The sequence below is a fragment of the Glycine soja genome, chromosome 15 (genome assembly GCF_004193775.1).
Source record: "Glycine soja cultivar W05 chromosome 15, ASM419377v2, whole genome shotgun sequence".
In the NCBI taxonomy this organism is placed as follows: domain Eukaryota; kingdom Viridiplantae; phylum Streptophyta; class Magnoliopsida; order Fabales; family Fabaceae; genus Glycine; species Glycine soja.
Genome location: NC_041016.1, coordinates 17,984,610 through 18,056,698, shown reverse-complemented (window position 1 = coordinate 18,056,698; position 72,089 = coordinate 17,984,610). Strand labels below are relative to the sequence as shown.

Sequence of the window (72,089 nt, the reverse complement as noted above, 5' to 3'; positions counted from 1 at the left end):
ATCAAATTGTGACCTTCAAAACAATTATAATTTTTAATTATGTAACTAGTTGTTATAAAATTAGTCATTACAAAAGTAATCATTGTGAAACTAGTCATTATAAAAGTAGCGGTTGTGAATTTAGCCATTAAAAACTAGCCATTGGAAAATCATCTTATTTAATTGCTAAATTTTCTTCCAGTCATGTACATTTTTTATGAGAATCTCGAAATTGGCCAAATACAGGCTAACGGCCTAAGTGGAGAAGGGCGAAGGCCCAAGTGGAGAAGGATAAAGCCCCTAAGTGGAGAAGGATGAAGGCCCAGAGGCAGAGACACTATCAAGACTATTAATTGTTGCTGAAGGCCCAAATTAATTTGAAGGCCCAAGTTAAATATGTTTTTTAGTTATAATTTTTATTTATTGTAATTTTGGCCCAAACTGTTTAGAAGGCCCATGTCTATTTTTATCTTTTTGTTCAGGTACACTATAAGTATTGGTTTTTGTTTTGAATAAAAAAAACTTTTGGGCATTTGATAAAATTGGGTGAGAGTTTCTCTCTGGGTTCCTTGTTGAACCAATTATCAGACTTATCAAGGTAATCCTTGTGGCGTCTACCCAGACTTATCTTCCTTCACTGGAAGTGGCGTCTACCCAGACTTATCTTCCTTCATTGGAAGTGGCATCTACCCGGACTTATCTTCCTTCACCGGAAGTGGCGTCTATCCTGACTTATCTTCCTTCACTGGAAGTGGCGTCATCCAAATATTCGTAGCCTGTATCAAGCGATCCGTGCCCCGTAAGATTCTTATCATCTGGTATCAGAGCTTCGGCTCTTGATACAGGTTCTATCCTATCCTATCCTATTTTTTTTCTTTGTAATTTGTCTAGGTTCGTGTTTTTGTCCTTGTTCTATTATTTGCGTTCTTGTTCTTGTTCTTGTCACGTTCTTGTTCATGTTTCTTGTATCTTTCACATTTGTGTCAAAAAAAAAATTGCAAAAAAATTTTGAAAAAAAAATGTGGGTGTTTGATCTTTGAACACGAAATTGAGGCATTTAGAGGTATTTTTTTGGAAAGAAAATCGTGGATCAAATCCCCTATTCTAGATTCTCCTCTGAATTCTGAGCGTTTTGATATATAGTGGGCCTCAAACGGACAACCGTAGCAAAAGTTATGAGCATTTGAAGTTTACTTGTCATATCTGTTATCTTATCTGTTATCCTATCTGCTATCTTATTTGTTATCATATTTGTTATCCAAATTAAATCTAATTTGTTATCCAAATCTGATCTATTATCCAAATCAAATCAAATCAAAATTTTTTATCCAAATCAGATTTGTTATCTAAATCAAATCAAATCTAATCTGTTATCCAAATCAAATCCAATCTGCTATCCAAATCAAGTCCAAGTTGTTATCCCAAATCAAATCTGTTACTCTGATAATTATATTGTCTTTCCTTTTATTTTATATTACCTTGTGTGTCTAATTCGGTCCATCTAGGAACTTAAGAGGGAACATGAGTGGTAAAAGGCAAGAGTGAAAACATCACACAAAAGCCTATATTGAGAGCATCAAACACGAGTGAACTACCATCAAAGAGAGAAACAAGTGAGTAGAGTGTGGTGAGGTCCTGAATTTTTTTTTAATTTACTGCTAAATTCTTTTTTCCTTAATCATGGCAAGAGCTGGTGACAATGGTGGTGTATATCATCAACTGGACGAATCTCAGCGCTTATTTCTGGACGCGTGGACTACACAAATGCAACGTTTGTTGAACCGTAACAAAGAAGAGCCCTACAGAAAAATAGCCAAATCTTCCTCGTTTACTCTTAAACCTCTATCCCCTAGAGAAGTGTGTGATGACCAAATCAGAATGAGAGAAAAGAGAGAACAAGAGAAAGAAAATAGTGAGGCACCACAAAGGAATATGAAAAAGAAGAGTGATACACCCGAGGAAAATAGTGATACACAAGAGAGAGAGAGTGATAATTCTAATCAGTTAACTATTTATGTTTCTCCTAGTGTTCAACCCTTATTGCAGTAATTTAAAGATGTCTTTCCCAAGGAGATTCCTCATGGACTGCCACCTTCAAGAAGCATAGAACATCAAGTTGATCTCCTTCTAAAAGTTTCATTGCCTAACAAGCCAACTTACAACAACAAGCCCCAAGAGACTCAGCATAAGGATGCACAGGTCAAAGTTGAGTATGTGAAAATATTGTATGACCAAGTGAAGGTGCAAATTGCAAAGAAGAATGAAAGTTATACTAAGCAAGCCAACAAAAAAAGGAAGGAAGTGGTACTTGAACCTCGTGATGATCCTGGACATTTGAGGGCAAATGTTTTCTAAGAAGGAGGGAATGATGAGAATCTTGAAATTGGCCAAATACAGGCTAACGGCCTAAGTGGAGAAGGGCGAAGGCCCAAGTGGAGAAGGATAAAGCCCCTGAGTGGAGAAGGATGAAGGCCCAAGTGGAGAAGGATGAAGGCCCAGAGGCAAAGACACTATCAAGACTATTAATTATTGCTGAAGGCCCAGATTAATTTGAAGGCCCAAGTTAAATATGTTTTTTTAGTTATAATTTTTATTTATTGTAATTTTGGCCCAAACTGTTTAGAAGGCCCATGTCTATTTTTATCTTTTTGTTCAGATACACTATAAAGTATTGGTTTTTATTTTCAATAAAAAAAAACTTTTGGCATTTTGATAAAATTTGGTGAGTTTCTCTCTGGGTTCCTAGTTGAACCAATCTCAGACTTATCAAGGTAATCCTTGTGGCGTCTACCCAGACTTATCTTCCTTCACTGGAAGTGGCGTCTACCCGGACTTATCTTCCTTCACCAGAAGTGGTGTCTACCCTGACTTATCTTCCTTCACTGGAAGTGGCGTCATCCATACTCTGTAACCTGTATCAAACGATCCGCCCCGTAAGGTTCACATCAATTTTCTACAAACTCTGCAATCTCCTTTGTTTTTTTTTTCTAGCTACACTCACTCATAAAATGGATCGAAACTTAGACTTCGATAGACTTTTGGGAGAAATTATTGATGAAATACTTGAAGACAACACTAAAGAAGAAATCATGAGGTACTTAGTGAGGTGCAACAACAAGTAGAGAATAGTAGTTGATCGAGAGAAAGAAAACGCCATAAATCACGATCATGAAGGCAGACATAGAAGTTTGTTGAATGACTACTTCTCTGAAAATTTTGTATACACAGAGACGTAGTTTCGATGAAGGTTTCGAATGCACAAGCAGTTGTTCCTTCAAATTGTAGCACACTCAATAATTATGATCCTTATTTAATTTCTAAATGAGATCTGATGCAGTTGGTAGATGAGATCTTTCACTATTGCAGAAGTGCATTGCAACAATTTGTATAGTGACATATGAATCACATGCCGATAGTGTCAATGAGTACGTTAGAATTGTTGAATGCATTGTAATTCAATGCTTAGAAGCTTTTGTAAAGGGTGTTAACGAGATATTTGGGGATGAGTACTTGAGAAGTCCAAACAACTACGACATCAATCCCCTACTACAAATTGGAGAGGTTCGTGAGTTTCTAGATATGTTGGGTTCTATTGATTGCATGCATTAGGAATAAAAAAATTTCCAAGTTACAGGGCAAGACCAATATCGTAGAGGTGATCATTGCAAACCCACAATAATACTTAAAGTTGATGTGTCACAAAACTTATGGATTTAGCATGCATATTATGGAGTTACAGGTTCAAACAATGACATTAATGTATTAAATCAATCATCTATGTTAATGATGCTTTGCAAGGGTAAGCTCCTCTAGTGCAATTTATAATTAATGGAACCCCATATTATATGGGATACTATTTTACAGATGACATTTATCCTAATTGGGTCACTTTTGTGAAGACCATATGCCCATGCTACAAGGAGAGAAAAGAAAGTTATTTGTAAAATGTCCATAATCGACAAGAAAGGATGTGGGGAGAGCATTTGGTGTACAAAAATCTCGATTTGCAATTTATGTGGTCTATCGCGTAATTGACACATAGATACAATGAAGAATATTATATTGACATGCATTATATTGTCTAACATGATTGATAAAGATGCACGAGATACATACAACAATAATGCTAATGTTGATTATGATCATATAGACGAATAAATTTCAAACGTTCATGTATCTTATGGTGTTCTTCCCGACTTCGTTACATACCTATAAACAAAACACTATATGCATACAAGGCAAATTTATCAACAACTTCAATTAGACTTGATAGAGCATATTTGAGCACGTTTAAGCCACAACACTGATGAAATTTAATTTTTCTTGTTGAATGTCAATATTTAGTATTTTGTTGCTTATAAATGTTATGTATTTTTTGTCGGTTTAACTTTAAGTCATAAATAAAAAATTTAATTATCAATATTTTTATTTTTTGATATTAGTTATTTCACAATTAAAATGTTTATAATTAATCACTTAAAATTTAATTTAAAATTAGTTCATAAAATATATTTAAGTGAGATTCATTGTGGGACCCACAAAAAGTACCTCAAAAAGTGAGATCTATCATTAGAACAAAAAAATAGTTCTTGCATCCTATGTTGTACCATGGGATCTACAAAAGGTTATCTAGCTAAGAATCTAAAATGAATTCTACTACTAAAGATGCTTTAAGACCATAACAATAAAAAATTGTATGATTTGCACACTCAAAAAGCTACAATCCCCCTATGCACCACCCCAATTTGCCCATCACACTCTGCTGTTGTCAGTTAATCCATAAGAACATCTTTAATAGGGGCTCAAGAACCCCTCTTTACCATATCTACCACTATACATGCTTTAGAGATCTCGAGCATGGAGGTTGAGTTCCTCCTCAAGAATTCTCATGAATTGCTTTCATTTCAAAAAAAAAATATTTTTTAATGAAAAAATATTTTTTAATATCTCTCATCCTAACTGATTAATAAAATATATTCAAGTGAAAATGAAATATATTGTAAAATTCGCAAAAGTGACTTAAGATCTTAAAGTGAGATCTATTACTAGAGGAAAAAAAAAGTTCTTATATCTTATATGACATTATGAAACTAAAAAAAAAGTAATCCAAAAATCTAAAATGATCTTATCCAGCAGAATTTGAAATTGTTGGATGTCCTATATATTTAGATTTAGAAAAAGAAATGTAAAGAAAGTCTTTCACATGTTGTTCATTCATTTTATCCCGTACGTACTGCATCAATAACACTGACCAATGTATATATTTGCATTTTAATATTCGACCTGCATTCCTTTGGTTGTCAATTACAATCCTCAGTCCATATTAACATTTTTATGTATGTTAGGGATAAATAATAAATTATTGAAGAATTGCCGCATTCAACGCAAATTGCATTTGTCTCCTCGCTAAGGTACTGATATAAAAATCATGTGATGAACGGGCATAATTTGAACTACGTACATAAACTGGACCACTGCATCGATTGGATTGCCAATGAAAGCATAGTATGCAGTATGCTTATATAAACAACAGTAGAACAAACATGAAAACGTGGATTAGTTGAAAAATCTTCTCTCTTCAAGATGGTGCCATAGCAAAATTTTCCTTTGGGTTGCTCCGTTGTGTGCATAACCTTAATTCAGTTCATTGCTTCAATGAGTTTCAGCAGCACATCCCAGAGCCTCTTAAACGAGGCAAGTACCTCCACCACTAATGCCTTTTTCATCTTTGGAGACTCTACTGTAGAGTGTGGCAACAACAACTACATAGATACTATTCCTGAGAACAAAGCAGATTGCAAACCATATGGATGACATAGTATTTTTTGAAGAACTCACTTGACGATTCCAAATGGCCGAGTCATGGTAGATGTTATAGGTATGCATTAACATCCTTTTTTCAATGTAAAAATTTCAAATGGAGAACTCTATTATTTTCACTGATTGATAATTCAACGAAAAAATATCTTTTAGTCTCCTCATTTTCCTGACATCTTTTAGTTCTGAAAATTTCATATCATTCAATTTAATTTCTATATTTTATCGAAAACTTATCTTTAGTCCTTCTTCATAGACTCTCGGATGTGACAAACAGAGTGCTTTTCTAAAAAAAATAATTAAAATGGTGTGCTAATTTGTTTTATTTTTTAAAAAAGAAATGATTAATATGTCTCCTCCAAACACATCCAACCGTAACTTTCAAGGATTTTATTTTTGTCTTTATTTCTAACATTATTTTTCAACAGTTGTTATAAATTTGTTGTTGTGTGATTTTGACTGTTCCTAGAATAGTGTTTCCATGAATTCGCATGCAATGATGTTAACACCATCTATGAGCTAAAAGAGACTGATCGAAAACAAGTTCTCTATAAAGTACAAAAGCTAAATTGGGTCGATGATATGAAAGTACTCTTACTAAAAACAAAATTTCAAGAAAAAATAGAGATAAAAAAAACATATTTTTTTCCTTAATTTAATTATCTTTGATTTTAAAGGATATCATTAGGCACGTTTTTAACGTGCACAATTGACTAAGATATTTATTAGCTACTTAATTCAAAAGTTCTATGTTCCTGTTGAACCTTTTTGTTTGGGCTTAGTATCATTTTTAATATATTATGTTTTGCCGTTATTTTGTTTTTGGTTTAAAAGTTTTATTATAGTCTTTTATGTTTTTTTAAATGTATTATTTTGGTATTTTTTTAATTTTTCTTTAGAAATATTAATGTTCCATTAACTTTAAAATTTTTAAATGATTTAATGTCACTTTTAATCTATTATGTTTTGCAATTATTTTAGGTACATAATATTTTAAAAGTTTCATTTTAATTTTTTATATTTTTGAAATGTATGATTTTGGTCCTTTTTTAATTTTCATTAAAAACATTAGTGTCCATAAGTGCTTTAAATTTTAAAATAGTTAAGTTAACATATTAATAGTTAAAAACCGACACTATCTTTTTTATTGAAAAAATTAAAAATCACTAAGTAAATGAAGAAAAAATAGATTTAAAATCATGAACAACAACACTCATATTATTATTATTTAATTTTATCAATTAATAACAATAATAATTTCATTCACCAATTATTCTCAATCACAATGGATAATGGTCATTTCCTCTCATGTCACTCTGCCTCATGCCACCGCCCCAAAAAGACCGCTGCCCACCCCACTTTCGTCTCTCTCAACCTCCCTAAGCTGCCAAAATTGTTGCCTCATTTAACGACAACTGTCTCGTTTTCGTCGCTGACAACAATGCATTGATAAAGGTGAAGAAGAAGACCGACAACTCTCGATTGAGGATGAGGTTTTTTATAGATTGAACTAGTTAGAATCATCTTCCAATGAAACATACATTAAGTTTTAAAAGTTTGATTCTAACTAGCTTTTTATGTTTTTGAAATATATTATTTTGAGCTTTTTTAAAATTTAAAAATTAATAAAATATTAATATTTCTAGCGAAAAATTAAAAAAAGAATCAAAACGATATATTTTGAAAACATAAAAATTAATATGAAACTTTTAAAACTTAATACAATAAAACAAAATAACTGCAAAATGAATCAAAATATTATTAACCCTTTTTTCTTAAGAAGCCAATATTATTATACTTCGTCCTTGGCGGGTGCTAAACCTTTTTTACATGCTGATACAGCTAAATATGCTAAGCTGCCACAAATTCCTCCAGTTTTACAACCAACTGTTGATTATAGTAACGGTATCAACTTTGCTTCTGGTGGAGCTGGTGTTCTTGCTGAAACCAATCAGGGGCTGGTAAATTAATTAGTTAATATATTGAATAAGCACGTGATATTTATATTTGACACGATTGCCATCTTAGATCTAGGTTTAAATATATTTTTATTTTTAATAAATATCTATTTTTTTATTCTCTAATAAATTTTTATTTTGTTTTAAATTTTTAATAAAATAATACTTATTTTTTATCCTTGACATTTTTTTATCCTGATAAATTAACAAATTTTATATTTGTTCCTTAATAAATTAATAAATTTTAACAAATGAAAAAAATTTATTAGGATGAAAATATAAAATACATTAATTTTTTAGGGACTAAAAATAAATGTCCAATAGAATTATTATTTTATTAGAAATTTAACGTAAAACAAAAATTTATTAGGAAAGAAACCTAAAAGTCATATATTTATTAGAGATAAAAATATATTTAAAATTATTTATTATTACATAGTTTTTTCCGTCTTGTGTATCTATATGACTTGTAATTAACTTGTCAGCAAGATTTATCTAGAACTCTATAATAAGCTGTTATTTTTATATAGGTGATTGATCTTCCAACACAATTAAGGCACTTTGAAGAAGTGAGAAAATCACTAGCAGAAAAGCTTGGAGAGAAGAAGGCAAAGGAACTGATCTTAGAAGCAATTTATTTCATTAGCGTAGGAAACAACGATTAAATGGGTGGTTATCTTTTTAACCCAAAAAATGCAAGAAAGCTTGAATCCTCAACAATTTGTTGGGATGGTCATTGGAAACTTGACACAGGCAATCCAAGTCAGCCTTATTAGCCGCAAATTAAAAATGAGGTACCAAGTTAGTCCTTGAATTTCTATATATTTTATCTTATTGTTATTTTAGTCTTTGAAATTAAAAAAAAATTCAAATAAGTCTCTAAAATTTTTTTCGGACGTCATTTAAGTTACTAAAGTTAACTTTTTTTTTTCATTTTGTTCCTACTCCAGGGTTTAAGTCATAATAAAAACATGTGTTAAGGACCCAAATGCAAAAAGTGATAAATTTCATAGACTTAAATAAAATCCTAATTTGACAGATTGATTTGAATTTTTCTTAGTTTTAGGAACTAAAATGACATGATCAAGATACAAATTTAGGGATTAAATTAATTATTTATTCACAAAATTAACTCAACTAAATAAAGCCCAAGATAGCTTTCTCAATAATCAAGAATCTACTAACAAGTTATTCTGATTTTGTGTGTACAGTCTCTACATGAGAAAGGGGCTAGAAAGTTTGGATTCGTAGGTTTTAGTCCTTTGAGTTGCTTGCCAGCGCTTAGAGCTCTAAACCTGAAAGCCAACAAAAGTGGTTGTTTTGAAGCAGCTTCAATTCTGCTATTGCTCTAGCACATAATAATGCTTTGGGTAATGTTCTCACAAGCCTCGAGCATATCTTTGAAGGATTCATGGACTCTAACTCTAATTTCTATGATTGGCTTCATGATAGAATACATAACCCCACACAATATGGTATGCATTGTAATTTGCAACCGATTAATTAATATTCCTAACTGCCACTAATATTATCAATCACAATTAATAAGTACCCAATAGAATTTTGAACTTTTTGGAAGGTTTTAAGGATGGAATTAATGCTTGTTGTGGAAGTAGACCATACGGAGGCATCTTCACTTGTGGTGGTACAAAGAAAGCTAAAGAGTAGTGCTTATGTGACAATGTTGAAAAATATTTGTATGGCGGGTTCTTGTTAGCAATTTTGGGTCATACATATATATATCACATAATTGAATGAGTTAGATCATTATATTATTAGCCAAAATATTAAAATTGTCTAATCAATATAAAATTATAGCTAAGGGCATATATGTCATGAAAGGTTAATTGTGTAGATACCATTAGTGATATTATAATTTGATGAGGGGCCAAATTATAATTATCAAATTTGGGGTAATTGATGGCAGTTACCAATATAAGAGGTTATGGTGCCCATTTGTAGAAAGCAACTCATACTGTTTAGCTTTTCTCTTTATCCGGTCACAAGAGAAAAATTCAAGAAAAAAAAGGATTTTCTACGTTTGGAAGATCATAAAACCAATCTTCTCATCAACCTTTCATCATCATTTCATTATGGCTAATCCAGGTACGCTACGCTTCCGCATTTAGTTTTCATCATGATTTTGAGTATGGGAACATAATGGAGTTTTATTCATCTTTATGCAATGATTTCTCTCTACATGGATAGAAAGCATGTGGTTAGGATTGATGATTGTCTTTTAGAATCAAATTATGTTGATTAAATTGAATCCCAGCATTTGGTGTCAGAGCCAGCCATACTTGATTCATGTATAATTTTGGAAATTTTATTTATTCAGGCTGCTAGCATATTCTAAATTTTAAATAAATTTAGATATTTTATATATTGTTGGTAAGATCAAGCAAATTACTTTAGATATTTTACATATTTTCATTTTCATGTACTTTGTACTCGTTCTTACTTTTAGAGGCCACTACAGTACATCAAAATAACAATCATGAGCTTCTAAAATTTAAAATAAATAAATAAAGTTAAAATAATTTACCCTAGAAATGTTTTAAGGTTGGATTTGGTGCATCAATGTTCAAAATTTAGCTATGGTATATCATTTTAATTGCTTAGCATTTAAATGAGCTAATTGAATCAAGATATCACCAAAGTGACCTCTCTTGTGTAGATTGTTCATGAGAAATGTTAACATGTGTGATTATTTATATGAATGGTGATTAACCCAAAGGAAAGTTAGCATTTAACTAATTTACATACAGACCTGTAATGTTAAACATGTGATAATTATGAGGTTTTGCATGTGAATGATAAGTCACATCAAAAGATGGGTTTGTTATTTGATATGCTTTTACTATCAACGTTTGAACATTACAACAAGGATATCACTAGCAATTAATACCAGTGTCTGAAGACTTGATATTAATGGTGCACTAGGTATCTTGAGATGGGATATACCATTACTTAAATGCATTGATGATTGTTATGTTATGTGAGCTTATTGTATTATTTGTTTTGGTCTTTTCAGTTGTTGCTTCTATATCTGCTAATCTGAATTCGGTTCCGGTCCTTAATGGTACAAATTTTAAGGACTGGGAAGAGAACATGGAAATTGTTCTTGGCTGCATGGATCTAGATCTTGCATTAAGGATTGAGAAACCCCCTTCTCCTACGGATTCTAGTACCTCTAACCATTAAGTGGGATCACTCAAATCGCATGAGTCTTATGATCATTAAGTGTGGCATTCCTGAGGTCTTTAGGGGCAATGTTTCAAATGATATAATAACTAGTGCCAAAGAATTCCTTGCTGAAATTGAAAAGCGCTTTGCAAAAAGTGATGAGGCAGAAACAAGTACTCTCCTTCAAAACTTGATTTCCATGAAGTATCAAGATAAAGGAAATGTCAAGGAATACATTATGGGAATGTCAAATATTGCTTCAAAATTAAGGGAGCTTAAGCTATCAAAAGACTTGCTTATTCATTTAGTGCTAATTTCTCTACCTTTACACTTTAGTCAGTTTAAGATCTCTTATAACTGTCAGAAGGAGAAATGGTCTCTTAATAAACCCATCTCATATTGTGTGCAAGAAGAGGAAAGGCTGAAGCAAGAAAGGACTGAAAGTGCTTATGTTGTGAGTACCTCTAAAGACAAGGGCAAAAGAAAAAGAACCGAGGAGCCCAAGAATGAAGCTGCTAAGGGTCCAACACAAAAGAAATAAAATCAAGGTGACAACTATTTCTTTTGCAGTAAACCTGGACATGTAAAAAATAAATGTACCAAATATCATGTTGGGCATACAAAGAAAGGTATGTTTCTTACTTTGGTTTGTTCTAAGGTCAATTTAGCATCAGTACCTAGAAACATTTGGTGGTTAGATTCAGGTGCCACTATTAACATTAGTGTTTCAATGAAGGGTTGCCTAAGCTACCGGAAGCCAATTGATTCTGAAAGATGGATCTATGTTGGAGAAGGTAAATCGATGGAGGTGGAAGCTATAGAACATTTTAGATTATTATTATGTACTGGTTTTTATTTGGATTTGAAAGACACTTTTGTTGTACCTTCATTTAGACAGAATTTGGTTTCAGTTTCTTATTTGGACAAATTGGGTTATTTGTGTTCATTTGGAAACAATGTGTTTAGGTTGTCTTTTAATTCAGATATTGTTGGAACTGGTTCACTCTTGGTTAATGATAATCTATATTTACTTGATACTGTAGCTTCCTATGGTGAATCCTTTAATGCAGATTTGTGTGGTACTAAGAGTAGAATCAATAATACAAACTCAGGAGTATTATGGCATAAGCACTTAGGTCACATTTCTAAGAACAAAATTGAACGACTTGTGTCAAACAGAATCTTGGATTCCATTGATTTCATAAGATTTGATGTTTTGTGTTGAATGCATTAAAGGTAAACAGATCAAAAGCAAGAAATTAGGTGCATATAGGGCTACAAACGTCTTGGAATTGATACATACGGACATTTGTGGGTCATTTCATGCACCTTCATGGAATGGTCAACAATATTTATATTATTCATAGACAATTACTCCAGATATGCATACTTGTTTCTTATACATGAAAAGTCACAATCTCTAGATGTGTTCAAAACATTTAAAGTTGAAGTTGAAAATCAACTCAACAAGAGAATCAAGAGTGTCAGATCTGACTGTGGTGGTGAATACTATGACAGATATGACGGTTCAGGTGAACAACGTCTGGGGCCTTTTGCCAGGTACCTAGAGGAATGTGGAATCGTCCCACAGTACACCATGTCGGGGTCACCTAGCATGAATGATGTGGCTGAAAGATGAAACAGAACTCTTAATGATATGATAAGAAACATGATTTGTCATTCTAACTTACCAGAGTCACTATGGGGAGAGACACTAAAGATTGCAGGTTACATTCTAAATAGAGTGTCAACCAAGACAACTTCCAAAACACCTTGAGCTTTGGGTTGGGCTAAATACTAGTTTGAAACATTTTCATGTATGGGGATATCCAACTGAGGCAAGGCCTTATAAGCCAAATGAAAGGAAATTGGACTCCCGAACAGTGAGCAACTACTTTATTGGTTATTCTGAAAGATCCAGGGGTTATAAATTTTATGATCCCAAATTAAAGACAATTTTTGAGACGAGAACCACCACATTCTTTGAGGATATTGAGTTTGGGGGGAAGAATAAGGTTAGCGACTTTGTCTTAGAGGAAGAATCAGTAGCGATTCCAAAACCGATTCATACAGTTGCTTTTGATTAAGCAAATTTGAAACCTCTACAAGATATTGTTATTGAATCCCCCACTTAAGATAATTTGGTCATTCACAAAGAACAAACTCAAAATCCTCAAGAACCTATGCTTCATGAGCCAGTATCCTTGCGGAGATTTACAAGAGAAAGGAGAAATGCTATTTCAGATGATTATGTGTTATTTCTCCAGGAACATGAGAAAAATAATGGTATGATGGAAGATGACCCAGTCAACTTCCATCAAGCCATGCAAGATTCCAACTCAAAAAAGTGGATTGAAGCAATGAATGAGGAGTATAAGTCCATGCAAGACAACAAGGTTTGGGAACTTGTCCCATTACTAGAAGGTGTGAAACCCATTGGTTGCAAATGGATATTTAAGACCAAGTAGGATTCCAAAGGTAATGTGGAGAGGTATAAGGCTCGTCTTGTGGCGAAGGGCTATACCCAAAAGGAAGGGATTGACGTTAAAGAGACTCTTTCTCCAGTTTCATCGAAAGACTCTTTTAGGACAATCATGGCTCTTATTGCACATTATGATTTGGAGCTTTATCAAATGGATGTCAAGACGACATTTCTCAATGACAACATTGATGAGACAATTTATATGGTGCAACCAGAAAACTTTGTGTCAAGAGACCCAAAGAATATGGTTTGCAAACTGACAAAATTCATTTATGGGCTAAACAAGCATCTCGTCAATGGTACCACAAATTTCATCAAGTAATTCTCTCATTTGGTTTCGAGATGAATCTTGTTGATGATTGTGTGTATCACAAATTCAGTGGGAGCAAGTACATTTTCCTGGTCTTATATGTTCATGACATACTGCTTGTCACTAATGATACATGCATGTTGCACGAAACCAAGAGGTTTCTATCAAGAAACTTCAAAATGAAAGATCTTGGTGATGCCTCCTTTGTATTAGGAATTCAGATACACCAAGATCGATCTTGGGGTATTCTAGGATTATCACAAAGGAGCTATATCGAAAAGGTACTTAAAAGGTTTGGCATGTAGGAATGTAAATCCGGGGATACTCCAGTTGCTAAAGGAGACAAGTTTAGTCTCAAACAGTGCCCAAAAGGAAATTTGGAAATTCAGGAAATGCAGAAGATTCCTTATGCATCAGCTGTAGGGAGTTTGATGTATGCCCAAGTATGTACATGTTCGGATATAGCATACATAGTTGGGGTATTAGGGTGATATTTAAGCAATCCAGGAATGGATAATTGGAAAACAACCAAAAGAGTTATAAGGTATTTGAAGAGAATAAAATATTATAAGCTCACGTATAAGAGGTCAGATCAGTTGGAGATCACTGGGTATTCTGACTCAGATTTTATAGGATGCCTAGATAGTTTGAGATCCACTTCAAGTTACATTTTCATGTTAGCCGGTGGTGCGGTTTCTTGGTACAGTGCCAAGTAAACCCTTACTACTTCATCCACTATGATGACAGAATTTGTGGCATGCTATGAGGCATCAAATCATGGAATATGGCTGAGAAATTTTGTCACAGGGCTGCAAATTGTGGAAGAAATTGAAAGACCACTTAAGTTATATTGTAAAAAGAAATCAACTGTATTGTATTCTAACAACAATAGGAGCTCGACCAAGTCGAAGCATATTGACATCAAGTTCCTAGTTGTTTAGGAAAAAGTACAGAATGGACAAATTTCCATAGAACACTTAGGGACAAACTGCATGATAGCAAATCCTCTTACTAAGGGACTTCCACCCAAGGTCTTTCATGAGCATGTTGCTCACATGGATGTTTTACAATTCGAGGAATCGTTGGTTTAGTGGGAGTTAGTCACTTTTATGTATTTTATGTTCTATGTTAGATTTTATGTATGCATACATTGACTTTTGGATATATTTGGTTATATATATATGGTTTATTATTCAGTTATTACACTTTGTACATTAAGGTTATTAAATGATCTAATTGAGGTAAAGTAGGACCAGTTGAAAATAGACGTGTACAGGCCACCTTCACGTAATTTTCATGTTACACATTGCATGATGAGTCTATGTCATTTGATTATGTCAGCATTAGTGATTATTGATGGGTTTAGTTGTGATTGATACAATGAAAACTATTTTGGTTCTACATGCGGATGTAATCAATGGACAAGTTTTTTGGAATATGCTCACAAATTTTGAGCTCATAAAGTCTAACACATTCATAAGGATTGTAAGGATATATATGTGTGTGTGTGTGTGTGTGTGTGACCAATGGGAGATTGTTAGCAATTTTGGGTCATACATACACACACACACACACACACACACACACACACACATATATATATATATATATATATCACATAATTGAATGAGTTAGGACCATTATATCATTAGTCAAAATATTAAAGTGGTCTAATCAATATAAAATTATGGCTAAGGGCATATATGTCATGGAAGACTAATTGTGTAGATACCATTGGTGATATTATAATTTGATGAGAGGTCAAATTATAATTATCAAATTTGGGGTAATTGATGGCAGTTACCCGTATAAAGGTTATGGTCCCCATTTGTAACATGTACAGTTTGGCTTTTCTCTTTATCCCGTCAGAAGATAAAAATTTAGAGAAGAAAAAAAAAAGGTTCTCTACATTTGGAAGATCATAAAACCAATCTTCTCATCAACCTTTCATCATCATTCCATTATGCCTAATCCATATATGCTTCCGCATTTTGTTTTCATCATAATTTTGAGTATGGAAACACAATGAGGTTTTATCCATCTTTATGTAGTAATTTCTCTCTACATGGATAGAAAGCATGTGGTTAGAATTGATGATTGTCTGTTAGAATCAAATTAGGTTGATTAAATTGAATCCCAACAATTCTATCCATGGAACAGAGAAGGAACAGTTCTCTAAGGTGTTATGGAATGGACCACCTTCCTCGGTAGGATCTTACAATTTAAAAACTTCTTTCAACAATGAGGTGATGAAACTCACTATTGCTGATGTAGTTGATGCCCCAGAAACTCAGCAAGGACAACTTCCCTACTGAGCTTATTCACAAAAAAACAATAAAATTAAAAACATTTTTAATATTTGTATAGTATATGCAAAGTCTGTGACATGTTAGGTTATAAATGCACACTTGCATGCCGAGTGGAGCCCGGTTCGATCACTATTTTTTTTAATTACCTTTCAAACAATTTATACTTTTAAAACTTAAATTTTGATATTTTTTCCAGAAGTATCACTTACTACATAGTTTTATTTATCTACTTCTATACTAATTCTAACTACATAGTTGGATGCTTTGTCTTTGTCTTGGCATATGCCTTTTGTACCTACTTAAAATTGGGGTTCTTGATCACGGAAGTTGTGACAGGATAATTGAGTTTTCTTCCTTCTTCAAGAGCTTATGTCAGCCACGAACACAAGAGAAGATTTGAAAACACAGGTCTTGAAAAAAAGAAAATTAAAGTGATATATTTTATTATTTAATTTAAGAGAAATAGGTAAAAAAAATTGAATAAAAATAATATTATAAAATTATAAAAAATACTATATATCATTAATGCTTATATCCAATCATGTAATGAGAGAAAATGTAGACGAAGTAGTGACTTATATAAAAATTAATTTTCAATTATTTGACTTATATTTGTTAAATAAAACATGTGTCTTATTTCCTTCAGCACATCCTTGTTTCTGTCGTCAGAAACAAAGAGAGTCTGGGCTCGAGTGACCATGTAGAGAAATTCATATTTTTTGTAAGTGCATATTTGATTTCATGTAATTATCCGAAATCTCAATCATTAGATTTTATATATTTCACTTATCAAATTTCACTATATATTTACAATGGAATTTGATGAGTTTGTCATAATATATTTGACTCGTGCATAATATCATAAGAAATGAATGCATATTTTTGGTAGTCGACGATAAATATGAAAAAGTGTATAAAAATATAAAATTTAGATATTATACCTTGTTGAAGTAAGCAACCATGATATATATGTTTGGAATGGATTTCATTTTGAGAGAGTTGAAAAAAATACTATTTTCTTAAAAGGATAATTGATTTTGAGTTTAAAATTAATTTTAGATAAATTTTCATGTGTTTGAATTTCTCATCGGAGAAGAGATCAAAATTAATTCAAGGTTCGTAATTGATTCTAACTTGAAGTTGTTAGACAAATGGCCTCAATTATCTTAAGAAGGGGGGTTGAATTAAGATAACAAGAACTATTCCCCAATTAAAATTTCACTCTCTTTTTAGATTAACAATGCACCCTTAACATGAATTACTCAAAAGACAATTCAAAATAAACTTCTTTCAAGCCAAAGATAAATATCAATAAATAAAAGAAGTTTAAGGGAAGAGAGAAATGCAAACTTGATTTATACTGGTTCGGCCATTTCCCATGCCTACGTCCAGTCCTCAAGCAACCCACTTGAGATTTTCCATTCTCTTTGTAAAACTCCTTTTACAAAGTCTGAACCACACAGGGACAACCCTTCCCTTGTGTTCAGGAATCCTTTACAACAAGAGACCCTCGATCTCTTAATCCCTTTTCAGAAGTAAGAAGAAGAGAAGAAGAAATCTCTCTTGAAAGAGATAGATTTGTACAATGAAGATCAATCACAATTCCTTATTGAATATGCAAGTGTTTGACCAAGGAATCTTTGAGAGGATAAGACATTTCAATTCAGAAAAACTCTCTTAATCTTTTGAGAGGATAAAACTTTTTGGGCAATGAAAAATCTCTCACAATTCGTGTTTCCAAGTCACATATAAATAGCCCTTTGATGACCATTCATAAACCATTTGAATAGATGTGACTCTTGGAAGTTATTTTCTGAAGATCTCCTCTGGAAATCGATTACAGGATTTGTGTAATCGATTACAAGTTTTAAAATTTGAATTAAAACGTTTATTAACGACTGATAATCGATTACCAATATTGTGTAATCGATTACACAATCTAAAATTTGAATTCAAAATTTTTAATAGCTGTTGTAAACCATTTTTTGCCACTGGTAATCGATTACATCCTCCGGTAATCGATTATCAAAGAGTAAATATCTTGAAAAACACTTTTTAACTTAAATTACTTGGCCAAACCTTTTGTTATATCAATTATGAATTCCCTTCTTAAAATACTAGTGATCATCTTGATGTTGTGTCTTGTATTCTTGAATCATTGTATTCTTGAATCATTGTCTTGTATTCTTGAAAAACGCATTTGCATCAAATCATCATGATCATCATCAAAGCATCAAAGTCATTTGCTTCTACAGAAGTACCTTTAGTAATTTTTGCATTAGATCCAAAACTATGTATTGAGTTTTACTCATAATTTGATTTTATAATAAAAATATTTGAATATAAATTACATCACTTCAAAATCAATTTTATTCAAAATTAATTTTGTCAATGTTCATCCAAACATACACTAAATTTTGTAGCCGAAGCCAACATCCAACAAATAGTTTCTTAACATGTATTCATGATTTTAACCATGTTGCTTAAAAAATGATTTTATCCAACATGACTTTCTTTAGTTTGAACATTAATTAAGGTTTATAATTTTTATTTACGTGAATATAATGAGATAAATTTTACATCTTAAATCGATAAAAAAGATTTAAAATCGTGTCTTAAAATAAAAAATATCATTGTTTCAAAAGGATCCTTTAACTTCAATTTAAAATTATATAGGACTAAATTGCATTTTTTTAAAAGATAAAATTAACTTATATATACATTTAATCTAAATTATTTTTATTCTTTATTATTAATAATAATTAATGTGGTCCAGTTTTACTTGTTTGTTTACTTATTTCATAGGTGTATTTAAATAGGATTTTAGAGAATTTTAAAATATTTTTAATAAAAATATTTTGTGATATTTAATCAAGAATTTTTAAAAAGGTATAACAAAATTCATTGATACTTAATTAAGATTTATAAAACATAAAATAAAATCATCTAATATTCAAAAGTAATTTTAGTTGATTTTTTTTGTTAAGATAAATTTTAATAAATTTTATGAGATTTTTTTAGTAAAAAATATAAATAAGACATCATCAAATAATCCTTAGGATTTTTCCAGACTTTTTTTTTTTACTTTTTTCTTTTTCTACCGGTTGTAATTTTTTCTTCTCCCATCACATATGGCAAGTGGATGATGGGGAATGATACTTTTCTTGTGATTGGTATACGTTGCTTTTTATTGGAGTGTTGTTTTTGTGCTCTTTGGTTACATATATTTTTTACAGAATTCGTGTGGTAAATATTGCTTAACCAGGGGAGCTACTCTGGTACCTTTATTATTGATATACAATTTTTTACCGAAAAAAAAAGCATATAATTTCATTAGGAAAAAAAGAAGAAAAAAAAGCTAGGCATCATGGCACATAGAGGAAGGCTGCAGGTAAAGATTCAATCATATCGCACGTGCAGCGAGACAAGAATTTTATGGGTTTACATCAGAGGAGATATTACAGTTATTTTGAGTTTTTATTAGTTATGGAAACTTTAGAAATATCGTATTAATCTAATTTTTGAAGGATGTCTATGAGTCATAAACTTTATATTATTTATTTGTTATAATTTTAAATATTTTTTAAAAATTCATCCTATCCTTTTAGATCTTATAACTTTATAAAAATAAAAAAAATTATGTATTCATATATTATAAAAGTACAAAATCTTAATCATAATTTTTTTTGTTTATTTTTTTAATTTAAAGTCATTACATTACGAAATCTTTTAAAATCTACATGTCAAAATAATTTACTAAAATTCTAATTCAATACATCTTTTTTAATTTTTAATATGGATATTGAGACATTTGTTTGTGTTTATTTTTTTTGAATTTTTTTAATAAAATAAATTATTGTCTAGTGTTTATTTAAATTACTTTTCTGCAATAAAATAAATTACATTTTTTTGTGTTTAGCTGTTTCCCGTATGCGACTAGACGGTTGCCATGTTGGTAATGGGTACTCGTTTCGGTTTGAATTTTGACTCACAAGGTTTTGAGTTTTAATATTTTTTTATAGCGTGTGTTCAGGCCCTAAAAATGGGTTGGAAAATAATAATAATTATAATAATAATAATAAATATCCATTTTGAATCCTAGTCCGAATGTGTGAGAAGGTGATATATTACTCTTTCAAACATAAAAATTTTAAATTTAATTCTCAAATATTTAAAAAGTATAATAGATTCATCATGTTATTATAACTCTCATTTGTTATTACTAAGTGGGTGTCTATGTGATATTTTTGGTAATAAAATGAAAATTGACTATTATCATTAAAAGTTGACTTTTTAATTTTATATTTAAATTTAACAACTTAATGTATTTTTAGTTTTGAATTTAATTATTTAGCTATTAATTTCGCCCATAAACTTAATTATGTATTGTCAGTTTGATCCAGAAAGTATTTTAAATTTTTTTTTATTAAATCTCATGATGCATGCATATAAGTTAATAGTATAGTCATGGCCTTATAGCTCCTTACTTCCATTCCATATCCCTCGTATCTTGACTTTTACATCCACCATTGCATGGAAAGTTTGTCATTTGTTCAACTAAAACATTAATTCTAACAAGAAAATAACTCAAAATCATTATAAAAAATTATCTAATTTTTTCTTAATAAACATTGTCTAGCTTCTTTAAGAAATTACATTATATTCAATTAAAAAATTTTAAAAAACTTCTTCAGCTATCTAAAATAATCATTACATTTAATTTTTTTATATCTATATAAAAAGCACTTTTAGGAGAAGAAAATAAAAAAAAAATGAGATACGATTTTCCATAAGTTAAAATGATTCGACAAATAATTATTTTTATATATTTTTTATATTTAAATATTTTTTCTTAAAATATTAAATTACTTTTATACACAAGATGAGAAAGTTGCATTTCCAAACATTTAATAAAGTTATATTCCCAAGACTTAAAAGACTCAAATTTAAAATTATTGATTAAGTTAAAATGATAATACACCAATTCATCTGGTACTTCGATGGTAACATTCATTATTATTATTGCATTGATGCTTAAAGTTTTCAGTCTATATTAATTATAATAAGATATTTGTAAATTATTATCAAATAATCTTTCATTTTATTTTTTATTGGATCGAATAATCTTTCATTAATTAGGCATTTAATTTTTTTTTTGGGTAAACACACATTTTTAGTTTAAGACTTAGATGCTTGGAATTCAAAAGTCTTATCGAGTGGTGAATTCACTCTCTTTCAAAATCTAGTTTGTTTTTTCATTCACATAATCAAATCCAAATTTTTATTTTTTTAAAGTCAATTAAGTTACTTATCCTTCAATGCAAGAACATTGCTATTTATAACACTATTTTCAAATTAAAATTTCAAATACCTTTGATTTATATTAACATAATATTTTGTTTGTATTTACATTTTTTTTACTTCAAGTTTGTTTATACTTTATAAACATTTATGTAATGCACAAGATTCATTCATGCGAGTTAACTAGTTCTTCGTTTGGAATGGGCAAGGAAATTTAAATGACACGTTAGTTCACAATCACATTTACTTCGCGGTCGTTGAAGCGAACGACAAATCCAGATTTTCAGATATCAAACTATAGAAAAAAATCGCATATAATAATTAAAATAATTGCAAAACAATATCTCCGTTCCAATCCAGTTCAATATATTATAATAAAAATGAAAATAACTTCACATAGTAATTTATTTCAGATTTTTAATTGTTTTGTTGACATTTTTTAATGTGTGGACGCAGCGGTCACCGAAGTTGTGGCTTTGGTTGTTCTTTACCCTTTGGATCTGCAAGCACTGAGCTGTCAATAAATAATCCCAATTTCAATCTCTCTCTCTCTCTCTCTGTATATATAATGATACAAGTATAATTTTAATCCATTATTATATTGTTTGATAACATTCAATTAAATAATATATTTTTTTAAATATCATAAAATTAAAAATTTATTTTATATTATATATATAAAATTTTATATTAATTTTAAATTATTTATTATTTCATTCCTATAAATTAAAATAAATATAATATAATTTTTTTAAAATATAAATATAATTTTCATATAACATGAAGATAAAATTCAATGCTATAATTTATAAAAATCACATTTTATACTAAATTATAAAATATTATAATAATTATTTAAATTATATCAACAAGATTTGATATTTCCTCTATAAATATATAAAATAAACAAAAATTGAATCAATTATTAGCGGTTGTTGGTCGTTCTTCTTCCCGTTCGTTCCCGCAAACTTTTCCATCTCGAAACCTCCCAAATCTCTTCTTCTTCTTCATCTTCTTCGATCTCGCGTTAGCGTCTCAAAACGCTGCGTTTCGCGTTTTCGTTTTTTTAAAACACACACGTGCTGTTTTTCTCTGCGAGTTTTGTTTCATTGCTATAAAACACGCAATTTCGTAATTTGCGGGGTTTTCGATCTGTGCGGTGGCGAGTGTTTTTGAGTGGTGATCCGAGAGGGAGCAGCTCCGGCGGAGGCAGGGGATGGAGGAGACGGCGGCGGTTGGCGGTGGCGGAGGGGGAGGAGGAAGAGGAGGTGGAATTGAGAGTTCCGGTCGATGAATTCGCGGGGAGGAGAATGCTGTATTTGAAGCAACCTAGGGTTTTCGGGAGCATGGAGTTGTTGCGCGTTTTGGTGCATTGGTGTTGGTGATCGTGGTGTACGTGAACGTTGGGTGATTTTAGTGGCTTCTCTTTGCATGCAATTTTGATGGTTTCCCTCTGAGCCTGAGGCTCGAGGGATCTGAATAAATTCGGCGAAGGAGAAGCCATGGCATCGTCGGAGAATGAACCTTCTTCTCACTCTTCTCCTCCTGCACACGCGTGTTTGCATAAGTTCAGGCTCTATGAGACTCTTTCGGTGTGTATTTGTATGCTATTATTATGCTTATGCACTTTTATTCTTGTTTCCGATTTTCGTTCTTTTTTTGTTGTTGTAGTAAGTTATGTACTCTGTTTCTGCTGAGACCTCTTTGATGTTTTTTTTCTTTTGTCGCTATTGATCGCTTCCTGCGGAAAGTGCTAGTTTTATTACAACGTGTTTCTTTCTGTATTGTTGAAGAAAAGACTATTAGGAACTGTTTGTTTTCCTTCTTACATTTTGATTTTGAAATCCGCTTTCTAAAATAATTCCATGCTAATCGCTAAGCAATTAGTTTTTCATCCAAAATCTGTTAAATTTTGAAAATTGATTTCAAAACAAGTGTTTTTAAAGCTTAAAAACAGAGACAGCTAGCAGGTGTTTTCTTGTTTTCTTCTTCTGTTTTGTGGTTCTAGCTCAACGGTGTGTCATTTAGAGTAATGTACGGTCTGGCACGAGCTTGGTGTGAAAGTTTGTTTTCTTTGTCTTTTTGAAAAGAAAAAAAAAATTGAAAATAGAAATCTGACATACTCTAAAGATTTTAACCCTGTGCATTTGCTTTTATTTTTATGCCACAGAACTTTTACATGATAGGAAGGGACAAGAGCAGGACTTATTGGAGAGTGTTAAAGATTGACCGTCTAGATCCCTCCGAGCTGAATGTGCTTGAAGATTCCACCACATATACAGAAAGTGAATGTTCTGACCTGTTGAGGCGTATACATGAGGGGAACAGGTCCACAGGTGGACTGAAATTTGTTACAACTTGTTTTGGAATTGTTGGTATGTAGATCCAATGTGCATTTTTCAGTTGACTCTTGACAAATAATCAGTTTATATCTTGATATGTTATTCTGCATTCAGGGTTCATAAAATTTTTGGGCCCTTACTACATGCTGCTTATCACAAAAAGAAGGCAAATTGGTGCAATCTGTGGTAATACAGTATATGCTATCTCAAAGAGTGAGATGATTCCACTGCAAAATTCATCTGTTCATTCTAGCATCACCGATTCTATAAATGAAAACAGGTCTTTACAATCTTGGATGTTATATTGATTTTACTTTTGTACTTCAGAAGAAAAACTGAATGTTAGTTCAAGGGATGCTCATCATATATTTGTATTTATTATTGACTATTTCTGAATGTTGACATCTGTCTGCTGTGTCCTTTAATAATTTGAAACAGAGTGTTGCTTCAGATTCATTTTTATTTGCGTCATCTTTCAGTTGCTCTGTTTCTCTCCATCTAATATTTAAATTATTTTAACTGCCTACTATCCATAAGATCTTTAATGTTAATATAAAAGTTTGTGGAAATCTTGGTAAAAATTGCATCCTTCTCTTTGGCTTAAATAAAAAAATATCAAAATGTAAGCAGAATTTTTTATTTGTTAAAAAAAACATCTGCAGATTGTTGAGAACTCAATTTTGATTAGATTTTGGTCCTGATGGAAATGTGTCATAAAATTGAGTTGCTTGGTGATTATTCCTAATGTTTGCTACTTGCTAATACCTTTTGATTTAAACACAATGTTGTGGTCTAATATCAAATCTTATTGTTCTTAATGTTTTAAGTTTTTGTATTAATTTTTTTTCTCATTCACTTATTAGATACAAGAAGCTCCTATGCATGGTAGACCTTACGAAGGATTTCTTTTTTAGCTACTCATATCATATTATGCGTAGTCTTCAAAAGAATTTGTGTGATAGTGAGACAGGCCATGTTCTTTATGAGACCATGTTTGTCTGGAATGAGTCTTTGACTCGAGAAATCAGGAATCACCTCCAGAATACTATTTGGACAGTTGCTCTAGTGTACGGTTTTTTTAAACAGGTGATTATAAATGCCTCTTAATGCCATTGCAAGAATATCTGATCAACTTTTCTCATTAAATTTTCACTCTTTCTGTTTACTTCTCTTCATCTGTGCAATTTTTATAATCTTCCATTTCCTTGGGTGCACAGCACACAAATAAACATTTAGAGAGATATTGGACTCTGTTTTCATTATGAAGTGAATGGTATTCTGATATGACTTATTCAAGTGACAATTAACAAATGCTCTATTTATTTGTTATTAGTATTAGTACAAGTGTACAACACAACTAGATGACATCGCTTCTGACATTTTCATTTATGGACTAGATAGGGAATCTTAATAAGTATCTTATGTACTAATATTTCGTGTTCATCTCAAGTTGTTGTTTTGTGTCATCTCATGATTGAATTTCTGAAGTCTATCTGGTGGCTTCATTAGGAAACACTTACAATATCTGGGCGGGAGTTCATACTTACACTCGTTGCAAGACGGTCTCGCCATTATGCTGGCACTAGGTATGTACATGTTGTATTTTCTTCCTAGACACATCAAATGCATTTTTTTAGGCATTTGATGTATGTCATTTGCCAATGTGATTATGTTGCGCATATGCTTTGGTTGGTTATATTATATGCATATATCTCTGTCTGAATATATAATTTGACTTTGGCTCTCAACAAACTTGGCAGTCTATTAAATGGCTTCAGTGATGATTGTATCTATTTTGTATTGAGTTTGTGTTCCTTATGCTCTGGTCATTTTTGTATTTTCTAGTTGTTTAGACTTGTTGCTATGCCTCTGAAGTTTTAGTATAACACTAATATGTAATTATATAGAAATGATCCATGGAATCCTTGGCTTGAATTTTTTGTGGTATTTCTATTTGAAGAAAAATTTACCTGATTAATTTTTGACAAGCAGCATTTTTTTCCTGATGGATGAATAAATCTCATCTTTATTCTCCATTTGGGTGTGTTGATGGGAAAGAGTTGAGATTGGTAAACTAAAAGTTTTGGTATATAAACTAAAAATATGAGCTATATTGATTGCTGACTTATTATTAAAATAGAGCTTCATAGATCCATCCCATTTAATTTTCAAGTCTTCTAAGATGCTTTTCAACCAAAGCAATTCGTAAATGCCTTATGCCATAGCTTGCAACTTAGCTCGAAACTTTTCAGCCAAAGTAATTCATAAAGCTTAGACAAAGGATTTTGAAACCCATCATGGTTGCAATTCATAAAGCAACTTGCACCTATAGCATCCGAATGCCACAACTTTGGCAGCTATTGCAGCAGGGATGCTGCTACTAAAATCGTTCTACTCTTTGAATCTTGGGTTCGCTTGCTCTGCAATAGCACTACAACGCCACTATACTGCGATGTTGACTACTGTGTCTACATACAGTAGCAATATAGTCAGTCCCCCTGAGATTGAGTGTTTGATGAATAATTGTGATCTCCTTGGATTTATGTGTATCCTAAGGCTGTCATGGCCTTAGTAAATATCCTAACCCATGCTCTGGGGATTGTTTCATCCCATATAAAGCCCTTTTCAACAGAATTGGCTGCAATATCCTGGTGGAACCTCCATAGAGATCTCCTCCTCATTCTTCACATCAAATTGTTGTAAATCCCAACCATAATTTGCAGCAAGAGATAATATTATTATCCAAACTGTATTCATCTTTGTAACTGGAGCAAAGGTCTCTGAGTAATAGATCTCATAGGTTTAAGTAAAACCCTCAGCAACCAGCCCTGCCTTATACATCTCAATCAACTTATCTACCTTATATTTTACTGTATATGCACATATACACCCAACTGCCTTCTTTCCTTCTGGCTAAGAAACCAACTCCCGTGTTTTATTCTTCTTCAATGCCTCCATGACTTGCTTCCAATTTTTATCAGATAATGCCTCAAAATCATTAGTGGGAAGTGCGATAGAGTTTGGGTTTGCATGAAAAGTTTTATGGGTTGGAGAAAATTTGGGAAATGAGAGGTAGTTTGAGAGGGGAAAAAATGGTTTTTGGGGCATTTCTGGTTCCTTTTCTAAAGGCAATTGGAAGATAAAAGTTATCATCAGGTTGTGGGTTTTCCGCTTCATTTGGGGAAGCTGAAAGACTATTCTGTAAAATTGAAAATTTAGAGTTTTTTACCTGATCTAAAGGAGTTGGATTGGCCACGTGGACGTCTGTCGATTTAGGAGTGACATTTGATTTGGTGTAAACCAATTTCTTTCCAAACCTTGTATTTTTCAGGTCTGGTTGGAGCATTTGCGTTAGATTCATTTTGAGCCAATGCTTCTTGTTCAAGTTCTCCTGAAAGATCACAAAAAATTAACTCAAGAGGGGGGAAGGAATGTGTTTCAGAATGAGTCTCCTTACTTCCCTAATACTCTCCCCCCAAAGATAAGGTTGAGTAAAATCTCCGGACAAAATGTGACATCCTTGGACACAATTTCTTGGATGGAGGATGAATTATACCCCATTTGAGCATAGAAGTATCCAACAAAGGCACACTTTATAGCTCTAGGATCAAGTTTACTACCCTTGTCTTGAGTCTTGACCATGGACATGGACAAATGAGACACATTACATGCACAAAGATCTTTGGTGGAAGTTTGCTAGAAGTAGACAAATTAGGATAGAATAGAAAGAGGGAAGTACATCCATACGAATCTTAAATCCTCTTAGAATGTGGGTTTGAGTCTAACTCAACCCTAAAACCTAACTCCTAGGATGAGGGTTGCCTCCCTTTTATATATTCTATCTTGGCCTTATCTTTAGCTGATGTGGGATTTGGGTTTTTCCCAATAAGCCCGCTCATGCGCAAAGCACTTTTTGGCTTGGTGCATGGGTAATATGGCGGGTGGCCCTTCAATGGATCTAAGATAAGCTTTGATTTTGATACCATCTTAGAATATGGGTTTGGGCCTATCTCAGTCCCTAAAGCTAGCTTATAAGATGAGGGTTGCTTGCACTTATATACTCTATCTTGGCCTTATCTCTAGCCAATGTGGGACTTGGGTCCCAAGTTTCTAGAGAGAAGTTGATTAATAAGATATGTTGTTGTGAGAACAGTCTCCCCCTAGAAACCTTTCAGAACTTTTTTATGAAACAAAAGTGCCCGTTTGGTCTAATAAGAGGTTTCTGTTTTTTCTTTCTGCGATTCCATTTTGTTGTGGTGTTTGGACACAAGAAGACTCATGAATAGTTCTCTCTTTTTGGAAAAATGGATTTCCTATGTCTAACCTAAGTTTCTCTATGGACACACGAAATTGAATTTTAATCATTGAGAAAAATTTTCGAAAGACATTGGTTACTTCATATTTCTGTTTAAGTTGAAAACCCAAGTGACTCAGGTACAATCATCATTAAAAGTCACAAACTAACGAGCCCCTGACACATTTGGAGTAGGAGATGGCCCCTAAACATCAGTATCAACAAGGTTGAAAGCAAATGTACTTTTCTTGTTACTTGGTGAAAAAGGGGCACACTTGTGTTTTGCAATTTCACATAAACCAAATTGAAGAGAATAAATTTTATTCCAAAAAAACAAAGATGAAAACATAACTTTGATGATTTCAGAAGAGGGATGTCCTGAGTGATAATGAAAGAGTAAAATCTTTTCCTTTTTGACAGTAGGGACTCTGACATGAATGAACGAGACTAGTTTGTTTGGATGTTTCCTGTACTAGCTGCAGTTACAAGAGTGCCATCTGTAGTTGCTATTTTTTTGTTGCTAGGACATGGAGAATAGGTGAATTATTTAGATGGCAGGGTCATATGCTCTGTGGCTCCAGAGTCCAGAAGCCAATGGGATGGAAGCGTTTTTGAGACATTAACTCTGAATGAAAGAGGAAGCATACCTGTATACGCTGAACTACAAGTGCCTGATGATTTTTCCAGCTAATCATTTTCCACTCAGCAGACTAATCTATTTATAATAAAAATTATTTACAAAGATAATAAATCCTAAGCTTATTTTCAAGAGAACTCTTTCCTAAGATACATTGAACTTAGCTAAACACAACAAGTAAGTTAGTTGGAAAAGTAACAGTCATTAAATGCTCCTATTTCCAACAAACGATAAAAGAGAAAATAAAATTAAAGATGGCCAATGGCAAGCTAGGTAAGATTGAAGTTTGGTTCTGGGTAATTGGCTATTTGACTAGCTCTGGAGTTCAAGACCCATTTTTTGTTCAATTGTCTGATGTGCTTCTTGTTGTTGCTGTGCTCCAATGAAGTAAATGATCAGATTTTCTTTGGCATGATATTGTCAAGTGTCTCACTCTCGAATATTCTAGGCTCTTGAATTAAGGGTTTTATATAAAACAAGAATGATGAATAACTACAGGATTCGTCAATGATCCATTGTTACCAACTGTCAAATATATGAAGAAGGAATCATTAAATTACAATAGGAAAGTAACACCGTGATGGGGGTTGACTGCTTCATGGTTTTTTACCCATTACCCCCACATAGCTGTATTTGCCAATCTTGTTTGTTCCTTTCAAATGCTCATAAGAAACCATTAAATACTCCACTTTCCCCTTTAATATATATATATATAGTGGTTATTCATTAATGGGTGATTTTATTTTAAGAAAAATTAAAAAAAAAAACAGAAGTCTTCAAGGTTGTGAACACATTATCAGATTCAGTGCCTGAAATACTTATGGCCTGTTTAATAACAACTTCAGTGCTGAACTGAAAAGGTACTGCACTGATAATAAATTCAAGTGCAAAAATGTTGCATATATTCAACACATGGATAGTTAATGTATTGAGTAGCAACCTTTTACTTATGTTAGTCATTAAATGATACTAATTTCCTTTATTGTAGCCTTTATTATATTAAATGTGAATATTTTCAATTAATACTAAAAAATTAGAATCTTTTCAAATGGATATGTTATGTTAATGACTCTTCTCAACTTCATTTATATGGTTATTTTTATGTAGGTATTTGAGACGAGGTGTAAATGATGAGGGTAGAGTCGCTAATGACGTGGAGACAGAACAAATTGTATTTGAGGATGTTCCTGAAGGTCTTCCGGTCCAAATATGCTCTGTTGTCCAGAATCGGGGTTCAATCCCTCTTTTCTGGTCACAGGAAACTTCACGTCTAAATCTTAAGCCGGATATTATATGTATGTGTTCCCATTTCCTGAATACTGTAACACTGGCTGAGTTATGTTTCTCTACTCTTCTCCACTTAATGCATGAGCCACTGTATGTTTGCTTATGTAATCACTTGTTTTTCCCCAGTGTCAAAGAAAGATCAGAATTATGAAGCCACTAGACTTCACTTCGAAAATCTTGTCAAAAGATACGGGCATCCTGTAATAATTTTGAATTTGATTAAGGTAGCTTCGATTTTTCATCTTTTGAAGGAAATTATTTTATTTTTCCCCATTTATCAAATGTATCTAATTTCCTCAATAAGAAATTTTCGTGTATTTTTGCCAACATATTACAGAAGGGTGGTAATTTGCTTGTCTTTTTTTATTTTGGTAAGATTCTTAAGTGATTGATATTGGTTCTTTTTAACCAACAGTCACACGAAAGGAAACCTCGAGAGTCCATACTTCGTTCCGAATTCGGTAAGGCTATAGATTTCATTAACAAAGATTTATCACAGGAGAACAGGTTGAGGTTTCTTCATTGGGATCTTAAACATTTTCAGAGGTTAGTGTCTTTTATTATATAATATTGTCTTCCATAATAATTAAATTATAAGTGTGCTCTGAATAATCTCACTTAAATTATGTTCATTTTACATTTTCTACTTCCAGCAAAGCTACAAATGTTTTGCTACTTCTGGGAAAAGTGGCTGCATATGCTTTGACATTAACAGGTTTTTTATATTGTCAAGTGCCACCAACTCCTAGACCTGAAGACTGTATAAAATGTCCATCTATTAGGTAACTTTTTCGGTTTCCTCCGATGCCTTTCACCATTTTTTTTATAAATTGTGTATACTTGTGACTTGTCAATCGTGATGTCTTGAGAAAAGTATCTAGAGAATCTTGAGAAAAATATTGATACAATGTACAATGATATACAATTTTCTACAAATAGCATGAACACATGTTAATCAGATATTAATGCATGTGCTCCAAAAAAGGCATTAATGCTTGATGGAAAGGTGGAATACCTAAGATCCACAGACATCTCTTGTTTATACTGATGTTAAGTTTTGCATACGGCAATATCGATAAGGGAAGCTTTCAACCCACAAGACAATCTGATGTCAACAATGAAGATGGTAATACTTTAGAGAGGAAACCTAGTGGAGAAAACAACCTTGCTAACGGAAACCATTTTGTCAAGCCACCCATGTTCCAGAGGGGGGTTCTCAGAACCAATTGCATAGACTGCTTAGATCGCACAAATGTTGCACAATATGCATATGGGTTGGCTGCTCTTGGCCACCAGCTTCATGCTCTGGGAATTATTGACCACCCCAAAATTGACCTTGATGATCCTCTAAGTGATGGTTTGATGGGATTTTATGAGCGGATGGGTGACACACTTGCACACCAGTATGGTGGTTCTGCTGCACACAAAAAGGTGATTAGTTTTGATGTTCTTTGCAATTGCTTCAGTTAGCAGTTATATTTAGCTTGGGAACTGGCACTTTTGCTTTATTGTTTGCTCTCTTGATTACCTTTGAAGTCTTTCTAATAAAGCTTTTATAGACACTGTAATTGGGTTTAAACTTTATAATGGACAAAATCGTTGTTAATCTTATTTTTTTAAGATAAAGAAATTTAGCTGAAAAAAAAGTTTATATAAGAAAGGAGACATCTCTATCTATCAATCCGCCAGTGAAAATTATTTTGTGGTTTACTCACTTTACTGCATTTCATTGAGTTGGATGGTATACAATAGTATTTTTGTTAGCTTTTTCATTTATATTGTGACTTGAGAATGGACTTATCTCTTGTATTAGTTTCTGAATGCATAAACTTGGAAGTGTCACTCTCTCTAATGACCACTATAATATATGAAAAGTTTGAAATCCCATCACCACTACTAGAGTTGTTGAAAGAGAGAAAAATAAATGCAAGAGATGCTGAAACCTGTGTCTTGACTACACATCAAAGTCCATTTTATATAGACTTAATGCAATAAATACACATAAATGTAGGAGATAATACTCCTATTTACATGATATGACAGACTTATAATTACAAATATCCTAAATAAATAAGGAAGCAAATCATAAAATAGAAAATAAAAATAAATCTTAACAGATCATCTAGGACACTCTAAAATATTCTAATATGATATGAAAAAATATCATATGATATTTCTCATATTTTCTAACAAGAGTTAAATTTGCTTTCATCAGAATGGGGTAACTCCATTATAAACTGGTCAATCTTAAAAAATTTGGGTCTGGCTCTTCTGGAGTGCAAGATGGACCTTACCTTGGAGGGTAGAGTGCGGAGTTATAGTTTTGTTTTTTTTTTTTTTTTTGAGAGGGGAAAACTGAAATTTGTTCCCGAGAAGAATCAGTAACATTTATATCAGCAACAAGGAGAGGTTCCACTTGATAGGGAACTTCTTCAACCAATATTTCTCATGAAAATTAAATTTGCTGCTCATTTATTTTATAACAACCTTAACTATTGATTTTTCAATCAACTATTAATCTCCACCAACTCAAAGGAGCCTAATCACAATTTTCTATCTTTCTTGGATCCTATATTTTGTTAAATGGGTAAAGTAACAGTGATGACGAGGTTTTCATGATGAAAGATGTTAATTGATTTGTACATTGGTATAATAACATATGGTCCTCTTTAACTTATGTTGCTACTTGCCTTGTAGATATTCTCTGAGAGGAGGGGGCAATGGAAAACTGCAACACAATCCCAAGAGTTTTTTAGGACTCTTCAACGCTATTACAGCAATGCTTACATGGATGCTGAGAAGCAAAATGCAATTAACATGTATGTGCCACAGTCATGTAGTTCTTAATTGTTTATTACCTCCAAGTACTATTATTCCCTGTGATTGGATTTATAGCATGTATCTCAGGCTAAATTATATTTCTGAAACTTTGGCTTTTAACTTTGCTGAATGGCATCGGGTGATCCATGTAACCGACCTCACCTAGTGGGATAACACTTTGTTGTTGTTGTTGTTGATTGGATTTATAGCATGTCTGTCTCTTTAAAGTGCCTTTTATTGAGACATTGATAGAAATTTTATTTGAAGAAAACATGGATTGAACCGTAGGATAAGAAATCTTCCTCTGATTGGCACTGCAAATAATAATAATATAGAAACAGCGACTTTAATACGGAAAACTTTCCAATCTCTCTGTTTAACTCTTTAAAAGCTGTGTTCTAAACTCCAAAGTGAAACCATGACATGAAAATAGTCTCAAAACACTTCATCTAAACTCCAAAGACAGCATAAAAATGTACATCCATGTAACTTCCCTTTACCCCTTCCAAAACCTTTAAAATTGATCAAAAAAATGTTGAACCTTTATAACTTTAAAATCTCATAATTGGGAATTGGAGATGTTAAGAAATATGACAGAGAGGTCCTTGAGGAAAAGTCTCTGTATGGGTTATACATTAATGTATCCCTAATAAATGAAATTCCTTTGACTGAAGTGAGTTGCAAAGGTAGTTGCACTGGCATTACATTTATTCTACTTTTTATAATCTGGTTCCCATATAAACTCTACATTGGTAAATGTTTTTGGGATTATGATTAGGCATAGTAGCATTATTTTTAGTATTGATTTCTAAAGAAAATTCATTAGAAAAGAAGGGGGGGGGGGGGGGGGGAGAACATGTAAAAGGAAGGCATCCTCCAAACAGATAGAGCAAATGACATTAGCACAACCAAAAAAAGAAGGGAATAGAATGCAATAACGCTGCCCAATATCTTTGTAAAATTAAAATTGGGTCTCCTTTGAAGCAGTCATTATTTGAACACCCCATAATCCTATTGCGTAGCAGGTTTGCTGTTTGTAGGTAGAGAAACACCCTAAAAAATGTGAGGATTCTGTGGTCCTAAAATTTGTATGATTAACCAGTTAAAAGTTAATCATCAAATAGTAATTCACGTTAGATGTTAAACTACTCAACCAAATTTTAAGGAGTTGAGTTTTATCTAATACATAACTTTACTAAATTTATTTTATCTTATACAAATTTTAACTTGTTTTTGAATCTGCCGAAGTCCCCCATTTTTCACTTGATTATGACCTTATCATATTTCCAATATCATTATATATTCCTGTTTGCAAAGACTGTCGCTTTGGTGGTATTAACTAATTATTCTCTTCTAATCTTAAACTAGTCTTCCTATTTTCCTGGCACAGATTCCTGGGGCATTTTCAGCCACAACTGGGTAAACCTGCTCTATGGGATTTGAGCTCAGATCAACATTATGATATAGGGAGATATGGTGATGATGATGCAAGGTATTTGAACTTAATTTTGGGGAATGAAACACCTTTTCTTTATTCCTGTGTAAATTGGTCCTTGATTGAAGACCTGGAATTTTTATTAGAGTTTGTCTGTTGGTCCTTGATTGCCACTATGTTTTAAGAAAAGAGTACACAAATTAAGTATATTCACACCTCTTTTAATTTGATAGGAGAAATAGGAATTATTATTAGAACTTAGTGTGTGACTAATTTTTTCTTTGTCGTGCACATTTATCCCAATACTAAATGTGAGTTTCCATTTCATTGCATATTAAAGAGATTGGGCATGAGATTTGTGAATCCATTGTAAACAAGCCTCTTCATGGTTAAAGTTGAATGCAGCAATAAGCGTGAATTTTGAAGATTTATCATAAGCAATGACTTAGTATGCATTATTGCGTGTACAAACCTGTATGCTAATGAAGTCGGATACTTGTTAACTGTGGTAAACACTAAACAGTCATCAAGGAGCTGTAGAATTTATTATGAAAATTCAAAACGTAGCTGTGGTGATTTTTGGGAATAGATTTTAAATTCATTTGTGTCTTAAGATGGAGGGTTGCTGAATCGTTTTGATATGAAGAGTTTAAGTTTTCAAAACTTGGATGGAATGTTGCTGAGTATTAGCAGTGTGACATGGTGTTCTATTTTCTGTTAAAGGAGATAATAGCATACAATTTGTAAATATTGATACTACAAAATCTATATGGGCTTCTTGTGAACATCATTATCATGTGAAACATACTTGGGATGTTCCTGTTGATGCAGCTTATGCGGTAACTCTGAATTATGGCTTTTTAGGTCATTTGCCAAAAGGTGTTTCTCAGATGGAAGCATTACTCGCGACAATTCTACACCTATGTCAACGCCAAATCCAAAGCTTGAAAATTTCTCAAAGCTAGGTTTGCAGGACCAATCAGAAGGAAGCAATACTTTTTTTGAGTCATCACCTGAAATATCTACTTCTTCTGGGACTGAGAGTGACATGTCATTTTCAAGGTTTGTATCTGTATTAATTAATGTGGATGTAAATATGTAATCTAGTTAGGGTATGTAGGAAGAGACAACTTCTACACACAGTATAAATACACCAAATGTGGCTCCCATAAGATGAAGTCCCAGATTCAAATATCAACTCACTGTTGACCCAACTGGATAGTCTAGCTTTGATTATGTATGCTTTAAAGATTTGCTTTACCAATCCATGTTACTGACAAGAGATGGTCTTGATAGTTGGTTTAATAATTTGGCTTGTTAGCAGTTATAAGCCAACATATAAATATTCTTGAATATTTTTTTGTCTTCTCATAGCAGGCTTTTTTGCATGAGAACTGAAGTAAAAAAAAAAACTTCGTACCCCATTGCCCAGAGGCTCTTCGCTATGCGAAGGTATGGGGGAGGGATATTGTACGCAGCCTTACCCTTGCATATGCAAAGAGGCTGTTTCCGGATTCGAACCCATGACCAACAAGTCACCAATCAACTTATATTTTCTGTGATATGTTACATTTGTTCTTCACTTATATTTGAGCCAGTCTCCGCATTTCCTTTTTCTTCCTCTTCTGTGTTCATGTTGAAAGAACGAGATTACAGTGCATGATGCAAGCTAAATTGTGTCAACAACCTCATCCTATCCTAGTACAAGTTGCCAACTTGGGGTGGTTTTGGTTTGCTTTTATCGTCATCAATAATCACAAGCATTCCTACTTGTTTTTGTTATTGTGATTTCAAAATTTGTGAAGGAAACAGTGTAAACAATATGGTATTTTTAGCATTTCCTATACAAAGCTTTGATAATATGATATAGAATAAAGGTGTCACTTGTAATTATAATGAAAACATATGAACTGAAAAGGAAGTTATAAAATAAACCAAACACCTTCTGATTCTTGCATGCATAATATTCGGTTATTTTCTGCTTCATTATGTCTATCTAGTCATCATATGAATGGTTTGCAAATTTTTTTGTCTGTGTAGGTACACTCCCTCAATGCCTCATAAACAGCTTTTTGGAGACATACAAAGAGAGCGTTTCTTTCATAGTGATCATATTTCCTATTCTGGACATGGAGATTCATTCTGCTCTTCCAACTTTATTGACCTGGATTGGCTGTCTTCTTCAGGAAATTCATGTGAAGAAGAGCCATTTGAGAGGTAATGCTGCATGCCTGCGTTGCATTCCAGTGAAGCAATTATACAGATGCCTAGAGAGATTAGTTGGTTGCAAGAATATTTTATAGGGAGAGTTATGGAAGCAATAAGACGGTAGGGAAGAGTAAATGACGAATATATTTAAGAATTACAAATTTGGGTTGTGAATATCAGTGTCTGGAGTTTATGATGTACACAACACATCTCTTACTGTCTCCAAAGTGGCTTTACTTCAGTTCCACCATCATGGTTATACATTGTAGTATATCTCTAAATAAAATAATTTTTGTAAGGCCTCTCTATACTGAATGCAGGTTATCAATTACCAACTCTTCGATTGCTAGGCTTTCTTCCAAAAATGTTATCAATGGAGTTATTACGGGAGGAGATACTCCCTCCACTAGTGATTTGGACTCAAACACTAAGGTACAAGCCCTTCTGAGATGGTATTTATAGAGCACGGGCTTTGGTGCTGTGATTGTGTTTTACAGACACTTATATGAAGCATAAATGAGCTGTCTCCTTTGTTTGTTTTTTTTTTTTTTTTTCAGTTTGGAGATGGCTCAGACACAGCCATTTAAAATTTGAAGTAAATTAATTATTTTTTTTGTACTTGTACAAGTTTAGGATTTTTATTCAGTTTTTGAAGAATTGCCATGAAGCATAAATGGGCTGTCTCCTTTGTTTTTTTTTTTTTTTTCCAGTTTGAAGATGGCTCAGACACAGCCATTTAAAATTTGAAGTAAATTAATTATTTTTTTGTACTTGTACAAGTTTAGGATTTTTATTCAGTTTTTGAAGAGTTGTCAATAAAAATGTAGTTTCATGTTTTTTGGTAGGGACTTGCTAAATGACAAGTAAAGATAGAGCATGACTATTATCAAGATATACCAATGTGTGTGTCTGAGTTCTATTTTTTAATAATAATAATTTGTTGTCTGTGTGCTTGCTCAGTCAGGGTTTGTGCCTCTTAGCACAACATAATATCGCATTCACAACTTTACCAATAGATTTATTGGACCTTTGATGTAATAGCTTCCATCCTATACATAAATAATTAATATCAGGGTTTGATGCTTTGTCTATAATTTGTAGTTTTAGTTTGAAATTCTTCAGTCAAGGTTAGGCTGTTATTGGATTGCAAGTGGTGTTTTTCATGCTTGTGATCTGACAATAGAAATGTATTTGGTGCATAATATTACTGATCTAGGATCATTACGAGTTCCATGTCCCTAACTAGTCCTGCAATAGTTGAAAGTGTGTTTGATTTCTAAATGCCGTGGTCTTTACTTTAGATATCAAATGCTAATTCCATGTAATATTCTCAGGGAAGGGAGCAAACTGGGTCAGAGTTATCCAAACGTGATGCCCGGCCCAAAGTTCTAGAGGAATTTCCTGATACTTTTGTAAACTGGGTGACTAATGGACAGACACTTTGCAATTGAATTTTCACATGAAATAATCCTTTGCATTTATATATATAATGTAAATTTATTTAATTGACTTGGCTTGCCCGAAAGACTGTGAATTGAGGAAGAGACTAGAGTGAGCTAAGCATACGATACAGAAGCGGCAGGAAAAAAGAAATAAACAGGCTTTTAATCAAAGTAGGCTTCTCTGTAAGGTGATGATCGCAGAAGAAATTTCTTGGTGGTGACATGCAGTAGTCTGTCGTGAAAATCTCAATCAAATCTTGAGGTATAATAGGACAGAGTAAATAGCAAACTTGTAAAATTGTTTTTCCCTTTTTTTGTTACCTTTGGAGCTCATTGTCTTACTTTTTCTTTCATCAGTTGCATTTGTAAATATTGTTACCCTGTTTGTCTGAGCTCCACTTCTAGAATTGCAAATAATTAATTCTTTTAAATAATTTTGCTTCTTGTATTGTGTAATTCTCTCCCGCTATCATATACTAGCGGTGATTTATGTTTTCATGTTATGGGGCACTGAACATCCTGAGCAATGTATCTCTGATTCCATGGACCTGCACATTTTCCTTTTTCCATTTTATATATTTTTCTTTTACGAGAGAACCCTGTTATCAAGTAAAAAATATTAATTATTGAATTTTTGGGGGAGTTTTCACCGATCAATCTGAACAAGTGTTGTTTTTAATTTTCACCGATGAATATTAATAAGTAACTGAAATGTAGAATTTGGTGGCAATAGGATGCATAACCATCCCTTCATAAAATAATAAAAAAAAAAGATGCAGAATCAAAACCCAAAATAAGGAAAAAAAAAGAGGAAAAGTAAGATGAATGTGAACAACACCACTCCCTTTGCTTCAGACATACTTTTTGATAGATAAATAGAAAGAGTTAAACATGCGTTTTGTAATATGAGTTAAAAACGCAGTGAAAATAAAAAGCTCTATTATGCCTTTTACCGTTTTACGGTCTTACGGAAATTCCACCTTTAAATAAATAAATAAACCTTCCGAGTCCCGCGCCAAAAACCATAACCGTTGTTGAACCTCCGAAAAACAAGACTCCCTCCAAGAAGAAAAATGCTGAAAGCCGTGGCGCCACTCTTCAGCCGTAGCCACAAGCAGCAGTCTCGGTCCTTCAAGGAGTACTACGCAGAGTGGTTCAACACCCTCAAGAACAACCACCTCCCCCTCCTCCGCCACTCCATCTCCGGCGACTCCCTCACCATTCTCTCCACCCACGTCGAGATGCTCCACCAGCACTTCCAGTCCTACTACCACGCCCTCGACGCCGCCGCCACCTCCGACGCCTCCCAGCTCCTCTCCCAGGAGTGGCGCAACTCCCTCGAGAAACCCCTCCTCTGGCTCGGCGACCTCCACCCCTCCCTCTTCACCAACCTCGCCCGCTCCTTCCTCCAAGACGAACATTCCCCCGACCACACCGACGACGAAGATGATTCCGATCCCCACCACCACCACCACCACCACCACCACTTTCCCCTCCCCGAACGCCCCTGGCAGGTTATACGCTTTTCCGTTTGTTAGTTTGCTTTTTTTAATTTTTAATTATTAATTTTTGTTAGAATGTGAGTTGAAAAATTCGAATGGGGAGTCTCTTTCTCTTTCTGTTAGTTAGAATGAATGAATAATAAAGCATTTTTTCTCTGTTAGTCTTTTGGGGTGATATTTGGTATTAATATCATGATAATAAAAATATGATATAATTTTTATTGGAGACTTATTTTGTTTTCTCTTTCTTTTCTTTGATTAATTTATCACAATTTACAATAATTCACGCATATTATTCTTTATGTACAGGTGGCGATGGCCTGGCGCAACCCTTCGGAGGCTCTAACTGCCCGCATGGACCAGATCGAGTGCGGCCTCCGCGTGATTGTACCGGCCCTTTCGGACCGCCTGAAACACGCGGAGGACGCATTCGTGGGCCGCGTAATGGGGAACTGGTTCCGCTGCCGTGACCATCATCACAAGGGCAGCGGAGCCTCGTCCAAGGTTGCTGTGGGGGCCGATGTGAAGGCCCACATGGAGGAGCTCGTGAGCGTGTTCCTCTACGCAAACCGCCTCAGGAGGAACGTGCTTGTGGACATACTTAGTGCCACCACCGTTTACCAGGCCGCGCTGTTTCTTGAAGGGTTGGCCCAGTTTCTTATTGGGTTCAGGGACCATGAGTTGGTGAACGCCGTTGAACACTGCAAGGCCTTGCCTCTCGCAAACAATAAACAGTGTCGTCCTCGCTGCCATTGATGATGATAATGCAACAGTGTATGTATCTATTTCGTTCCTCTCATTGTGATTGTGTTGAACTTTTCGTGGAAAAATACTGTGGAATGGATGGTTACTGTGTTTTAGGTTTAGCATTGATATTCTTTACAATTTTGTTGTTTGTATTTGATAAGATTTTTAGGTTTGGAAGATGACACTGGAGACTTAATTTCTGTGTCAATGGATTAATTACGTTTTGTATTTGTGGAGGGAATAAGTGTTAGTGAACACTGAACAGTTTCTTCAATTGAGGGAAATTTCTTTTAACAATGTTGATTGATTTGCAGTATTTGTATTTGTTGTCCGTAGACTAGTTACTGTCTCCATTAGCACATTTGTCCCTTTTTGATAATCCATTTATCTTATAAGAAAATTACGGATTTGTTGGAAACAAAAAAAGGTTTAAATTTAGAATGAGTTTTGCATCCCCTTTCACCACAAAGGGGAGAACAGTGTATATTGCTTTTGCATGCAGTCTATATGGCACTGGCACACATTGCAATTGATCCTTTATAGAATAAAACAGAGGAAAATGTTATATAGTGTTCATAGTAGAAATTTTAGTGTTTTGATATTGTTATTTTTTTATTAATAGATGAATGAGTTTCAATTTAGTGTGCCTAAATTTAGGCCAAAAAATAACTGTTAAGAAGTTCTTAGATTTGGCGGGTCTTTAAAATATAACCTCCTTTTCTTGGCAGCCCTTGTTTCGGTTTTGCCTTATACTTGCATTTAGAACATATAATTAATATGTATCTGAATTTCCTTTTAAACTAAAATATATGTTTCTAACTTAAAAGTTATTTGATAAAAAAGAACAAAAGGAGAAGAACCTTGTATAATGGAAAACAGGTGTCTACGGATTTCATGCATGCATTTAGAGATATCTTGAATGAATAAATAAATCGACAGGGTACTTGTATATGATACTGATCCGATCAACAAGTTAATGGTACTTTGAATGACTTCATTAATCATGAAACAAATTAGAGGTTCTGGGTTCAATAGATTTTTTGAAGTGATTAACTCAATGACACTTTTTTCCCGGAGAATTTTAAAGTGGAGAGGTTTTGGCATCAGTTATTCTGATTAGAATCAAAATCTTCTGAGCTAGGTTCAGCTCGCAATAGGGGTCAGTGTCACCAAATACAACTCAAGCAAAGAGCACTGTTAACAGTCCCTTTGTCTCTACCATGATTAATCAGTTTTTTGCTTGTTTGTTGATCCCTTTTTTATTAAAAAGAAAATGTATGAAACACTCTTAATTTTTAAACCATACTTGACAGGTTTATTATCTTGGTACGTGAAAATTGAAATAGCAGTAACTCACTGCTTTGTGTGGTCCTATGTCTGTTTTGGTGATTGAACTTCAGAACCTCTGTAATGGAAATAACATATTATAGTTTATATATATTTGGTAACTCTGCATACTTTTAAAGTTATACAAGCATGTTTTATATGCATCTTTGCATTGTAATCAAAATTAAACTTAACCAGAACATATAAAATAATTAAAAAATGGAAGAACGTAAAATTCTGGAAGATTTATATCAATCTTGCTCAAACCTGATTGCGAGCCAGGTACAGTACTGCCTTGGCAGGTGTTCTCGCATGGCTTAGCAGTGTAACAGAAATGCAGGACTCAGAAACCTGATTGATTGCATAATCTATCAAAGTAGGACATATTTAAAGCAAAATCATTTTAAAGGGTAAAAAAGTAAAATAAACCAGTCCAGGTCTCAATTGCCTTTTCTTACTTATTAGCTGATAAACCGATAGAGAAGATTTTGTATGAAATATTTGTCCATTTAATGAATGAGACCTGGAATGATTCATCTAAAATCAGAATATTATTATTTATTATCTGGACAAGAAGTCTAAGAGCTTAAAAAAATACACAACAAAATTTTATCACTGAAATGAATGTCTCTGTACTAGTATTTGATGTAAAAAATACAATAAGAGCAATTTTATGTTATCATATATTCAAGACTAGCTTCCTCACATTGGCCAGTTAGCTTTAGTAAAACAGCTTCCAGATTCAGTAGGATTGAACTTCAGAACCTGAGAATGGACAAATATTTCATGCAGATTTTTCTTTATCGGTTTATCAGCTAATCTTTGAAATCAAGACAACAATAACATTTTAGATGTAATCTGGTAATGTCAGCAGTTAGAGTGGAGCACAATATAGTTCACATGTATTTAGAGTAAGAGGAGGCATAAGTTACCAAGAAATATGAATAGTTGTCTTCAGTTCAAAGAAATTATTAGATGGTTCGAGATTATCATGTTGTAACTAATCTTTATATCACATATAATTAAGTATAATAATTATTTATTGTAAATTAATTAAAAAATTTAAATATGTATCACATAAAGATTGATTGGGACTATGGATGATAATCAAAGACTATCTAATAATAATTTCTTGGTCACAAGACTTGATTGGCTTTAAGGTTGTTAAGAATAAATAGCAAGGTTTTTAAAACGGGATTTAATTGGTTCAAGATTCAATGGTTTAATTATAGTTAAAGGGGTTTATATTTTTTAATATTATATAATATTTTAAGTAATAAAATAATATAAAATTATAAAAAAATTAGGATCTAAAAATTATAAATTAATAAAAATGACTAAATATATGTTTTTAAAGATAAATAATAATAATAGATGATAAAATAATTGATAATCATGTAAAATATTTAAGTATGTTTTTTAGTTATCTAAAAAATATTTTAAATTAAATAAAAAAAAATTGGAAAGGGACCGATCCTCGATCAGTTAATGTCTCATTTTTTTGGGATATCTGGTCAGATTTTCAAAACATTGGTAAATAGTAAGACCCTCTTTAATTCAACAAAAAATAAAGTAAGACACCATTTAAATTTAAAATTGAATTGTAGATATTATGATCGTGTTAGATTTAATTCCTACATTCAATAATAATTTTCGTGTTAGTTCATACACAAATAAATACTACATTTCATTTTGATTTTTATTAAAAAAAGGAACACTACATTTTGGTGTTGTCACCCAAGTCATTCTTCTTTTGTCCCTATATGAAAAACTCAGAACATATCATAACCTCAACAAATGACAAAATCCGATTTGTAAGTTGTAACACATTTTTATAGAAACCATATGTGAGAATTTTTTTTATGTATGAACTAGAACAAAAAATATGAAGTATAAGAACAAACTTTTTTAATCTAGCCTCCATTACTTTTTTTTTACTGTTAATATGAAAAGTAACAATAATAAGTGTGTAAAATAAATGATAATTATACAACGAGAAGTTTTTTTTTTTTTTGAAATAGCTAATTAATATATATCAAATAGGTAAAAAGGAGTACAGAAAGAGAATACAAGGTAGTGAAGGTACCAGGGGCACCTGTCCCAAAAGAGAAAAACGAACCTGTCAACCAAAGAAATACAAGGTTTCCTCTTTAGATATGCTAAAAATAGTTGTTATTGGAAAATAACAAGAAATTATTTTTATATTTACATCCTTAAATTAGTAATTGATAATAATATATTTTCTATAGAAAAATGAAGAACGATATGAAGAATTTCCTTTATACAATCGAGTATATTATTATATATTGAATTTTTTTATGCTTAATATAAAATAATCTTTTAGTATATATTTTTTTCTTAAAAAAATTATTTGTAATATTTTATTTGTGGCTCTATTTCTATTTATCATTAATATGTTTTGGCGTTTCATATTTAAAATATTCAAAAATTCAAACTCAAGAAATTTTATTTTGATACAGTCTGATGATTCAATCGAATAAAACTAGTATATATAAAAATTATAAATTTTAAAATAATATTAATTTTTTTATATATGAAATATATTCCAAAACGAAAAAGGACGAAAGGGAGATGTTAATAGAGGCAAATTTTCCTGTTTGGGGTTCTTTTACAAAAAATTTCCCAAACTAGGGCTGTTTTAGAAGTATTTTCCGGGGGGTGCTGTTTTTGCACGTACCCAGCATGGGACGCGCCAGTAGAACTGGTGACTTCATGCATGGCAGACAAGTGTCGAAGGTTGGAGGGACGCGCTAACCTGATTGGCGATTTGACCCTGTCTTGCAAAACGCCAGTGGTGTTGGCGCTTTGACCCTGTCTTGTCCCGTCAAGCAGCAGCAGCAGCAGCAGAAGGCAGCAGAGCTAGGTGCAGGGAAACACAATTCCCATTGGCGCTTCGTGCCTGCTGAAGGTGCTGGTGCTGGTGCCATTGGCGTTTTGCCTTGTTCTTTCGTTTATAAACTGCGTTTTGGCCTTCAATTGTTTGCCTGCATTCCTTGCTCCTTGCTTTCAAGTTTGCTTGTTATCCAAAAGAGTGAAATATTGTGTGGAGAGAGAACTGCTTGGTTAGTGGTGTTCTTGTTGGTGTTCTTCCATTTTCGTAAAAAAATTTGTAAGTTATTTATTGAATCTTTTGTATGTTTTTTTTATATAGATGTTTATATTCTGATAATAAAATGGTTTTAGGTAGTGTAAGATAATAATTTTGTATAGTTTAGGTAGTGTAAGATAATAATAACTTTGTATAGTTTAGGTAGTGTAAGATAATAATAATTTTGTATAGTTTAGTTTCAATTCTTAATGTTATAGGGTAGATTAGATTTAGTTTAAAATTTTTATATGGTAAATTAGGAATAATTTTTTATATGGTAAATTAGGAATAATTTTATATGATAGATTAAGTTTAGTTGAAATTTTTTATATAGGTTTAGGTACCATAATTTAATAATTTTAGATTAGGAATAATTTTAGGTACCATAACTTATTAAGTTTAGATTAGCTTTAATTTAAATTTTGTATATGGTAGATTACATTTAGTTTAAATATTTGATCATAGATTAGAAATAATTTTAAGTATTGTAAATTATTAATTTAAAAATAGGTTTGAATTAAATTTTTTATATTACGTTAATTTTAATTTTAATTATTATTAGTTTCATATGTTATGTTTAAATTATAATAGTTTTACGTATTTTAAATTATTGATGTTGCATGTTAAATTATTTTACTCATAATTATTTGAAGTCATTAATTTTGTATATGGTAGATTACATTTAGTTTAAATATTTATTATGATAGATTAAGAATAATTGTATGTAATGTAAATTAGTAATTTTAAATTAGGTTAGAATTAAATTTTTTATATTACGTTAGTTTTAGTTATTATTAGTTTCATATGTTATGTTTAAATTAGAATAGTTTTACGTATTTTAAATTAGTGATGTTGTATGTTAAATTATTTTACTCGTAATTATTTGAAGTCATTAATTTTGTATATGGTAGATTACATTTAGTTTAAATATTTGTTATGATAGATTAAGAATAATTTTATGTAGAGTAAATTAGTAATTTTAAATTAGGTTAGAATTAAATTTTTTATACTACATTAGTGTTAGTTATTATTATTAGTTTCATATGTTATGTTTAAACTAGAATAGTTTTACGTATTTTAAATTATTGATTTTGTATGTTAAATTATTTTACTCGCAATTATTCGAAGTCATTAATTTATATATTTAAATTTATATTTGTTTGTAATTTAATTTATTTATAGAATATATATGAATTAGGTTATTTGTATAATATATTTTGTTATTGAAATTTAAAAAATATAATTTCTTATTTATTTTAATTAATTTTTTGTAAATATACTTAATTTGTGTATGTATAATTAATGTATAAATTTTATCGTCAATTAATTGTATTATATTTTATTTTGTAGGATCTATAGCATCTTCGTTGTCATGCTCATCAAGTATACAAACTAGGTCTGGTCCAATTGATGGTGAGGTGTTGTGGATGCAACCCAAGCATGTTTCAGAACATGTTTGGAATGGGAAACCAGACAGAAAACTACACATCAGACGAGCAGTCCCGACTTATCAAGGTGAAGAACAAATACCAGAGGAAATTGTTCCTCTGCTTCGACAATGTGGGTTTTATTGGATCATGAAGATGGGATACCTAAAGATAAATGCGGCCTTAATTAGTGCGTTCATTGAAAGATGGAGGCCCGAAACCCACACGTTTCACCTGAGATGCGGAGAGGCTACCATTACTCTCCAAGATGTGTCAGTTTTATTAGGTCTACGTACTGACGGGGCACCATTAATTGATTCAACAAATCTTGTTTGGGCCGATTTGTGTGAAGAATTATTAGGAGTCAGACCACAGGAAGGCGAAATTGAAGGCAGTGTCGTCAAATTAAGTTGGTTGGCTCACCATTTTTCTCACATAAATATTGACGAGGGTAACGTTGAGCAATTACAAAGGTTTACCCGTGCGTGGATCCTTCGATTCATAGGAGGTGTCCTCTTTGTTAACAAAAGTAGTAGCAGAGTTTCCTTAAGGTACCTACAATTTTTACGTGACTTTGAACAGTGCAGCATGTATGCGTGGGGACCTGCCATGCTTGCATATTTATATAGAGAGATGTGCAGCGCCACCGATTACAAAGTTAAATCAATCGGAGGTATGTGCATCTTAATCCAAATGTGGGCATGGGAACGATGCACGACTTTGGCTCCAAAGAGGACGCCTCCCGTCATAGAAAATAAACCACTTGGACACAGGTTTGTCATTTAAAAAATTAGATTTGTATTGAAAATATTTAATGATGGAACGTGTTGACAATGATGATTTCATTTTTATTGTAGGTGGCTGCGACGTGGAAATCAGCATATTGGCAATGATGATCTTAGAGTTTTTCGTCGCAAATTGGATCTGATGAAACGACATGAGGTAAGAAGATCGTAATGTATTGGTTAAATGAAATTTTAATATGTTATGTTTGACTGAAAATTGACAAGTGTGTTGTTATATGCAGTTTGTCTAGGAGCCATACACAGCAACTGTGATGGCAGCGTTGCCTCCAATTTGTGTGGTTGGAAGTGTAGCCTGGTTCGCGGGTGGTGCCACTGGTTTGTTTCCATGTTGTTGAGTGGCACCAACCCGATAGAGTTTTACGACAATTTGGATTGCAACAACCTATTCCCGGGTGTCCTTCGCAACCGCAGAATCTCCATGGCATAACGCTCAAAGGCAAACAAGATGAGAATTGGTTCCACCTGTTGGCCTCAATCATTAGTCAGTGGAACAATCAAGCTGAGTTTCAGGTCGACGTTTATCCTCGATAGGAGGGCCTACTGGGTTTTAACTCGGATTACATGGTGTGGTATAGGCGTAAAACAAAGATGTTTGTCGATCCAAACAATGCAAACACAACTGCATTGGTATTTATCTGTTTTTCAATGTTTAACTTCTAATTATATTGTTAAGCATGACCATTAATTTGTTGACGCTAATAATTGCAAGGTGAAGTTGTGGAGACTTTACAGTATATGGTGTCTCCACAAGGGAGGAACACATGGACAGTTGATGATCTCGTGCCTTACGTGGATAAGTTAGCGATTATATCAGAAGAGCAAGAAAGAATCACTGAGCCAGTGTCACATGGTCCAGCATCAAAGCGTGAATTCCCAGCTCAAGAGTTTCACATTCTTCAGTCCAGTGTTGAAACTCGAGGCATAGGCAGACGAAGGGAGGCTGTTGAAGGTCAACAATATTCCCAACAAATGATGGAGCGTGGCCATGGAATGTATTACACGACGAAATTTTATGTGGCGCATCAATATTCACAGATATATCAGTATCCTTTTGAAGTTTATGTGGCCCAACAATATTCACAAATGTATCAGTATCCTTTTGAAGTTCATCACACTGATACTTCTGCGAGCGAACATTCGTTCGGTGGTGTTGTGGAAACACAGCCTCATTTTTCATGGCCCACTATGACTCCTTCACAGCAGCACGATGCCCCCATGGCAACACCTAATGCCCCATTTGCTCCGCAATGGAATGTACCCGGAGCAATACCTAATATGGGCGACTTATTAGGTGTTGATTTGCGTCAGGAGTTTTCTGCTGAGGCTGAGTAAGCAGAAGCGGGGAGACAACGCGGCAGAAGAAATCCTGATCGTCAAGCGCGAAGATAGGATCGACCATGTGGCACATCCTCACGACATCACGAACGCCATAATGACTGATTTTTATGTCTGTGTGTAAATTTGTTGTTGTTTGTAAGACATTTGATTTTGACAGTTAATCTATCGCATCTCATTTATTATGCCTTACTAATGTATAGAGTTTATGTGGCGCATCAAACTATAATAATAAACAAAGTTTAAAAAAAAACTAAATTAGAAAAATGGGTTAAGGCTTAGTGTTAGGTTTAAGGCTTGGTGTTTTGTATTAGGGGTTAGGGTTAGGATTAGGGTTAGGGCTTAGGGGTTTAGGGAGTAGGGATTAGGATTAGGGGTTACGGTTAGGGTTATGTTTTTGGGATTAGGGTTTGGGTTAGGGTTAGTTTTTAGGGATTACAGATTAGGGATGTGTCTAATGGGTTGGGGTTGGGGTTAGGGTTTTGGGGTAGGGTTAGGGTTACGGTTTAGGGTTTAGGGCTTAGTGTGTTGGATTAGGGGTTTGGGGTTTGGTGTAGGGTTAGAGATAGGGTTAGGGCTCAGGGGATTAAGGCTTAGGGTTTTGGATTAGGGGTTATGAGTAGGGTTTATGGTTATGTTTTTAACTAATGAATTCATGGAACCCCACAAATAGCTAATGTATAGAGTTTATGTGGCGCATCAAACTATAATAATAAACAAAGTATAAAAATAAAACTAAAGTACACAAATGAAAAATAAGTAGTTTTAGTAACTAAAGCCGAACACCAACACCAGATGTTTTTAAGGCATTGACTAAGACCATAGTTCATCATTGTAGATAGTTCTCCTTTAGTATCAATTTGAATACCCCTAACTACAGCATTGGACTTCCCACTTTCACTAAACCTAGGTTTAGGGTTGAGGTGTTAGGGGTTTGGATTAGGGATTAGGGTTAGGGTTTGGTGGGTTGGGATTAGGGTTTAATGTGTTGGGAGAAGGGTTTAGGTGGTTCAGGGTTAGGGTTAGGGTTTAGGTGTTTTGGGGTTAGGGTTTAGTGTGTTGGGGCAGGGTTAGTGTTTGGTGTGTTGGGATTAGGGTTTAGGTGTTTTCGGGTTAGGGTTTAGTGTGTTGGGGTAGGGTTAGGGTTTGGTGGGTTGGGATTAGGGTTTAGTGTGTTGGGAGAAGGGTTTAGGTGGTTCGGGGTTAGGGTTTCGGTGTTTTCGGGTTAGGGTTTAGTGTGTTGGGGCAGGGTTAGGGTTGGTGGGTTGGGATTAGGGTTTAGTGTGTTTGGGGAAGGTTTTAGGTGGTTCGGGGTTAGGGTTTAGTGTGTTGGGCTTAGGGTTTAGATGGTTTGGGGTTTAGGTGGTTTAGGGCTTAGGGTTAATGTGTTGGGCCTAGGGTTTAGGTGGTTTGGGGTAGGGTTTAGTGTGTTGGGCTTAGGGTTTAGGTGTTTTGTGGTTAGGGTTAGTGTGTCGGGGTTAGGGTTTATGTGTTTTGTGCTTAGGGTTTAGTGTGTTGGGGTTAGGGTTTAGGTGTTAGGGTTAGGTTTAGGGTTAGGTTTGAGGATTAGGGTTTATGGATGTGTTTTTAAGTAACAAATTCATTGAAACCCACAAATAGCTAATGTACACAAACCAAAATAAGTAACTAACAAATTTATTCAACCCCACAAATTCAATACATTGAAGAGAACTTAAACAAATACAAGTCACTCGACTAACATACATAAATCAATGATTTGAACAACTCCCACGCTCAGATTGCATTGGACAGCGACGCCTGTTATGCCCTTTGGCTCCACATCTACTGCATTTTATTCGGTGCTCAGATGGTTCGACCCAATCCATCTCATTCCTTATCCTTGTTGATTTTGGCCGACCTTTCGCACGAATTGTAATTGGGTCAGGGATAAGTGTCCATGCGTCATTAGAAGGAGGAATAGCCGCTTCATTCCCAAGAGGCCACCATTGTGCGGAGTAAGCTTTTAAGATGTTCTCATTTGTATAAACAACATCTATATATTGGTAGTAGTTCAGGCTCACGTAACCACAAGCTGCAATAATATGTGAACATGGATAGTGAAGCGCAGAATACCTTCCGCATTGACAATAATGACCATTCAAGTTAACTGCCCACTTTTGTCCGCCACGTTGCGTAATAGGATTGAAGGTCTCCTCTACTTCAAACCTTGTGGAGTGGATGTCATACACGCGAACGATGTGTGAACAAGCTTGTTCTTGATTTTTTCTAAGTTCTTTAACAAGCTTTGAACAATATACTTGTCCTTCATTTAACTGTCTCTGGGCTTGGCGGCCACGCTCAACAAAGTACTTTCGACACCTACTGTACGTTGATTTGACCAAGGCCGTTATGGGAATGTTGCGACAATCCTTCAAAACCTTATTGATACATTCTGAGAGGTTGGTTGTCATGTGGCCATATCGACGTCCTTTTGTATCATAAGCCATCGTCCATTTTTCCTTTGAAATTCGATCAATCCATGTTGCTATGGCTGGACTCAGTTCACGAAATTTTTCTAAATTTTGATAAAAAATGTGCTTGCAAGGAGTGTAGGCTGCATAAAATTAGTTATGAATAACAATTTTAAGTATATATGAAAGTTAAATAAAAGTGACCATCAAATATGAAATCTTACCCAATTTCTTCAACATTTCTTTTTGTTTGGCATTATTGAATTTCCGATTGAAGTTGCTTGCTATGTGTCACACGCAATAGACATGATAACCGTGGGGAGGTTGCCAACCAAGTGCTTCGTTAGCGACAACGGACTTTATACTCGCGTGTCGATCAGATATCAGACAAATACCATTTTTATCAGTGACGTGTTCACGCAAGTGTGCCAAAAACATGGCCACGCTGTCAACGTCTCACCTTCAACCACCGCGAATGCTAGAGGAAGGACACCACCATTTCCATCTTGTGATGTGGTCATTAAAAGGGTCCCACGGTATTTGCCGTACAAATGTGTGCCGTCAACTTGTATGATTGGCTTACAGTACTTGAAAGCTTCTTTACATTGCCCAAAAGTCCAAAAAACTCTATGAAACTGACGGTGTTCGCGACTAACCGTATTCCCAACGATAAAATCGTCATGTAGTACTTGAAAATATGATCCAGGAGAATGATTTTGCATGTGTGTTAGCCACGACGAAAGTTTCGCATATGACTCATCCCAATCGCCATATTCAATTGCAATGGCTTTCTATTTCGCCAACCAAGCTTTTTTGTACAACACCTTGTACGCAAATTCACTGTTAATCCTCTCTTGAATCAAAGAAATTTTTATTGATGGATCTTCTCTGATCATGCCTGTCAATAACATAACAAAATTTAAATGACAATTAACAAAAAATGAACATAATATGAACATAAAATATGTACCTACTACACAAGTGGCAATTAAATCAGAATCAAGTTTCTCGTGATCTTGTGTCATGGTCATATTCAGACATGTGTGTGGTCCACCCCATTGTGTGACTTTCCACGTATCTGTTTTTTTAGATAAAATTGCCCTCATATAGAAAGGGCAAGGACACTCTGCATTTTTATTCAAGCAACAAACCACATACTTGTTCGTTTTGCTTTCAACAACTTTGAAACTTTGATGCACCTTCATAACATATTGTTTGACTGCATTTTTGACCGCATCTTTACTATCAAATTCCATGCCAACATATAATTCTTGGCCAACATTAAAGGTCGACGGCATCTCCAAACCGCAAATGTCCTCCTCATCAGGATAACTCCAGTTGATATTGTTATAATGTAAGGCATTATTCCAAAATGGATTTTCAATTCATTGTGCACCTAACAATTCAAAATAAAATAAAAAATCAAATAATACTTATTTAGCATTAAATACAATTGTCATCAAATAATAAATGTATTGTCTAATTTTTTTATACAACAAATTATACCTTTTGCTGGGTGAACAATTCTTACTGGTTGAGGAATGTTGGTGACTTCATCGTCTGTATCAGATATACCGTCAACACTGTCATCTTCGTCTAAAGACTCTTCAATGTATGAGTTAGACACAAGATAATCATCATCATCATCATCATCATCATCGTCTTCGTCAATATGTAAATTGCTCATATTTGTTGCCGGTTGTGTCTCATCATTAGATAAATAATTTCCACATGATGTAAGCGAATTGGCAGAATGAAACATTGAACCACCAGCCACATCCTTTTCTATGTACAATTCCAGAACTGACATTTGGTCTTGTTTAAAACTTTCCAGCATCGTTTCAACATCTTCGTCATCACAAATTTGCAAGGCAATATATTTTCCTGACACTAAAAATCTATAGCTAATAGCAGAAATAATTTCATTATTTTGTAACTTTACCTTATCTCCAATTTTTTTCTTCAAAGCATTGAAACTAATTCCACGTTTAATCTGAATCGCTTTTTTACTGTCTTCAAATATTACACCATCATTATCTTCATATACCCTTCCATTGAAATATAACACTGTTATAACCGAATTCATCATGTACCTACAAAAACAATATTTTAACATGTCAAATAAATTACAAAATGGGTATCACAAAAAGTCATTACTGAAACTTCAAAATAAAACTTTATTTTAAAAAAAAATTAACTTCAAATCAATTTCACATTAAGACACTTTAAAAAAAATTAACAATTTCAATGTAGTAATTTTAAACTAATCAAGATGTAATTAAAATTATTAACTTTAAATAAATTTCAAATCAACACACTTAAATAACACAAACGATTTTATAAAACTTTAAATCAAAACTAATAAAATGTAATCACAAAAGATCTCTTTATTAGAACTTCACATTCAATTTCTCTTTTAAAAAAATTTAATTAACTTCAAATTAATTTTATGGGACAAACTTAAAAAAAATGAACAATTTCAAGATAGTCATTTTTAACAGAAAATTTAATAATTCATTAAAGAAGTTAGTAGTATAAATAATTAATCTTAACCATTAATAACTTTAAAATGGAAAAAGGTAATTACAAAATTACTACAAATATAATCAAATATTTGTAGTACGAGAAAAAACAAAGCATCAAATAACACTTTCAAGTTCAACGTTTCTAAATTTTTAACACACCAACAAACCAACCTAATCTAATTAAAAAAATACTACAACTTCATATTAAAAAAAAAAATTTGTACTCAAAATACTTCAAATAAATATCATCTATAATTTTTTTTTAGTCAAAGTTCAAACGTTCATCAACACCAACCTAATTTAATTAAAAAAATAATACAAATTTCATATACAAAATATTTTCTTCAAATAAACATCCTTACACAATTTTTCTGTTTATTTTTTACATTTAAACACACACTAACAAGCATTTTAAACATAAAAGCTAATATAATTTTTTTTAAAAAAATGCTTCATACCACAGAAATTTCCAAAGCCACCAAAATGCCAAAGCTACGAAAACGAAAGCAAAATGTTCAAAGGGAAAGCGTTGAAGAAAAAACATAAAAGCTAATATAATTTTTTTAAAAAAAATGCTTCATTCCACAGAAATTTCCAAAGACACCAAAATGCCAAAGCTACGAAAACGAAAGCAAAATGTTCAAAGGGAAAGCGCTGAAGAAATGTAGAAGACTTTGGGTATTGACTGGGTATTTAAACACCTTCAAACGCCATCACCATTGGCGTTTTCATGTAAGTCGCAGGAACCAATGGCGCCTCACTCTTCCAAAATCGCAACCACCACTGGCGCCTCCCTGCTGCAGGCCAGTCTGCAACGCTGCAACCTAGGGCTACGCATTTGACTGAGCCAGGCATCACCAAGTCGCCACTACTGTTGGCGCTTCCAAAGCCACCTCAGCAAAAGGGGACGCGCTGCTGGGAATGGCGCTTCCATGCATGGCCTGATACGTACGAAACAGCACCCCATGGGAAATACTTCCAAAACAGCCCTAGTTTGGGAAATTCTTTGTAAAAGAACCCCAAACAGGGAAATGTGCCGTTAATAGATACCTGCCATCACTGTTTCCTTTGCTCTTTTTGAAGGGAATATGAGTCCCAAAACTAATGAGAGCCCATCATTGCCCCAATATGACATTCAACTTTCTTAGTTTTCTTTTTCACTTTTCAAATTGCAAATGATTTTGTTTTTGGAATAGCGAAAGGAAATAAATTTCACCATAGTCAAATTAATAAATATTCCTTATCAACAAATGCCAACGATTCACGTCTTATCATAACTACGTAGTTCTTAGGCAAGTTGGCCCAACCAATTTGCTTGGACTCGTTTCCTATTCACTACCACATTTATTGGCTTTTGGTGATGGAACAAATTAGAGGATACCAAATGGTCAAAATCTCAAAAGAAATAATGGTCCCTCCTATCTAATCTTTATTTTTCTTGCAAAGGTGTAACATACAAAACAATAAACTTTATGAGCCTCCGTAACATTAAGATTTATTGGAACAATAAAAGGAAAAGGTAGAGGGGTAGCTTTAATTTCCACATACAACAACAATGTGGAACTTATCGAAATTGAAAAAATCTTGATGGGGAATTACTCAAATGACAACCTCTCAAAATGCTACGTACCCATCATGATCATGAACTCTTCAATTTTAGAACATCTCCAGAATTTGATGTTGTGTTGGACCAAACCTAAGTTGACTCAACCATGTTATTCAAGCCCTAGCTTCTTAGTTGGGTATCCTTGCAAGTATAGGCTCCTTACAAATGTGGTATTTGCTACTTCATGTTCCCAATAGATGATTATTAATGTTGACTTAGCCTATTTATTAAAAAGGTTAAGTTTAAGTTTTTTAAGTAATAAAGTCTAGTTTAAGTATGCATGACAAATAACTCTGTACCTGTGGTTACCGTCCCAATCTCATTCCAATTTTGATGAAAAATATTTACTTTAATCAATATGGATACGAGTATGAATATTACTCGAACTTTTAAAGTGAGGATGAATATCAAATTATATTTGTATCATACCCATCACCCATTACATTTTTTATAAGTTTTTTTCCACAACATATATATGTAATAATTTGGTCCTAACATTTTGAAAATCTGTAACGCTCGTCAGTTTTGGAAGCCAAATTGAATGGCTGTTAATGGGTGGTAATGGCCACTAATGATTTGTAACTGCCAATAATGAGTGGTAATGGCTACTAAATGCATTCTTGATGGTAGAATTCCTATATATAGCACATGGATTTGGTCCCTGAGCTCATCCCTTTCGAATTCAGTCTGATACGCCATCTAGAGAAAGAAAGAGAGAGAGAGCTTGGAAGAATCAAAAACAAGAAACTCTTCATGGCAATGGTTGGAGGTATGATTTGATCTGTATTTTTCGCATTTTGTTAATAACCTGTGTTTCTTTAGTAGTTTGTAATATCACGGGTTAAAAGGTTTAGTCTAACATTTGGTATCAGAGCCAAACCCTTAACTCTATCAAATGCTGTAGTATGTGTAGACCACTAAACCAGTAAAGCTTTCCTGATAAGTAATCGTTTTTCATGTTATATATACTTATTCTGCTTTACAATTTTTGGAATTTTGATTTATTTTATGCATGAATATATTCTGAAAAATTTTATTCTATGCATATATATATGAAATCAAATGCATAATATTATGTTTCAACTATAAAATTATATGAGAATCTTATTCATAATTATATTGTATCTTGATTTTGAAATGCAAAATACCACTTATTCTCATATAATAAAGTTTTATGTCTAAGTGATCTTTATAATTTTGATTAATTATGGATTAGCCACAACATCTATATTTGATTAAAATTATATATTAAGTTGGTTAAAGATCATATAAGGAATTAGACATAATATTGTAATTAATTATACTTATATAATGAATTTTATCTCACAGGAATTTTTATTATATCTGTATAATTAATTGGGATAAAATGACGTATTATTTTTCATGATTTACCCACATGCATCATGATGTATGTATAATTTTTTGATTTTATCATAAAGTAAATATTTACGATAGAAATTAAATTATTTTCATATTGTACCCGTAAAGCATGAATATTGAGCAAGTAATTTGATTATTCTATCATAAGGTTTAATTGTTTCTTATTGAATTAAAAATTTAGCCCACAGGCAATTTTATGTCACAAGATTCAATTTTATGGTATGTTTACATTGGTAAAAGATACAATTAAGATTAGTATGTCTCAAATTTTGACATAAGCCTTTGAATTTTGCAGCTTCTCAAACTATTAGTTTTTCTGATATTCAATGTGATGTTTCCGAACTCAAAGGAGATAACTATAAGATATGGAAGGAGAGAATTCTTCTACAATTGGGGTGGACGGACATAGACTATGCTATAAGGAAAGACGAACCACCTGCAATCACTGAAAGTAGCCCAACTGACGTTGCACTATATGAGCGGTGGGAGCGATCCAACCGGCTCAGCGTGATGTTCATTAAGACCAAAATCTCGGCTGGGATACGTGGTTCTATTGACCAGCATGAAAAGGTCCAAGACTTGCTTAAGGCCATTGATGACCAGTTCATCACTTCAGATAAGACTTTAGCAAGCACCTTGATCATGAAGTTCTCTTCTCTTCGGCTCACCAGTGTGAAAGGTGTGTGTGAGTACATCATGAAAATGCGAGATATTTCAGCTCAACTTAAGAAACTAGAGGTTGATATGTCTGAGTCCTTCCTAGTGCATTTCATTTTGAACACCCTTTCACATGAATATGGTCTGTTTAAGATTTCCTACAACACACATAAAGATAAATGGTCTATCAATGAATTAATAACCATGTGTGTTCAGGAAGAAGAAAGGCTTGTAATGGAGATGGGTGAGAGTGCATTGCTGACTACTGCTTATGGGAAGAACAAAACAATTAAGTCTCAAGCTAATCAGAAGAGGAATGGTAAAATACCAACTCAAGATGATATTAAGAAGGTGACAAAGTGTTTCTTTTGCAAGAAGAAGGGACACATGAAGAAGAATTGCCCTGGGTTCCAGAAATGGCTTGAGAAGAAAGGTAAATCAATCTCATTAGTATGTTATGAATCTAATATGGTTAGTGTTAATATTAACACCTGGTGGATTGATTCTGGATCTACTATTCATATTGCAAATTCTTTACAGGGTATGCAAAACCTAAGGAAACCAGTGGGAAGTGAGCAAAGCATTTTATTAGGCAATAAGCTAGGCTCACATGTGGAGGCCATTGGAACTTGCATTTTGACTTTAAGTAGTGGCTTTATTTTAAAATTAGAAAGGACCTTTTATGTACCAAGTTTTTCCCAAAACTTGATTTCTACTTCAAGACTTGTACTGTTTAGATATTCCTTTAATTTCAAAGACACATCATTTGAGTTATTTTATAATTTTGAATGTGTTGGGAATGGTATCTTGTCTGATGGTCTTTATCTTCTTGGTTTACAAAATAGTGTCACTTATAGTTTTATGCATGTTCAAACTGGTATTAAAAGGTGTAATATGAATGAGAATTCCTCTATGTTATGGCACCGGAGATTAGGACATATCTCTATTGAGAGGATTAAAAGGTTAGTGAAAGATGGGGTACTCAATACTCTAGATTTTGCTCATTTTAAGACTTGTATGGACTGCATTAAGGGTAAGCAGACCAACATGTCTAACAAAGGTACTAACAGGAGTTCAAGCATATTAGAAATAATTCATACTAATATTTCTTGTCCAGATATGGATGCACGTGGTCAAAAATATTTTATCACCTTTATAGATGATTATTCACGATATATGAATGTTTATTTGCTTCATAACAAATACGAAGCATTGGATGCCTTCAAAGTCTTTAAGGCTGAAGTTGAAAACCAATGTGGCAAGCAAATAAAAATAGTGAGATCAGATAGAGGTGGAGAATACTATGGCAGATATACTGAGAATGGACAAGCACCTGGTCCCTTTGCAAAGTTTCTTCAAGAACATGGGATTGTTGCCCAATACACTATGCCTGGTTCTCCAAATCAGAATGGTGTGGCAGAAAGAAGGAACCGGACATTATTGGACATGGTGCGAAGTATGCTTAGCAACTCCAATCTTCCTAAATCCTTATGGGCTGAAGCACTAAAGACGGCAGTGTATATATTAAATCGTGTTCCAACCAAGGCTGTCCCAAAGACACCTTTTGAGTTGTTTAAAGGTTGGAAACCGAGTTTGAAACATATGTGCATTTGGGGTTGTCCGTCTGAGGTGAGAATATATAACCCACAAGAGAAGAAACTTGACCCGAGGACCATTAGTGGGTATTTCATTGGATATGCCGAAAGGTCTAAAGGTTATAGGTTTTATTGTCCACATCATATTACTAGGATTGTGGAATCAAGAAATGCCAAATTTATTGAAAATGATTTGATCAGTGGGAGTGATCAATTGAGGGACTTAGGTTCTGAAATTGATTATATAGAATCTCAACCTTCCACGTCAAATGAAAGATTGGTTGTAATTCATACCCCTCAAGTTCAAAGGGATGATGAACAACACATGATTGACATTCCACAAACTGTTGTTGATAATCCAGTAGATCAAGTTGATCATCAAATTCATGAAAATGATGAACAACCAGTTGAACAACATGATCCCCAAGAAAATGTTGATGTAACATTAAGGAGGTCTACTAGAGTAAGAAAATCAACTATTCCTAGTGATTATGTTGTATATTTGCAAGAATCTGACTATAATATTGGAGCTAAAAATGATCCTGAAACTTTTGATCAAGCCATGAGTTGTAAAGAGTCAAATTTATGGTATGATGCCATGAAGGATAAGATGAATTCCATGCAGAGTAACAAAGTTTGGAAACTTGTAGAGTTGCCTAATGGGGCAAAGGCCATTGGATGTAAATGGGTCTTTAAGACCAAAAGGGATTCATTAGGCAACATTGAGTGATACAAGGCAAGACTTGTTGCTAAGGGATTTACTCAAAAGGAAGGAATAGATTACAAAGAGACTTTTTCTCCAGTATCTAAGAAAGATTCTCTTCGTATAATCTTGGCATTAGTTGCACATTTTGACCTTGAGTTGCAACAAATGGATGTGAAAACAACTTTTCTTAATGGTGATTTAGAGGAGGAGGTTTATATGAAACAACCTGAAGGTTTCTCCTCTAATAGTGGTGAGCATTTGGTTTGCAAACTTAATAAATCTATATATGGTTTAAAACAAGCTTCCCATCAGTGGTACCTTAAGTTTCATGGGATAATTTCTTCATTTGGTTTTGATGAAAATCCCATGGATCAATGCATATACCACAAGGTCAATGAGAGTAAAATATATTTTCTTGTTTTATATGTAGATGATATTTTACTTGCAGCCAACGATCGGGGTTTGCTACATGAGGTGAAACAATTTCTCTCTAAGAATTTTGACATGAAGGATATGGGTGATGCATCTTATGTCATCGGCATTAAGATTCATAGAGATAGATGTCGAGGTATTTTGGGTCTATCACAAGAAACCTATATTAACAAAATTCTAGAGAGATTTCGGATGAAAGATTGGTCACCAAGTGTTGCTCCCATTATGAAGGGTGATAGGTTTAATTTGAACCAATGTCCAAAAGAATGACTTTGAGAGGGAACAAATGAAAAACATTCCTTATGCTTCAGTTGTTGGAAGCCTCATGTATGCTCAAGTATGCACAAGGCCTGACATTGCTTTTGCAGTTGGAATGTTAGGAAGATATCAGAGTAATCCAGGTATTGACCACTGGAGAGCTGCTAAGAAAGTGCTGAGGTACCTTCAAGGGACCAAAGATTACATGCTTATGTATAGACAGACAGACAATCTAGATGTGATTAATTATTCAGACTCAGACTTTGCTGGTTGTGTTGACTCTCGTAAATCAACATCTGGGTACATTTTCATGATGGATGGAGGAGCTATTTCATGGAGGAGTGTTAAGCAGTCTTTGACTGCTACTTCTACCATGGAAGCTGAGTTTGTCTCTTGTTTTGAGGCTACATCACATGGTGTATGGCTTAAAAGTTTCTTTTCTGGGCTAAAGATAGTTGATACTATTTCAAGCCCTTTAAGAATTTTTTGCGATAACTCAGCTGTTGTCTTTATGGCTAAGAATAACAAAAGTGGAAGTCGAAGTAAGCACATCGACATTAAGTACTTAGCCATTAGAGAAAGAGTAAAAGACAAGAAAGTGGTCATTGAGCATATAAGCACTGAGTTGATGATCGATGATCCTTTAACTAAGGGCATGCCACCGTTTAAATTTAAGGATCATGTAGAAAGAATGGGACTTGGTTCTACTTTATGATTGTATACTTATATGTTAAAATTGAAACTTTTATATTATGATATTTTCTCATATTTGGGTGCACATTGATTTATTTGAGAAAAATTATGTTTTGGACACTAATTTCATTAGAGCACTCTTGCTATTCGACCAAGCACCAGAGAAAACCAAGGAAGTGAAACCTGCAAAAACAAATAGACATTAACATGGAAGTATCGAAAGTATCAAGCAAAAGACGTCGTAGTCTTGTACAACAGAATTAGAGACATTGAAGTCTTTGGAAATGTAAAAGACTAAAGATATGGAAGTCTTGGTAAATGTAAAGGACTGAAGACATTGAAGTCCTGTAAATGTAAAAGATTGAAGATATTGAAGTCTTTGGTAAATGTAAAATACGAAAGACATTGAAGTCTTGAAAATGTAAAAGACTGAAGACATTGAAGTCTTATAAATGTAAAAGACTGAAGACATTGAAGTCTTGGTAAATGTAAAAAACTGAACATATTGAAGTCTTGTAAATGTAAAAGACTGAAGACATTGAAGTCTTGGTAAATGTAAAAAACTAAAGACATTGAAGTCTTATAAATGTAAAAGACTGAAGACATTGAAGTCTTGGTAAATGTAAAAAACTGAAGACATTGAAGTCTTCTAAATGTAAAAGACCGAAGACATTGAAGTCTTGGTAAATGTAAAAAACTGAGGACATTGAAGTCTTGTAAACTTTCACTAAAACACGAACACGCTCGGTAAAGAAATCAAACTTCCAAACCGATCAGAACAACACATATTTTTTTTTCAAAAATAATGCAACGAATGAGGAACGAAAGCACAAAGATAGAATTCCTCATAACCAAGAATGAGATTAAGAAATTTTGCATTTTGTTTCTAAAGAAGCATTAGAAGAAGCACTGGATTCAATCAAAATAAAGGAAAACCGCTCAAAGGTGCATAAAACTTCACTCAGGCAAGTGTTCATCTCAATTCCAAATCACAGATATGTCATAAATTGATTTTGCAAGTCATTTCCCATCAAATCAAGGATAATGCACATAATCGTCATGGATCAATAGGTCTTTTTAAGGTTGGACTTGTAGGAAATTTTGGCTTTGGTTGCTTTTGGTCTCTTTTCTTTTTGGTGTGAACAGGAAAGCGGCCATAAAGATTTGGCTAGTAACTTAAAAGGGTGACCATTTCCTATCCCCTCATGTCTTGACCAAGTTGTTATTTCTCTTCCTTTTTACTCTTTACAACAACTCTGTACATGGTTCAGATACTTGTTTATTCCAAAGAATTTGTTTCCTTTCCATTTTGCTTTTTGCTTTTTCCCATTTTTGATTGATTTTTTTTCTTTTTCTTTTTTTTTTCTTTCTTCCCCTTGTTTTTGATGAATATTTAACTTCCTTCAAAAATCCACAACTAACCAAAAAATGATAGAAATCTCCCTAGAAAACCCCCCGCACTCTCCTATCCTAGGGTAAGGTAGGAAACTTTCATCCTAGGTTAAGGTTCTGATAAAAATCAAGTGTTTGGCTCAAAGGGCTTGCAAATGGCAAAAATAATGTATATTGGGACGGTTGTTTGGCCAATGGCTTAGAAAGAAAGAACACCCAGATCACTTCCATAAATCATATGTTATGACAATTAGAAATTTATGCAAAACCAATCGTAGAACATATCCATGCGGACACTCAATATAAAATTTGGGGTCACACAATCACTAAAGCTTAGGGCCTGTTTCCACAATCAGATCAAATTAGTGTTTCAACAATTGTTCTTTTATCAAGCCCATGAAAAACATCTGAGTCCATTTTGGTATTCGGGAAAGTCCTTTATTATTCTCATCCTCAAGATACACATTTTTTCAAAATCCCTTTGATCTGCAAAATTTTCGAAGGGTATTGGTGGTTGTTTCTTTCAAAAGCACATTAGTTTTAGGAAAAAGGTTTGAATCTTGGACAAAGTTATGACCCCAGACTACACCATCAACAATCAAAGTGCACGCAAACAATAAAAACAAACCACGCGTAAGTTTTTTTCAACAATCATCACAACAAAATAACATAACAAAGTACTAAAAGCAATAAATAAGATAAAGACAAATTCACAAAATTAGAAGATCACGGTCTGGGAGCTCAGTCTCCTCCAATTAAGAAATCAAGCAAGTATGCCATGTCTCCATCTTCCTCAGCTTCGCCTTCGACCCCTTGGACAGCTCCTTGAGCACCTGTAGGATGTGCCTCCTCCTGAAAATTGGGCCCATCCCCGAGCCATGTGACAATGGCTCTGAACTACTCAAGAGTAGGCCACGGATAAGGGTTAGGGTCCGAGCGATGCTGGTGCAATGTATACTGATAGAAGCTATCATTCAACTGCATCTGGCCCCTATGGTTGGCTGCCTGTTGGTCAGCCACATGCTTCATGTATGCGTGCATCTGGAGCTTCATCCTTTGCATGTGAGCTGAGCTGGACTCTAGCGATGGTGGTTGATGTGGAGGTGGGGGTGGTGCATCTGCAGCCGGCTACTGCTGCTGGTCTAGCCCCAGCTGCTATGCCTGCCTTGGCATGCAATATTTCTCAATGAAGGACATGTTAATGGGAGGCCGAATGAGCTTTGTCAGCGCGACCGGTATCCCATAGAATTGGCCGAGACCTATGATCAATGCCAGAAATCCCAGTGCCATGTTGGACTTCTCTGGGTCCACTGGGTGTCTCGAAGGTGCAATACCTACAAACTGGTGGATGGCATCTGAGATAAGTTGTGCCACATGAACACTAATATGGGTCATGATGTTGTAGACCAGCTGACGTTTAGGTAGCAGGAGATCAGAGTTATGGTCACTGGGAAGGATGTTACTGAGTAGAAGTGTCATCCAGATCTGAGTCAGAGTGGTCATGCTAGTGCGCATGATCCGCACCCGCCTCCCTGTTATGCTCCGTGCAAAATCATGTCCTGGGGAGCAAAGTAGCTAACCTAAGGCCTCTTCATCAAAACCTGAGAATTGGCTTCTTCTTTCAGCATATTCACATCGTTATCCCTCTTCCAAGACCAATGGATGCCCGAAGAATTGGTTGATGGCATCTGTGTCATATGGGATCCATTGGCCCCACACCCAGGAGCGCTTGTCCATGACTCCTTCTTCAGTGGGCCAAGTGTTTGTGTAAAACTCCATGACTACTTCTGGATCATATTTCGCCATAGGCTATGTCAGTTGTGTCCAACGCCTCCTGGCAACTTCGGCTTAGAATTCCGCATACTCCCCCTTCGCTAGCTGGACTCGTCTTTCTTTGAGGAAGGACCAATCCTTAATCACCTCAAAGAGGCATTCATGCTCCTCGCATCGGAAGTGGTGCCCATCAAATGCAATTTCCGCTTGTGGGGCTGCACTGGATCCTTCCCATGTAGTGGCCTTCGTAGCTCTCTTAGCAAAAAAAATTTTCGGAGCCATCTACGACAAAAGAAAACAAACAAACACACACACACACACACACACACACAAACACAAACAAAACCACTCTAGAATAGCCTTAAAACATGAATCCAAAACAACATTAAGCACGGATTTAATCCGCCTTTTTGCTCCAAATTTAACAAGAAAATGGTGGTGATTTAAACTTAACAAGTTACTTTCCCATCAACAACTTAAATGATTTTCTCAATTCAATCCACAGCCCTATGTAAATTATGAATTTAAGTTGATATCATACCTAACTAAGTGACTAAACATGTTCAACATTTCAAAACTTAAAAGAGAACATAGTCTAATCCTTGTGGCATTTCATCAAACACTTGGCGTGCAATGTTGAAGCATGCACAAATGAGGGATAAAGAGCAAACATGACATGCAAATTCGTAAAAGAACCAAGGATAGGCCTGGAGGCATCCAGTACAGCCACCAAACTGAGCATTTGATCATTGGCTCATATACAATTCATCTCACAACCATTGCAAAGAAAGCAACAACCAAAGCACCAAATATTACAAGGAAAAAGTAAAATTAGATGGAGATGTGATACTTACTTAAATGGGATGGAAGGAATGCAAAAATTTTAAGGCAAATGTGCACAAAAAAAGCTTGATGTTGCTGCCAATCATGGAGCCTCGTGGGTTTTGTGATGAAATTTGAAGCTCTTGGAGAAAATGGGGTGAAATTTGATTTCACCCCTACCTTTATTATTTTCCTTCAGCGTACACTCGCCTAGGTGAATTAAATTATTTTTTTATTTTTTTTAAAAAAATTAGTGTTATTATTATTATTATATATATTTTCCTTCTAAGCCTTATAATTATGTATAAATTCGAGGCAAATTCATGAGATAATTCAAGAAAAATGAACAATCCTAACTCATAATGGAAAGCATAAAACATAAAATTAAAGAGCAAGGTTTAGAGATACTAGGTTGCCTCCTAGGAGCGCTTCTTTAACGTCTTAAGCCAAACGCATGGTCGTAGTCAAGGCTTCGCCATCTCATCCTTCCTAATTCTTTTCCTTGATTGTGAGCAAATCTGATTATGGACTTAGCACTTGTTAGCACCTGTTGGCACCTGCTCTAATGCCTTGACAAAGAAAATGTTAACATGCAAATGTTTAAAATGCTATGGGATGCTCGTATCGCCCTTCCTTTTGCCCCTAAGTTTACCCAAGTTGGTGTGGCGCCGACCATAACCAAAAATGACTCTTCATTTATTTTCCTTCGCAAAACACTTAGATGATAAAACGCAGTCGCATGCATGTTTATTATTGAACATTCCTTTTATGCAACAACTAAACAAGTGTTGTCTTTTCTCTTTTTTTGTTTTCTTTTTTGGTGTGTTCAATTTTACTCAATGCTTATGGCACCCCTACTGAACGTGCCGAACAAGCGACTTTTGATCGGGCGGATTCGACCATTGGCTCCGGAGTACTGGTCGTGGGAGTGAGCAAAAAATGAGAGTGTACATTCATGCCGGGAGTGAGCAAAAAACGAGAGTGTACATTCATGCCCAACATCAATAAAAAAAGGGCAAAGGACACAACACTAGAGGGAGAGATACAAAATCATTAACCCATATTTATTAATGTTGTGATTATTGTTTACAAAGATAGCCTAAGTTGTAGGGATCCTAATGAGTCTATGAGGAGGTCCAAACATTGAGCCTTTGAATTGCCCCAAGTATTATGCAAAATATCATTTGACAACACCGGAATTCACAAGCGAAGGCAGCTCTTCATCATCCATATTTGTGAGCAATAATGCTTCTCCTTAGAAAACCTTCTTCACCATAAATGGTCCTTCATAGTTTGGGGCCCATTTCCCTCGGTGATCCTTTTGAACCTATGACACTTTCTTCAGAACAAGGTCATCCTCGCTGAACTTATGCGGGCACATTCTTTTGTCAAAAGCGTTTTTCACTCTAGTCGGGTATAATCACCCATGGCTCATAGCTAATCTTTTTCCCTTAATAAGATTTAATTGCTCAAAGCGTGCCTAGGCCCATTCTCAAAAAAGGAATCTCCACCTCAAATAGGAGCACAACTTCCATCCCATACACCAAAGAGAATGGGGTCGCCCCAGTAGATGTGCGTACAAAAGTCTGATAACCATGCAATGCAAAAGGTAGCATCACATGCTAATCCTTGTATCATACGGTCATCTTCTGAACGATCTTCTTGATGTTCTTATTGGCGACCTCAACTGCCCCATTCATCTTGGGCCGATAAGGCATGCAATTATGGTGTTGGATTTTGAAATCCTCACACATTTCCTTCATCATCTTGTTGTTTAAATTGGTGGCATTATCGGTGATGATCTTTCTTGGAAACCCATATTTGCAAATTATTTCCTTCTTAATGAATCTAATCACCACATTCCTAGTCACGCTAGCATATGAGGCTGCTTCCACCCATTTGGTGAAATAATCAATGGCGACTTAGATGAAGCGATGCCCATTTGAAGCCTTGGATTCGATGGCCCCAATCACATCTATGCCCCACATTGAGAATGACCACGGTGCTTCCAACACATACAGTGGTATGGGTAGAGCATTAACATTATCAGCGAAGGTCTGGCATTTATGGTATTTCCTTACATGAACACAACAATCGTTCTCCAAAGCGAGCCAGTAATATCCCGCCCTTAGAATCTTTCGGGCCATGGCGTGTCCATTGGCATAGGTACCAAAGGATTTCTCATGCACCTCCACTAGTATCTGTTCAGCCTCTTTTGCATTCACACATCGAAGCAGTACCATGTCATGGTTTCTTTTATACAAGACACTCCCACTCACGAGGAAACTGGTTGCAACCCTCCGTAATGTCCTCTTGTCATTGTCAGAGGCCTCAGGTGGGTATTCCTTGTCCTTAATGTATCGTTTGATATCGAAGTACCAAGGTTTACCATCCTCTTCTTCTTCTATCAAATAGCAGTGTGCAGGCTCAACACGACATCTGATGTCGATGAACGACAAATCTCCGTGAGGGCATACTTTGAACATGGACGATAGAGTGGCAAGGGTGTCGGCCATCTGGTTTTCCTCCCTATGAATGTGATGAAATGATATGTCATCAAAGAGTTCCATCAATTCCCTAATGTAAGCCTAGTAAGGCACCAACTTGTGGTCTCCAGTCTCTTATTCACCTTTCAACTGATGAATTACCAACGTTGAGTCCCCGTATACTTTGAGTAACTTGACCCTAAAGTTGATCGCTGCTCAGATCCCTAGGGCACATGCCTCGTACTTCGCCATATTGTTTGTACAATTGAAACACAACCTAGCCATGAAAGGCAAACATTATTTGTGCACCGATACCAGCACTGCCCCAATTCCATGACCCGGTGCATTAGACGCACCATCAAACCACACAACCCACTTATCTTTGTCTTCATCTTCAACCTCCTCCTTAAATAGGGCCATAATATCCTCATCAGGGAACTCTGGATGCATAGGCTGATAATCATTCATGGGTTATTGAGCTAGATAATCTGCCAAGGCGCTCCCTTTTATTGCCTTCTGAGTGACGTAGACGATATCGAATTTCGACAATAGAACCTGACACTAAGCTATTCTCCCAGTAAGAGCGGGATTTTCAAATATGTACTTGACGAGATCCATTTTGGACACCAACCAAGTAGTGTTACTCAACATATATTGCCTCAAACGGTGAGCTGCCCATGCCAAGGCACAACATGTCCTTTCTAGCAATGAGTAGTTCATCTCGCATGCTGTGAATTTCGTGCTCAGGTAATAGATGGCTCATTCCCTTTTTTCAAATTCATCGACTTGTCCCAGCACACATCCCATCGACTCATCTAATATTGTCATGTATGGAATAAGAGGTCTCCCAGGCACCGGTGGCACGAGCACATGAGGATTCATCAAACACTATTTAATTTACTCAAATGCCACTTGACAATCATCCTCCCATTTGACAGACTGATTCTTATGCAACAATCTGAAAAGAGACTCGCAAGTGGCAGTTAACTATGATATGAATCTTGTGATGTAGTTCAACCTCCCCAAGAAACCTCGGACAAGCTTCTTGGAACGTGGCTCGGGCATCTCGAGGATCGCTTTCACCTTGTCCAAATCCACCTCTATTCCTCTCTGGCTAACAACAAAGCCGAGCAACTTTCCGGACTTTACCCCGAACGTACACTTCACGAGATTCAGTCTCAACCTGTATTTACGCAGTCACCCGAACCACTTTCTCAAATTGACTAGGTGTTCCTCCTCCATTTTTTATTTCGTGATTATGTCATCCACATAGATGTCAATTTCCTTGTGCATCATGTCAGGGAATTATGCTACCATGGCCCGCTGGTATGTTGCCCCAGCGTTCTTCAGCCCAAAAAACATCACCTTATAGCATAAGGTTCCCCATAGAGTAATGAAAGTTGTCTTTTCCATGTCCTCTAGTGCCATCTTTATCTGGTTATAACCTGAAAATCCATTCGTGAAAGAGAACAAGGTAAAACTGGTTGTGTTATCCATGAGAACGTCGATGTGCGGTAAAGGAAATTTATCCTTTGGACTAGCTTGGTTTAGATCTCGATAGTCCATGCACATTCGCACCTTCCCATCCTTTTTCGGGACTGGCACGATATTGGCGACCCATTTTGGGTACCGGGCAATGACCAAAAAAGCCACATCGAATTGTTTCTTTACTTCCTTCTTTATCTTTAGAGACATTTCAGGTTTCATTCTTCTCAATTTCTGCTTCACCGGGGAGCACTCGGGATTCAAAGGTAGCTTGTGTTGCACAATTTTTGAGCTCAAACCAGGCATATCCTGGTAAGACTAAGCGAAGATGTCTTGGTAGTCTCGCAAGTGAGCCACTAACTTATCTCAGATGTTCGCAGACACACAAGTGCCGATCTTGACCTCTTTTTTCTCATCACTAATGCCCAAATTCACAACCTCTGTCTCCTCTTGATGCAGCTTCATCTCCCTTTCTTCTTGTTCCACCATTCTCCTCAAATCCGGGGGAATTCCCCAATCCTCATTTCCTTCCTACTTGGCTTGATTTACTAGCCGCTCAAAGTCAACATCCAGGTCCTCGGTATCACTACTTTCACAGGACTCATTGTTGAATCTGCGTCAAATCATTTAATCCCAATGAAAATAAATATGCAGAAAAACAAAATGGACGAAAGTGCTAAAGGGAACATATCAATAAAAAGGTTGTATATTTATAGTTGCTGGAACATTAAAGGAAAAGGTATGCCCAACAAGAGAAGCAGGCCCTAAAGCCTAGGCTCAGCAATAGGGTTCAAACTACTTGATTACATTGGATTTGGAAAAAAAATCTCGGGTCGCTCTATGATCTGGAAATTCTTCAATTCAAAGCCAGGGGAATACGACTGCGCCCAATTTGGCTAATCTTAATTGGTTTCTTCATCCAGCACAACAAATTGATCCTCATGCATCCACCCCGCTCTGACAAAGCTCTCGTTGATGTGACAGATAGGGACCCTTTCCACCTGTGGTCCCCGCCCTTGTAAATGGGTTGAGCTTCTTTCTTTCCTCTCTAAAGAAATCCTCCTCTTGTCAGCATTCGTAGGCTCGTAACCCAGACCAAACCTCCCATGGTTTTCAGCAAACTTCACCAAGCCTTTCGTGCCATCACTGTTCCAGCCCAAACCCATTCCAGGCTCATAACCATCTCTTAACATAACTCGGGCCACCATCAAGGAGGCACCAGATAAACATGGTTGTACCGGAGGAGACTCCTCGTAAGCACTGTTCACAATTTCCAATGCTTGAAAAGATGTTTCCAATGACTCTTCCGCAGCTTCCACATAAGGCGTAGAAGACAGACAACTCACTAGTATGTCCTCTTCGCCCGACACTATAATCAGTTGACCCTTCACTACAAACTTCAACTTTTGGTGCAATGTTGATGGGACCACCCCAACAGAATGGATCCAAGGCCGACCTAACAAGCAACTGTATGTGGAAGCAATGCTTTCCAATTTTATTTTGATGATGCTAAAGACTCAAGTCAAGAATCAAGAGTCAAGAAAGTTTCAAGAATCAAAGATTCATTCAATCAAAGCAAGTTTCAAGAATCAAAGAGTTGTTCAATCAAAGCAAGTTTAAAGAATCAAAGATTCATTCAATCAAGAATCAAGATTCAAGTGAAGTTTCAAGAGAAGACTCAAGATATGCAAGAACTTCAAGAACCATTAAGATAAGTATAAAAAGATTTTTTTTTCAAAATATTGAATATCACAATTTTGATCAAGAGAATTTTTCAAAAAGAAAAATCTTTTACCAAAGAGTTTTACTCTCTGGTAATCGATTACCAGAAGGCAGTAATCGATTACCAGTAGTCAACATTATTTTCAAATTGATTTACAAAGCTGTAATTGATTACCATAATCATGTAATCGATTACCAATGTTTTAAAATGGTAGATTTCAAATTTCAAGAGTCACAACTTGTGATAAAACATTTTCAAATCATTTCAAACTTTTGTAATCGATTACATAATACATGTAATCAATTACCAGTGTTTCTAAACATTTTAACTTTCAAATTTAAACATGAAGAGTCGCATCTGTTAATGTGTAATCGATTACACTATGATAGTAATCGATTACCAGTGACTTATTTTGAAAAATAAATTACCAAAAGTCACAATTCTTAAAGTGACTTATTTCTGAAGATTTTTTCAAAACTCACAACCTTTAAGTGACTAGTTTTCAAAAGAGCCACAACTTTTAAAGTGACTAGTTTTCAAAAGAGTCACAACTTTTAAAAAGTGATTAGTTTTGATGAAATTGCTAAGAGTCACAACTTTTAACTTGTTTTTTCAAGAGCCATCAAATGGCTATAAATATGTGACCATGCACGAATTTTATAGAGAGAACTTTCAGATTTCTTTCATTCATTCAAAGCATTCTTCTAAGAGTTTTTGTTCAATACTTTCTTTATTCAAGAAAAGTTCATTGGCCAAAAACTTGTGCTATTCTTTTTCTTCATTCCTTCTCCCTCTTGTCAAAAGATTGAAAGGACTAACCGCCTGAGAATTCTTTTGATTCTTCCTTCTCCCTCTTGCCAAAAGATTCAAAGGACTAACCGCCTGAGAATTCTTTTGATTCTTCCTCTTCCCTTTAAACAAAAGATTTCAAAGGACTAACCGCCTGAGATATCTTTTGTTTCCCCTTACAAAGATTCAAGAGACTAACCGCCTAAGAATTCTTTGTCTTAACACATTGGAGGGTACATCCTTTATGGTACAAGAAGAGTGTACATCTACTTGGGTTGTAATACTGAGAACAAGAAAGGGTACATCATTTGTGGATCAGTTCAGGTGGAGGGTACATCCACTTGGTTGTTCAAAGAGAAAAAGGGAGGGTACATCCCTTGTGGATCTTTTCTTGTAAAGGATTTTACAAGGTTATTGGAAATCTCAAGAACTGGTGGTTGCTTGGGGACTAGATGTAGGCACGGGTTGTTGCGGAACCAATATAAAATCTTGTGTTTGTTTTCTTCTTTCCTACACTCTTTACTTTTCCGTTGTGTACTTTTTATTTCCACTTTACTTTTGTCTAAGATATTGTTTTTGTTCTTTACTTTCTCATAACTTAGTAGTAAAGCTTAATTGAATCTAGTAACATTAAGAAGGATAAATTTTTAATTAGTCAAGACACGTTCATAATTAATTCAACCCCCCCTTCTTAATTATTCCGAGGCCACTTGATCCAACACTGTAGACGGGGCTTATGTCCATCACTTGAAAAGTTATCTGACACATGTGTTGCCCAATTTGAATCGGGAGATCGATCTCTCCTCTCACGTCATGACGGCTACCATCAAAAGCCCTTACCACCATGGAGCTTGGCCTCATATGCGATGCATCAAATGGCAGTTTATCCAATGTCATTTTGGGCATGACATTGAGAGAAGAGTCATTGTCAATGAGTACTTTGACCACTATGTGGTCCATGCACTTGGCGGATACATGCAGAGCCTTGTTGTGCCCCCTGCCCTCAACTGCCATCTCCTCGTTAGCAAAAGTCAGGTAATTGTTTGCGCTGATGTTGTTGACTATTCCCTCGAAACCCTCCACGGATATGTCTTGAGCCACATGGGCCTTATTCAATATTTTTACCAACAACGCCCAATGAGGTTCGGAATGCATGAGCAGCCCTAGTAGAGAGATCCTGGCTGGCGTTTTGTTCAATTGCTCAATTATTTTGAATTCACTCTGTTGAATGATTCTTAGAAATTCGGTGGCCTCCTTAGCTGATGCCTCTCTCTTG

The 72,089-nt window shown here is 34.4% G+C and overlaps 3 protein-coding genes and 1 pseudogene across 5 annotated transcripts; all 4 read left to right on the top strand.

Annotated features, from left to right (window-relative positions):
• Positions 1-2,987: 2,987 nt before the first annotated feature.
• LOC114385917 lies at positions 2,988-16,047 on the top strand (annotated as a pseudogene).
• A 6,208-nt stretch (positions 16,048-22,255) lies between these two features.
• On the top strand, positions 22,256-38,360 carry LOC114387356 (phosphoinositide phosphatase SAC3-like). Of its 3 annotated transcripts, none has more exons than XM_028347531.1 (16): positions 22,256-22,934; positions 23,513-23,717; positions 23,799-23,964; positions 24,548-24,770; positions 25,194-25,270; positions 29,723-29,910; positions 30,029-30,126; positions 30,318-30,448; positions 30,556-30,684; positions 30,958-31,333; positions 32,600-32,721; positions 34,113-34,214; positions 35,022-35,219; positions 36,198-36,374; positions 36,686-36,797; positions 37,700-38,261. In XM_028347531.1, exons 1-16 carry the CDS (start codon positions 22,845-22,847, stop codon positions 37,814-37,816), a joined length of 2,511 nt encoding a protein of 836 aa, XP_028203332.1. In that variant the 5' UTR covers positions 22,256-22,844; the 3' UTR covers positions 37,817-38,261. The 3 variants fall into 3 exon arrangements, with proteins under 3 accessions (XP_028203332.1, XP_028203331.1, XP_028203330.1); XM_028347530.1 differs by having other exon boundaries at positions 22,272-22,934; positions 30,988-31,333; positions 34,989-35,219; positions 37,700-38,360; XM_028347529.1 differs by having other exon boundaries at positions 22,272-22,934; positions 34,989-35,219; positions 37,700-38,360.
• Positions 38,361-38,522: 162 nt separating this feature from the next.
• On the top strand, positions 38,523-40,378 carry LOC114387357 (protein INAPERTURATE POLLEN1). The gene is made up of 2 exons (XM_028347532.1): positions 38,523-39,321; positions 39,619-40,378. Exons 1-2 carry the CDS (start codon positions 38,881-38,883, stop codon positions 40,063-40,065), a joined length of 888 nt encoding a protein of 295 aa, XP_028203333.1. The 5' UTR covers positions 38,523-38,880; the 3' UTR covers positions 40,066-40,378.
• A 3,707-nt stretch (positions 40,379-44,085) lies between these two features.
• LOC114385916 (serine/threonine-protein phosphatase 7 long form homolog) lies at positions 44,086-54,028 on the top strand. The gene is made up of 6 exons (XM_028345949.1): positions 44,086-44,139; positions 44,236-44,413; positions 45,842-46,691; positions 46,776-46,840; positions 51,999-52,034; positions 53,754-54,028. The coding sequence occupies exons 1-6, from the start codon at positions 44,086-44,088 to the stop codon at positions 54,026-54,028; spliced, it is 1,458 nt and encodes a 485-aa protein (XP_028201750.1).
• The last annotated feature ends 18,061 nt before the right edge of the window (positions 54,029-72,089 follow it).

What these genes read in the sequence shown, in the direction of transcription:
- LOC114385916 (XM_028345949.1), top strand. Translation starts at nt 44,086, where the DNA reads ATGGGACGCGCCAGTAGAACTGGTGACTTCATGCATGGCAGACAAGTG. An exon ending in AGTTTTTCGTCGCAAATTGG is followed by an intron (nt 46,841 to 51,998) that starts ATCTGATGAAAC and finishes ACAAATTATACC; the next exon opens with TTTTGCTGGGTGAACAATTC. An exon ending in ATTCTTACTGGTTGAGGAAT is followed by an intron (nt 52,035 to 53,753) that starts GTTGGTGACTTC and finishes TTTTCATGTAAG; the next exon opens with TCGCAGGAACCAATGGCGCC.
- LOC114387357 (XM_028347532.1), top strand. Translation starts at nt 38,881, where the DNA reads ATGCTGAAAGCCGTGGCGCCACTCTTCAGCCGTAGCCACAAGCAGCAG. An exon ending in TCCCCGAACGCCCCTGGCAG is followed by an intron (nt 39,322 to 39,618) that starts GTTATACGCTTT and finishes CTTTATGTACAG; the next exon opens with GTGGCGATGGCCTGGCGCAA.
- LOC114387356 (XM_028347529.1), top strand. Translation starts at nt 22,845, where the DNA reads ATGGCATCGTCGGAGAATGAACCTTCTTCTCACTCTTCTCCTCCTGCA. An exon ending in GTTCTGCTGCACACAAAAAG is followed by an intron (nt 31,334 to 32,599) that starts GTGATTAGTTTT and finishes CTTGCCTTGTAG; the next exon opens with ATATTCTCTGAGAGGAGGGG. An exon ending in GAAGAAGAGCCATTTGAGAG is followed by an intron (nt 36,375 to 36,685) that starts GTAATGCTGCAT and finishes TACTGAATGCAG; the next exon opens with GTTATCAATTACCAACTCTT.